The sequence below is a fragment of the Hermetia illucens genome, chromosome 2 (genome assembly GCF_905115235.1).
Source record: "Hermetia illucens chromosome 2, iHerIll2.2.curated.20191125, whole genome shotgun sequence".
NCBI classification, from domain to species: domain Eukaryota; kingdom Metazoa; phylum Arthropoda; class Insecta; order Diptera; family Stratiomyidae; genus Hermetia; species Hermetia illucens.
The window spans coordinates 24,860,224-24,932,312 of NC_051850.1; the positions used below are offsets into that span (position 1 = coordinate 24,860,224).

At 42.1% G+C, this 72,089-nt stretch overlaps 1 long non-coding RNA gene across 2 annotated transcripts; it reads left to right on the top strand.

Moving 5' to 3' along the window:
- The first annotated feature begins 33,273 nt into the window (after positions 1-33,273).
- LOC119647946 lies at positions 33,274-34,567 on the top strand. Of its 2 annotated transcripts, none has more exons than XR_005248970.1 (2): positions 33,274-33,370; positions 33,666-34,567. It is a non-coding gene; the product is annotated as an uncharacterized LOC119647946 (long non-coding RNA). The 2 variants fall into 2 exon arrangements; XR_005248971.1 differs by having other exon boundaries at positions 33,281-33,370; positions 33,779-34,567.
- The last annotated feature ends 37,522 nt before the right edge of the window (positions 34,568-72,089 follow it).

A 72,089-nucleotide genomic window follows, 5' to 3' on the forward strand; every position in this document is an offset into this window, starting at 1 on the left:
TATCGATTATGCCAAGGCTTTTGATAGCGTTCCGCATACCTGGCTAATCGACATCCTACATCTGTATCGCATTGATCCGAAACTAATAAAGTTTTAGGCGACAGTCATGGAAGGGTGGCATACCATCTTATCGGTGCGTACATCTGAGGGTGCTGAATAGTAGAAATGTTCAGCCCTGATATTTGGATGGAGTTTGAATTAGAGAAGCGTCGAATCCAAGCCATCCGCAAAGGTCATCACGAGCCGCATGCCGGACATAGCATTGGTGACCTCCACATCGAAGCTATGACCGATACAGACTTCTAAAAGTGGCTAGGAATTCTGCAAGGAACCCATGCTCGAGTTGGTGATCTGAAGGATGCTCTGTTGTCCGAATTCCTGCGACGTATGAAGCTGGTGCTGAAATCGCATCTCTTGGGGAAGAATAAAATAAGCGCATTGAATGTATACGCTATCCCTTCATCGGTTTATGCATTTGGAATATTGCCGTGGACGAAGACCGATCTGGAACACGCCCAGCGGCGGATACGAGCAACTATGTCCAAATTTCGAATGCATCATCCAAACTGTGACGTGGAGCGGATGAACCTGCCTCGTGACATCGGAGGTAGGGGCGTGGTTGACGTGGCGGCACAACATCATCGCCAAGTCGACTCACTGCGCGCTTATTTTTACAGCAAAGAGCAGGCGCGTCCCTTGCATGCGGCTGTCTGTAAGGCAGACTGTGGACTGACTCCACTTAACTTGAAGGATCGATCTTTCAATCCTTTGAGTGGGGTGAAGTCGGACCAAGAGCGGATCGATGAATGGAAGTCGAAGGCAATGCACGGTAAACATGTGAATTGTCTTTGGCAGCCATTTGTCGATTTGCATTTGTCGAACAGATGGCTATGTGCTGGGGAGCTCTTTGCTGAGACGGAGGGGTTCATGTGTGCCATTCAGGATGGCGTGGTCGCTACCCGAGCTTATAAAAAGCTCATCATGAAAGAACGGGTGGAGAACGACCAGTGCAGAATGTGTGGTTCGGCGTTAGAGACGTTGGACCATCTCATTTCTGGCTGTACTGTTATGGCACCGGTGCAATACATCACCAGGCATAATGCTGTATGTAAGGTTATCCATCAAAACCTTGCATACAAGCATGGGCTGATCACGGGGACATGTCCGGTTAACCGATATGAGCCGCAAGCAATACTTGATAGTTCTGCTTACAGCATGTATTGGGACCAGCAAGTTCTGACTGATCGCCATACCGCACACAACAAGCCTGATGTACTGTTAGTTGACAAGACGGGTCGCTCCGCGTATATTATTGATGTTGCTATCCCCCATAATAGCAACATTGAACGGAAATACGTGGAGAAGAAGGTGAACTATGAGCCATTAGCTCGTGAAATCAAAGAAATTTGGCGTCTCGAGCGGGTGGTTGTAGTTCCCATAATATTGTCAGCTACAGGTATTGTACCTAAATCCCTCACGGCTCCCCTCGACGTCCTGGGACTTTCGCACAGTCTGATTCAAACCATGCAGAAGTACACTATTCTGCATACGTGCTCGATGTTGCGGGGAGTACTCGACGGATTCTCCCACTGACCTACCACCGGCCACCACCACCAGCGCCCCTTTAGTTTTTAAGTAGATCGTCCGAGCCTAAATGCTTGGCACTTAGTGCTAGTATTAGGTAAAATCCGGCATCTGCCGAGATTGTGATAACTCGGAAATAATAAAAGACACAAGAATTGGCCTATCAGGCTTGGGCATATGTCCACAAAACTGACAACTAGGTGACTACACCTAAGAAAGTAGAAGTTTGAAATTCAGGAAGTGGAGCCAGCTCAACATTGGCCTACTTTATAACTAATTAAGGTTCTTACTCAAAAGGCAAGGATTAGCTAAAGTACGTCTGAGGTGAGCATATCATATGTCAGGAAGGATACAGTCCTTAGGTGGCGCAAGCGCTAAATGGTATCTGCGCAATTTAAAGGGGAAGAGATTTTTAAGAAGGCTCATGATAGATATAAAGCCTTCAATGGAGGAACCAAAGAATGGGAGAACGTGAAGATTATTCCGCGTAATGGGAATGCCCAAGAAACTCAAATCCGAACCCAAGAGAGATTAAATCCTGAATAGGTCACGGGCGAAGGTAGGAGCCAGAGGACCCAGAGGAACAATGCCTGTGTGGTGAAGGTCATCTAACTGGTTATAATTGCGGAATCATTTCCCGTGAATATATTCACTTGTAACGAGCAGAAAGAAGCACGTCTAGGACCATAGTCCCTCCAATGCCAGGCTGGAAAGAAACATAACTGTTGGCATGTGTTGGGTGGGAAATATCAGAGCAACACATTGTAACACTTTATTTTCTCAAAACCAAAGCAGTGGAGGCGGTGGGTTTTCTGTGTCTTTTACTTGCTCATAATAATGATCTTCATAGGCTATTCAGAATAGTTAGAAGTTAGTTAGAATCACCTTAATTAAGCAAGTAAGCAACTCCCTCAGCAGGTTTAGACCTCTGTGCCAGGTATTCTTCAGAGGAGACTTCAGATGGAAACCTTGTCGAGATCCCCGATGGAATCGGTAAGATGCTAGACTCAAAGAAAAACAGGATCGCGCTAGGAAGTATTCATTGCGTAGGAGAAGTTGGACGACCTAGACCTATATACAGGGAATTGCCATGTCGTAGTAGGAGGACATTGGATAAAAGATAATAGAGTCCATGGTTAGCACTAACATAACCCAGGTGAACCTACAAATGTCAAAAAACTATAAAAATAATAGCTCCACAGTAGCCGGTGCCAAGCCCAGTTATGAAAGGCGGAGGGATGGATAGCTTGAGTCTGAATGGCTGTACGCCACCGCAGCATTTCAGGGGATAGGTGAGGAAAGTGCAGCAACTTTCCAGTCTTGCGGATTACTCATTGTGGAAGCTATCCCCACACCTGGCAGCTACGGATTAAATTCACCACCAAAAATAAGAAGAAGAAGAATTTTAAGGTCCGGTACGGATAACCACCGGGAGTTGTCTGACTTGGTGAGTGGGTCGGTTTTACGTAATGGACAGCACGGTGGCGAAACCGCTAGTCGTGAGGCGGTTCCACGTCTAGGCGCCACGACGACCAGGAGCATTGCTCCGCCTGCTGTAGCTTTTTTGCCACAATCTGTGGCGACCACTTCAGCAGGTTCGCATAGGCAGGGGATGAAATCGACTGAGGAAATTAATCTCTTCAACATCTTACCGCCCCTTGTTGCACAAGAGATTCGTCGAGCGTTTCCCGTAATTCGCGCACGTGACTGTGCAGCTATTCGCAATCCAGTACCGTTTTATAACTCGCAGCGACACAATCCCGTCCATCATTAAGGAGTGTGTTCAACTTGAGGTTATGGCGGAAACTGGTGATGGCGGTAGAGGCGGCGGCATCAATAACACCACGTTGCACTGCAGGCAAGAGTTCCAGTACTCGCCACTGCCACCGTAAAGCTAAAGTTCCCGCTGAGGTTTCAAACAACGTGTATTGAATTCTCGGAAACGGATCCTTCGCATAGCCCAGGCATTCTCAGTCTTTATGCATCTCCAGCAGCTCCGAGAATTCTATCTTAAATCAATGATAAGGTTGCATATCGACTGTGTGCTGATATGTCACTGCTGCAACTACAATCACTTGTGTATTGTGGTGCAGTTACGGCTGTCAGACTGCACGGTCATAAGATTCGTTTTCGTGTTATCGGTTTGAGTGACCAAAGAGATCCACCATGGAAAATTCGTCTAGGCTGACTCAACTCAACTCTGGAAATTCCAGTAGACGGGTGAGAAATAAAGTGCAGAGAGTTTACCAGAACTATGTCATTCCCAGTGAAACAGCCATAGTTGAAAATTCTGGACACTCTACAGCAGAAACTTTCTGTCATATGCAGTCGGTTATGACGGTATGGCGAAAATCACTCATACGGGTGCAGAATGCAAAATACTCGACGAACCAACGGAGTTTTTTCAGATCACTCTAAGAATCCGAATAGAGCTCCAGGCAGTGCAGTCTTCTTTGAACGAAACGAAAGAGTGTTTGGGTGGACTTGGGGATTAATCGCCCAGCATGCAGGATCACCGCCGAAGGCACCCGCCATGCCAATACGCCTTGCATGAATTTTCCGGATATTACCGAAGAGGGAGTTCAACGAGCCATAAACAGCTCGAAGAACTGGAGGGGCCCAGGTTTGGGTCGGGTGAGGAATTTCTGAGATAAGAAATTTTCCTGGGTACACAGTCGGTTGGCACACAGCATAAATCAGGTCATGAGTCGGCCGGAGGAATTTTCACCCTTCCTCACTGCGGGGTTTTCCTACATTATCCCTAAGAAGTACATGATGCAGGTCCCCACAGACACAAGGCCGATTACTTGCTTACCAACCATCTACAAATTCATGACGTCCATTATTAGTGGAAGGGTCAATGCGAGAATTGGGTTAAGGGGTTGCAAAAAGCAACTCATTATCGATTCGTTGAATCCTCTTTGGTTTTGCATGGCACTGAACCCCTTTATATGGTTTCTGAATGATGCTAGAAGGCGTGGTTTTGGAATTAAATGTGGCCTACGTGCTAAATGCGAACTGACACACTTGATGTACTTTGATGGCATCAAGCTGTATGCTGGTACTGACGAACATCTTAGGAGTCTGTTGCGAATAGTAGAAATGTTCAGCCCTGATATTTGGATGGAGTTTGAATTAGAGAAGCGTCAAATTAAAGCCATTCGCAATGGCTATCATTAGCAGCATGCCGGACATAGCATTGGTAATCTCCACATCGAAGCTTTGACCGATACAGACTTCTAAAAGTGCCTAGGAATTCTGCAAGGAACCCATGCTGAAGGATGCTCTGTTGTCCGAATTCCTGCGACGTATGAAGCTGGTGCTGAAATCGCATCTCTCGGGGAAGAATAAAATGAACGCGTTGAATGTATTCGCTATCCCTTCATCGGTTTATGCATTTGGAATATTGCCGTGGACGAAGACCGATGTGGAACACGCCCAGCGGCGGATACGGGCAACTATGTCCAAATTTCGAATGCATCATCCAAACTGTGACGTGGAGCGGATGAACCTGCCTCTTGGCATCGGAAATTGATATGGCGGTACAACATCATCGCCAAGTCGAATCACCGCGCGCTTATTTTTACAGCAAAGAGCAGGCAGTCCCTTGCATGCGGCTGTCTGTAAGGCACACTATGGATTGACTCCACTTAGTGGCAGTGCACGGTAAACAAGTGAATTGTCTTTGGTAGCTATTTGTTGACTTGAATTTGTCGACAAAGTGAATGTGTGCTGGGGAGCTCTTTGCTGAGACGGAGGGATTCATGTGTGCATTCAGGACGGCGTGGTTGCCACCCGAGCTTATAAAAAGCTCATCATGAATGAACGGGTGGAGAACGGCCAGTACAGAATGTGTGGTTCGGCGTTAGAGACATTGGACCATTTCATTTCTGGCTGCATTGTTATGGCTCCGGTACAATACATAACCAGGCATAATGCTGAATGCAGGGTGATTCATCAAAATCTTACATACAAGCATGAGCTGATCACGTGGACAGTGAAGCCCATGGTGTTTTACGTAGGCACCTGTCATGAGACTTAATCCTACGGTCCTCTTCAGACACGGATTGATTTTGTGACCACAATCAGAGCCCCGCTGAGACAAGCAACAACGGTACCAGTCTATACCAAGTACATGGCTTAGCATTCATACTGGTGGATGCAAGAATTACCTAAATCTCTACCGAACTATGGAGTACGGCACCCGTGTTGATACGCAACACCACGTCGAGACCCGAGGGTCTCTTCTCGCTTGAGCATAACCACAACCACGACTAGGGGGCCAACCGCAAATAACCGAGCTGTCATCACATACAACAGGAGTTCACCCGAAGTATATGAGTCCAGGGGCTTTCCCGGTTGACATGGTACCAGTATAACCCTGGTAAGGTTTCGTGACCAATTTGCCACTTCAGATGAGTCCCCATGCAGACTCGGGTCTGCCTCGGCCTCCTCGGCCAGCTGCAGGTATTGTACCTAAATACCTCACGGCATCCTTTGATGTCCTGGGACTCTCGCACAGTCTGATTCAAACCATGCAGAAGTACACCATTCTGCATACGTGCTCGATGTTGCGGGGGGCTCTCGACGGATTCTCCCATTAACCTATCACGGATCACTAACACCAACGCCGCTTTAGTTTTTAAGTAGATCGTCCGAGCCTAAATGCTTGGCTTCCTAGTATTAGGTAAAATCTGGCATCTGCCAAGATTATGATAACTCGGAAATCGGGAGGCACTCGTGGCATCGAGCAACTTTCCAAGAGTTAGTCTCTTCCGGATCCAATTGAAATTTGTCGTTAGATTGGTGAAATTCTGCGAGAGGAGAGCGCCACCATTTGCGATGCCTGCGCCTATTATGAGATCCAAGGAAGCAACGACATTAATGGAAGAGGTGAACGTCGTCTAGGATTTACCCTTATCAATAGGGTAGAAGTATATAATACAGGAAAGACAATATTCGTGACGAGTGCTACCAGACATAATCCTAGGGAATACTGTTATGAATGTACTGGTGAGTGATCGTGGGGGATGTCCTTTGGGTGAACAAACCCCGCTAGAATAAGAACAGAAGCCCAAAAACTCTTCAACCGGGCAAAAAAAAATGCGGAAAACAAAGTGCATCTGCTTCTCAGAACTTTCCATCCCTATCCCAAGGCCGTACACAACAAAATTCTCAACAGCAGTATGAGAATGAAGAAAAATTGCAAACTAGCGGATCACCTTGAGTGGATGGAATTCTACCAGCATCACTTTAGGCAGACCTAGTAATCATTATTTATTCAACTATCTAGACAAAAAACTATTTTTGAAGAAACATCTTTGAAATATCCGTCGGAATTTGCCAAATGAACATTTTTAGACGCACATTTTGTAAGGAAATACGCCTCTTCGTTTCCTGTTATGTGCTGCCCACATAAGGGTCAATTTGGATTCTACCGCAAGGAAGATCATATTTTAAAGGTAATTCGAGACTAAATGGTTTCAACTTCAACTGATGTCTTTGAAACCACTTTACAGATTTTCTAAAATGGAAAGATTGATAGCATGCACCCCTGTTTGGACGACAGTAGCGGGTAGTCTAAGGATTTTACCAGTTTCAGGCTACTTTGAATGACGGTTTCGATGCTGCGGTGAGCCTGCGCCATTCAAAGGCAGAGCAGTAAGTAGTGCGAGTACATTCCACCCTTAACATTTGCCAGCGAGACGCCGAAATTAGACCAATGACATTGCAGGAAGTCGTCGAATCCAAAGCCATGTTGGATAAGAAGCTGGGTTTTATGAAAATTGATTTCTAACTGCTTCTATTTGAGCTATTTCCTTATGCTGGGAAAGTTTGATGTTGGCCTTGTTTTTCTATCGGCTCTTCTTGCATTGACAGAGATCATGTGACTCTGACCTCCTGGTATTCCAGCATCCAGGAACCCATATGTTGCTTTATCTGGTGCTTGCTGCTAATATACCTACATATCATCAGAGCCACTACGTGATACTCAGAGCTTAGTTTGCAAGCGCCTCGACTGACGGGTGTAGTAGAATGCATCGAGTTCCAGCTCTAGTTACAAGCAATTTCCGCCTATGTTTCTGTCCATCGTCAACGGACAGTAACTTGTTGCCTTTGGGCAAACATACTTTAAGTATTCCCTAAAGCCAAGTTTGGTGTCACATGTCACCCCCAGGAATGACCACATATCTATCGGGTTCCCCTTTGACAATGGTTTTCCTTCTACGGATCATGATTAACACTACTTTCCTATTCGTTTTTTGAGAATGCTGTCATATCCTGAGGACTTATTGTCACCTATTCTGCCTACTTTGTGGTAATTGGTAATATTGTGTACTCGTTGCACTAGACCCTGTTGTCTTTTGCTCTTTTGTGGTGAGGAAATAGTAGCAGAAATTTGTTTATTATTTATATCATCGCCTATGCAGAGGGTCTTCCCGGAATTTGGTGAAAACTCTTTTCAAATGTCGATTTCCATTTCTTCTAAATGAGCATAAGATGCTAACCACATTTACGCGTCCTCGGTGTCGGTCTGCGAAAATGAGTTTAATTCCTTCTATTGTGGGTCTCCTCGATAACGTTGTCGAGGAGGTTCCTTCAAACCAAATCTAATCCTTGTGTGGTAACCAAAGTTTTTTAGGTAGAAGGAGATATGAAATTTGCAAGTTACTAATTACTACTCAGAAAAGTTTAGTTGTCTTTTTTAGCCAGGGATACTTGGAATTAATTCGTAGTTTTATATTCAAAAGGGTGTAGCTAATATATGTCATTAGGGTAAAAGTGCATAAAGTTAACAGTGGATGCTGTTAATAGATCTTAAGGTGCCTCACCGCTCCCTCCCTGTTTCTATATTTATCTCTAAAATTCACTGCCAGAGCTCCAACAGTGGCACAATTTTCTTTTTGGGGTCACAGCCCTTCCCACGTTTTTTAGCCTCTTTATACTGTGCAGTTAGATCACTATCTTGCCTTAACCTGAAGCTTAGTATAACCGGCTATAGTTTTCATTTAAAATTTAAATATGCAAGATTCGTCACAACATTATTTATCTTCCACTAATGCAATCCGAAAAAAGCGTGTTATCTTGCTCATCTTGCTTCTTTCCCAACATCGCCTCTTGTTTGCAGGATTCACAATAAAAACAACGAATTGAAAAAAGATAATGTCAATGACAAATTTCCTAAAAAAAACCTTCAAAATTCTACAATACATCGGATATGAATTCATACATTTAATATTTGTGATATTTTGTTTTCTATCATAAATTTATAAATTTATAAATTTATGCGTGAAATTTTGGGACAAATGAATTGAGTTTCATGTTTACAGCCGTCGATTAATATTGATGATGAAGTATTTGTTTCACAATGAGAGTATTTTTGGATGAATGTCTAGGTTGAGAAGTAGCAAGTTATTGGTTATTAATTGAGGAGATTTAATGGCTATCTATCTAGTTGATCTGTGGTCGTCATTTTTGATAAACGGATATGCCCGGATCATAACACTTCCTCTCGAATGATGACCATGAAGAGGCAAACATAAGAATTAACACGAAAATCTGAACATTTATTATATATTGAATATCTTAATCATCACTGTCATCAACGGCGCAAAAAAGGGGTCTCCGATCTAGCCCCATCCTTGTAAAGTACTGCAGACATACTGGTTTTGCGCTGAAGTTCACCAATTCGATATCCCTAAAAGCTGTCTGGCATCCTGGCCTGTAAGCTGAAATAGACTCAGTTGGTTGCTAACAACCATGCACGGATTTCTTCCATCTCGCTTGTAACTTTTGATCCTTGATAGGAGAAATTATCCATGGTTTCAAAGATATATTCTCCTTTCTTTATTGTGCCCAGTTGACCAATGCTATTTGATGTTCATCATCATCATCAACGGCGCAACAACCGGTATCCGGTCTAGGCCTGCCTTAATAAAGAACTCCAGACATCCTAGTTTTGCGACCAGGTCCACCAATTCGATATCCCTAAAAGCTGTCTGGCGTCCTGACCTACACCATCGCTTCGCATCAGGCAGGGTCTGCCTCGACTTCTTTTTCTACCGTAGACAATGGCCTTATAGACTTTCCGGGCTGGATCATTCTCATTCATATGGATTAAGTGGCCCGCCCACCGTAATCTATTGGATCGGGTTTTATCCACAACTTGACGGTCATGGTATCGCTCGATGTAGGGGGCTAAAATTTCTTCAGAGGATGCTTCTCTCGAACGCGGCCAAGAGTTCGCAACTTTTCTTGCTAAGAACCCAAGTTTCCGAGGAATATATGAGGACTGGCAAGATCATTGTCTTGTACATGCTTTGACCCTATGATGAGACTTTCGAGCGGAAGAGTGCGCGGATTTCATCGTCGTAACTGTGATCGGTTGTGATTTTCGACCCTAGATAGGAGAAACTATCAACGGTGTCATAGTTGTAGTCCTTATTGTTCTCGTTTGACCTGTGCGATTCAATGTTCGTTTTTTGTTGTGGCGCAAACGTTACCACAATGTACTTCGTCTTGCCTTCATTGATGTGCAGCCCAAGGACTCGCGCCAATCACCGCCTGCTCGATCTAGATGAAGGCAGTTTGTAAGTCTTGGGTAGTTCTTTCCATGATGTCGATATCCTCAGCATAGTCCACTAATTGGGTGGACTTGAAGAGGATCGTACCTCTTGCATTTACCTCAGCATCAGCTATTTGATGTTAGATGACTTTAATTTATGGTCTTCCATATCTCCGCATTGAAGTTTCTTTCATGAAATGTTTCCATGGTTTCTCAATGAAGTATTGGGCAGTAATCATCAAACATGTTTACATTCCATCAACCTTAATATGGTTTTCCTAGGTTCTTAATAAAGGGGAGAGGGAATACTCGTTCAGTTGCTTACTGCAACTCAAGGGAAAAAAATCTAGATGAGAATTTAGTATGATACTGGAGTTAATGAAATTTGATCAGTAGATGCAGTGTTCCACAATTCCCTATTTTTCTCGATTATAGGCTTGGTCCAGGTGGAGTCGGGAGGTTGTTAAAATGTCACCTAGCGGATCAACAACTCATTGTGTCTGTCGGTCCATCGTCGTTGGTTTCCAGTCGGCTTCGAAATTGACGCTAATTTCGGATAGCGTGTCCTCGCTAGGACGCACCATATAACCATACATTCGAAGGTGCCTCTCACACATTTTTTCGCAATGGTTTTAACCCTATATCGATTGTGAATGTCTTCATTTGTGTGGCGTGTGTTACGTTGTTGGTCTAACGCAACCTGCCTCGCCTGGATTACCGTGAGGCGGCGTTCATTTTCTCTGGTAGTCAGTTAGCACTCAGATCCATAGAGGGCGAATTGGTGGACGTAGCTGTGGTAGGTTTTGTATTTCGTATTTCGCTGAAATCCCAGATTATCTGTTTAAATGCAGTCCAAGCATGTTTCTATTTTGAATTCATTTTCTTCTTCTTCTATGATGCTGCAGCCCGATGTCAGTCTCTGGCCTCCCAAATTCTCCCTCTCCATTCTTCTCTATTCAGTGACCGCGTTCTCCAATGTCGCAAACCGAGCAGTATGTAACTTGCGTTGTCCAGTGAAGCCTCCCATTTGTTTCGGGGTTTTCTTGATGGTAGTTTTCTTTCCACCTTAGCTTTTAGTAGGCACCTGGCAATACTTCTATCTTCCATGTCATGATATTTCTCTCTTCGTCCACCATCCACTTTCACTGATGCTGAGCCTGTGCTAAAGACTTGATGTTGGGAAGCGTTGATTTTTTGCTCCCTGGGCTTCATTTAATTGGAACTTTCTTTTGCTGTGTACATTTTTTGTGTAGAACAAAACCTTATTAAACTCGGTTAACTGTCTCACTCATTACTGTCTTACTGTCACATTCATTTTTTTTCAGAAGCGGTTATACCAATTGACGCCAAATTTGGAAGGAAGATGAGACTTATGAATATACAGTGAGTTACATCGTTCTCCGTATAATTTAAGGCGAGGGGTCTCTATACATGCAAAAACGGAGTGTACATTTTTTTCCAACGAATAAAGTCCTTTGGAGTATTAAATGAAAGTGCTCGATTAGTACTTTTGAAAGCACAGTTTTGACATTTAATGCGCAAACGTGAGGGTTGGGGTCTGAAAAGTGGTCATTTCTTTCACAGACCTACCCCGAAAAATTTGAAAAAATCATGAAGCTGCCATTATTTGGTGACTAGGTTTCGAAATATCCTCCATACCTTAATTTTATCCTAGAATCATGGAATTTTTCAGCAATATAGGGTATAATATAAAGCATGGTCGTACTAAGTTTGATCGAAGTCGCATGCTAGGTATTAATGGGACAAATGTCCACTCAAATGTTTTTGAATAAGGAATACACAATATCTTTCATACCCGACGCGTCCAGCTTCTGGTTTCCCGATTGATTATGACTTGCTTGTTGATTTCGTCCGCGAGAGTTCCATCTGCTCTGCCTATTTTGTCTGACTGATGGCTTTCTTCTAGTTTGTGTCATGATTTTGGTCTCCTCCTCGTTTCTATTTGGATCAACTTCTTTCGGTACTTCCTTGAAGTTCTCTGAGAATATTTAATCAATCGTTGACTTTCCAAGTTGAAATCATCATAATTTTTTGAGAAGAGTTCGAGCCTTCTTTCGAATATTTTTGCCAGCATTTTGTAACATGTAACCAAAAATTATATCTCACTCCGTTGCAACGGAGTTTGTCACCTTTTTCACACTTTACGCCAAACTTGCGGCATGATTTCTTTAGACCAAATAGTGTTTATGGGCTCATGAAGCTTGGTCGCTATACCCACACCTCGCGTTTTTAGTATCTATATGGTTGTCAATCACCCCTTTGTGGGGTACAGCGTGTCAAAGACACTTATGTGCCATTGTTCACCGAAATGTGAAGTGCCCGAAATATGTTTAAGCTCTTACTACTCTCGAGACGCCTGCACTCGTCTTCTACTATTCTGCGCCAAGTGCCCTTGGAGCAATTCACACATCCGTTATTCTGGGAGAGATTCCAATGCAATTGTCGCCCTTCCTCAATGGTAGACCTATCCACTGCTACCTCCGCCTTCCGATCACAGTGCGCTCAATTAGGTCTGTAGGTATTCTATTCACATTAGGCGTTTTATTGTTCGTCAGCGTTTTTAATGCATTCTTGACTCTTTCGGGCATAGGTTTTGGGCAAGTGGAAGAAGACGATTAAGTTGTGATTTTGAGTACCTTTACTTCCTCCAATATCAGCCAGTCGATTTTTGATCTGCTCCATGTCTCCAAAAGTTTCTCAAAGCGCCACTGAAAAATTCATCTGCGCTGAAAAACTGCTGTCACTCTTCGCAACTTCTAGGTGGATCTTAAAGGATCGTGAGTAATAATTGAACCTACAGACCTCATTATTTATAAGTTTTTGTTTCTTCTTTTTACAGATTAGCAGTTAGCATTATGCTTCATTCTACATATTTGTACAATGGACTCTTGTAAGTCGATCATGATATTCTTTGCATATAACGTTTTTCTCATCGTTTGCCACTTGGCACTGTTTGTTAAGCCATTTGTTCTTTGTCGCGGCAAAGCGGCTCGATATATTTCGATGTCTTTTCTTCGTTCTGGAGGTTTCCAGTTTCACACCTGCTAGTTGGGGTACTTAGTTAGTTTAGTTTACTGGGTGGAGCCGCAGCCCCGAGCACTCAGGCCATTGTTAGGCCCATTGTACTATCCTCGTAAATGCTTATTCAATGGCTTCCCGCCTACGGTGTTCGCAGGCTTTAGCGAATCTGAGAACATTCTCCAGAGGCAGAGAGTGGGCAGATTCTTCATTGAAGGAAACCTTACCAAGGTGCCTTCGTCTGAGATCTGAGGATGTCGGGCAGTTGCATAAAAAGTGCAGGGCCGTTTCTTCCTCCTCTTCATATTGGCTGCACATAGCTGAAACCCCCCCCCCCCTCCCCATTTACATTGTTTAAGGAGCAGTGTCTCGTTAAAAGCTCTAATAGGGTTTTCATGTCCCACTTCTTAAGGGACAACAAAAATGCCGCTCTAGTGGCCCTAGGCTCTTTCACAAGGATTTTTGCCTGCCGGCAAGAGTCTAATTTTTCCAATCGGTTGCGTGATAGTTGGGGTAGGCTGTTCTCGTTAGTTATGCCATGTTGACTATGGCCCCCGGTAGTTTCACGGTAAACCAGATCGTTTCTGATCTTCGCGTTGAAGTCACCGAGCATTATCTCGATGTCGTTTGAGGTCAGTGATTCAAATATTCAATTGAGGCGACTATAGAATTCCGTTTCTAATGAGTCGTCGTTGTTTTCATTTTAGCCCATGTTGATTAGCAAAATGTTGAAAAATTTACTTTTCACTCGAATCCAACAGTTCTTTCGTTAAATGGCTTGAAGTCTGTGATAATGCGGATGAAATTCATGTGGACAGCAAAGCAATGTTCCAGTGCCGTGTTCCAGACTATTTTTCGCTTTTAAAAATAGTGTACGTTCGGGGGTCAAATGTCTCACTACCTTATAATTTCGTTTCCATGAATGCTGCAAAGTCACCTGTTCTGAAGAGGTGGCGAACGTTCCAGGTTCCAAACTGGCAGTCTTTTTCCCCTCACTGCAGCTACCGATCTAATACTCCACTCAATTTTGGACTCCATGCCAATGGTATACTGTGAGCTCTTTGTCAATCTATTGTACACTCGAAAACCTGGGGAACCAGTTGGCACATTTCTGTTTTAGTGGGTAAAGAACTATCCGTTCATCATCTCCTGGCTACTACTATTCATTAGTTTATGACTGGAGTCAGCGCAAGCTTTTGGACAACGGTATGGGGGACTCCCAAAGTGCTCGCTGTCTCCAACTTGAGCGAGAATTTCAAGCTGAAAATTGTGGGCTTAAGAGAAATGATTGTATTCTGAAAAGTATTCCTACTGTGCTTCTGTACTCTAGAAAATCTAGTGCTAGTAGATGGGAATTCGGTTTGTTATTAATGAGTGCCTCAACGCGTGCTCCCATCACCTGGGTCCTCGACTGCAAGATTCTGGTCCAGGTTCATAATTGTATAGAGCTTTGCACAATAAGAGATTGCCGATTATTTTGGTTACTATCCAAAGAGTGAAATGAGGGTTTCTATGAGCTATTTGAGGCAGCCCAGAAGAAGACTTCTGAAGGTGACATTGAGATCGCGATGAGTGGTGTAGACGCCAGATCAGATATCGCTTAAAACGCAGAAGTGGCAGTGTATAAGGCACACATTGAGAAAGGATGGCAAATCCTTTGCGGATGTGCCATGCAATGGAACTCACTATTCCTAAACCGTCGACCAGTCGAACACGCTGGAATTATATGGTCAAGAGCAGGGGAAGTGGAGTGCAGCGTGCTCGGAAGAAACTGAAGTGCAATCAGGGCCGACAAAGATGGCGAATAGCTAAGGCTTGGGCACTATGTATCACACAGGCGCATGTGATGACCGTATGCCAGAAAAATAGAAGGTTTTTGTTGCTTCCTTTGAGCTAATGGCCAATGAGACATAGGCATATGGATATTATCATTGGGCAACAGAGCTGCTTTGAGAGTCTTCTTTGATAAATCTAGGTGCCAATCATCACAATCCTGGTCAAAATGTCGATTCTGTAAGAATGGAAGGATATTTCACAAGCTTATAACTACTTTTCCTTTAACCGGGAGCTAAGAAATTCTCAAGCTCGCTGGTCTGGAGTTGAGAAATCTAGTCATCATAGGTGTCTGCTGAGAGGTTATCACTTGTCAGCATTAAGCGTGATGATGAACTGAAGAACAGTCTGTGTGGATGTTGTGTACACATCTATGGAGTGAACAGGAAACACTAAGAAGTTCAGTTTTTCCCTTTATCAAACATAAATTCCGTACAAGTTTATTTATTTCGATTATATAGTTGAGGTTTGCTGCATTCAAAGATACAGTGAAAACCACAATCAACTACCTTGCTTTTGAAACGACTGTTTCCATTGCCCCTAGTGGGTACACGAGGGACCGAGCGCGTATTTTATATTACTACACTACTATATTTGTAACTCTAGGATAAACTTGAAGGTGGTTTCTCTTCAAAACATAGTAATATGAAAAGAGGGACGAAGACGGCTGCGGTTTCGTACCAGGGTCTCTTCGCTTCTCTTATTATATTTGGACTTTGGGTGTTAACTTAAAAAGAGGAGTCCGTGGATCATAAAGAGTGGGAGCAAGTTGATCCCCATTTGCTCCGGTCCAACATTAAATGGATGGATTAAATGGATATGGAAAAGATAGTAATATACTATTATTAACTTAATTTGACTATATGCTGATATGGGGAGTATTTTGAGGTCTGGACACCATATAGCGGCAGTTCCATATTTTTTTTTAATTTTTCACTTCGGTAGTTTGGTTGGGAATGGTTCCGTTAAAGAAATCACTACTTTCGATCCTCCACACTCCTCGCCTTTTCAGCAAATGTCAGAACTAACTAATAGAAAGTACTAATCGAGATCATGCGTTTGGTACCCAACATGACTATATTTGGTGAAAAAAAATTCCCTCCCCCCTTTTGCATGTATGAAGGCCCCCTTTAATGTCAATATAGAAAGATGTAACTTATTGCATGTGCGTGCGTTGCAGTTTCCGTCTTCTCACCAAATTTTGTTTCAGTCTATAAAGCCGTTTGTGAGAAAAGTGCGTGTGACAGACAGACAGACAGACATTGAACCGAGTTTAATAAGGTTTTGTTTTACAAACAGCTTAAAAAGCTGTCATAATGATTGTATCTCCGTTTCTTCTATACCAATGGATCTCCGATCCTGAAAGATTTCTTCGTCTCTTTTAATCACATCCTCTACATAACAACAATTGCTAACAATTTATCTTTTAAATAAAATCTGGATATGCTTCTAAAAATGTATGCGTCATTTTCGGAAATCATGAAGGAAAGGTAAAATTGGTCTGCATAATTGATGCAAATGGAGTAAAGTTTTCTCCATTCAATAGGTTCATATATTATATTTTTATCGTGTATTCGAAAAGTGAATGAAAAGTACTAGATTCCGTATATCTTACAGATAAATTTAGATATGAAATGTCAATGAACTTGCTCAATAGTTCCATTGAATCATGTTGGGTTACGTTAAACGAGAAAACTTTTTGAAACCTTGCAGGTAGTTCCTGCTCGACTTCTTGCTTTGCATACCGTGTCATTAACACGTCACACACGATATGTATAGCTTCAGCAATCATCCACTTCAATCAGATACATATGTATCTAGATATGCCGTGTGTGAATTTGTACTTCTTTCTTTGGAAATAGAAAATTTAATATTTTATTGAATGAAATGGAAGAATATGTATGAAGGAGAATTTCAATGAAACGTTTATTAATTCTGAGCTGATATAAGATAAATTACTATAATTTGTATACGTGAAATTCGACTTTTACTGGCTGACATGGTGAAATACAGTAGGGGGTGATATTATTCGTATATCGGTAATTGAATATAACAAACTCTTTTGAATAAAAAAAAATATTTATTTTTGGATTAGTAGTCGGGTGCGAAGTACCACAAGCAATCATAACTAGCTAATAGGAGACGCGTATTCAATTTATATGGTACACATAACCCATAGAATATATTCACTTAACGAAACTGGACATCCAAGATTGCAACTCAGCACAAACTTTTAAGAAGGTGCGGCATAAAAATATTATTTTCAAAATTAAGGAATTCAGTCTTGCAGAGGTACATAATTTTCTAAAATCTTCCTTCATGAAATGCAAATTCAGTAGCTTAGCATGATGTGGTTATTGTCGCAAAGAGATTTTTAAGCAGAAAGATACTTGAAAACATCCTAGCATTGATAATATTTTCATTAATTGAAAGCAATTTTACAATATCAACGTTGTTTGCATTCAGTTCTGGGGGTGAGGCTAGCAACTAGGTACAGAGGGACAAAACTCTGTTTAAGGGGGTCATCCCGTGTGTCGGATCCGCGCAATCGAATTTTTTTTGGCAACATTTGCATCTAGATATAGTGTAGAATATACGGGTAAAGTGATTCTTTGATATTCGAAGTCGTTTGGAAATTATAGTGTTGAATAGGTGATAAGTCACACGCCAGATTTATGTCGATCGCCGTAATAAAGCGCGTATTTATCGGTCGAAATGACGTTCGAATGACTTCGCTAAAATGACAAGAATTAAAGCCAAGGCTATACATGTGTTTCTTGAAGAAACCTAAGGTTTATGGATTAGGTATAGCAGATTAATGGTCAGTTAAGGTTTTATGGCTAAAAATCGCATTCTACTTTTTAAATCCGTTTTTCTTGAAACCGCATATTGAATATTGGCTGCCACCATTGCCCAAAATCTATCCAACGAAATTCTTTGAAATTTTCACCACTTATTCAGAACATATTTCTACGGTCCGCAAACTAGGATAATTGCGATTCATTCAGTATTTTTTTTATTCATTGAAGAAGCCGTGAAAAAACACCAAAATTCACAAAAAGAGTTTAACAGGGCACCAAAAATTTTGCTTTCAATATTTTTTAATAATCCTAGTTTGCGGACTGTAGTTAAGTTTCTACATTAAAATGCCATTTACTTTTTTTCTTTAAGATGATCACAGCGTCCTCTAGCGTGGCAACAGAAAAACACCTGTACCACTGATGGGTGTATAAATTGCTCTGTATTTCAATAACGAACTATGCGATTGGGCTGGAAAAATTACTACGCACGCTCAAGATGTTAGTAAATCTAGGGTGAAAAATTCGTATTTGTATCTTTATGGAGTTCGTCACAAAAAAATTCTTAAGAAGCCCTTAAGTAGCTAGTCAACAACAGCTTACCGGGGAAGGGAAAACGGGTGCTTACTCCTACATAGTTCTTATGAAGTTAACGTGGAAAGGTGTTCTAAACCGAGGTGTATTCAGGATCTGTGAAACGATTGAAAAGAATTCATTGTATTCGGTGACAGTGGGGGTAAAAGTTCACACCACGAATAGTGTAAGACACACTTTCACATGATCTTAAAACAACCTTTCACATGAACTTAAAACCCTCCTTACCAAAAGGAATGGAGTACAGCTTCAAGAGAACTGAACGTTTAATGATGTTCAGGAAATACGCGTTGTAATTTTCACCTCAATATAGTTGCCACCTTTTCCATGCTGGGATATAGCCCGTAAACTACATCTACGCGCCATCTTCCACGGTTATTTAAAATGCGCTCCAGCTCCCTCCACGACTTCCCGAGACGCCCATACTCTCTCTCTACTCTTCTGCGCCAAGTGCGTAGTCCGCAATACAATTGTCGCCCCTCCTTAATGTGTGAGTTACTCATTTCCACTTTCGTCTTTCGATCACAGTGCCTATTCGCCGACCATTGTTCATTTGAGATAGTGTCAGGCTAGCATACTCCGATGCTCGGAAGAGGAAGCGGTTATTGGAATATTTTCTAAGCTGATTCTAATTGTCCTTGTTGATTTGATGAGCGATACCATGACCGTCCGGTTGTGGATAAAATCCGGCTCAATAGGTTACGGTGGGCGGGTCACTTAATCCGTATGGATGAGGATGATCTAGCCCGGAAAGTTTATAAGGGCAATATCTATGGTAGAAAAGGAAGACGAGGCAGACCATGCCTAAGATGGAGCGATGGCGTAGGTCAGGACGCCAGACAGCTTTTAGGGATATCGAATTGGTGGACCTCGTCGCAAAACCGGGGTGTCTGGAGGTCCTTATTAAGGCAGGGCTAGACTGGACACCGGTTGTTGCGCCGTTGATGATGATGATGATTTGATACAACAAAGTAAGGATTATTAAAGTGATTTTGATATGGTGTTTTCTCAGTGTTATGCATCCGATTTCAACGTACATGGTAGATTTGCTTACCTCAAATATAATGACTGATGTAAATTTATGGAAAGAGAAACCCGGTTCCGTTTCGGGCTAACATATATTTTTAATGTTTGCAAACACTTTGTTTCGGGAGTCAACTGTTTCTCAATGCTAGTAAATTGAATGTTAAAAAACCGTGTTAAAGTATAAAGTATAAGTATAATGCCACAAAATTTGGTGACAATGAGTGAGTCTATTACATGTAATGCGTGGGATGATTTTACCATTAGTTTAAGGGGGATTCCCCATAAATGTGGAACGGGGGTGTACATTTTTTTCTATCTGAATGTGGTTGCATAGGACAAAATTAGTACTTTTCAGGGTTAGCTTAACAATCGTTAGGCATAGAAGCGATAAAATAAGAATGAACTGCACTAAATTTATTGAAAGTATACCATAAAGAATTAGAGGTATGATTTCAGCAAAAGACTGCTTGACTAAATACTAAATTTTTATTTTATCTTTATCGTTATGGGATTATTTCCAATTCTACTTAATACTGTTTGACAATATAAATACCATCTTTGTTATTATTCCTTCCAGGCATATAAACTAAAATTATGTTTTTTTTTTAACATTTTGTTTGAAAGAAAACCTAATTAAAATCAATAATAATTCAATATCAATAAAATTCAATATCTATCAATCGATCTTCAATTCCCAAAAAGAAAAAACAATATCTATTCGTCTCTCCATCTGCTGGAGGTGGATATTGTCAAAAGAGGCTGGCCTGATCAAGTTAGAGTGTGGGATTTTCACCCAATTAAACCACTTCTGATTCCCCCCTTTCTCCGTGGAGTCAACTTTAGGTATTACATAATGGGGCGGAGTTAGCTTCCGTTTACTTGCGGGGTTCGTAACCACGCCTTTTTCACTTTTTCTACTTTTCGCAATTTGTCCTCGATTTCTGCGATTATGGAGTTGATTACATCCCAATCGTCCTGGCAAGCAACAATTCTCCGGACAAAATTTTCTGGTGATTGTACTTCACCTAGGACTTCCTCTAGGTTCCTCCTTTCTTCCACGAACCTAGGACATTGGAAGAATACGTGCGTTGCGTCCTCTGGGATCCGGTCGCAGTTTAGACAGTCAAGTGAAGTGTCCAATTTAAACCTTTATAGGTGGAAAACTGGATAAGATTACAATTGATCTTCCCATGCTTTCTCTACAGCCATTCCCCGCTAGAAGGGATCAACCTTTAAGGCCAGCGACCCTTTTCTAGTTGATCTCATCGCTGTTGCCATCTGCTTATTGATCTCTCCCATTCGGCTTTTTTCAGCTGCTATAAAGGGGAGATGGACTTGATGTTACGTATGTTCATCATCTCGTCTGCCAGAATATTAATCGGCATCATTCCTGAGATGATGAACGCAGCATCATCTGAGACGGCCCTGAAGGCAGAACACACCCTTAAGACTGTTCCTTTGTAGACCGCACTCAGTTTATGTACGTTGCCTAAAACATCCAGCGCTTTTTCCCAAACTGACACTGTATACAGGAAGATAAAACTCATCACTTTGGCTATGAGCAGTCTACAAGTATGCCGTGGCCCTCCTATGTTCGGCTTTATCCTTGCCAGAGCCAAATTCCTGGTGGATGCTTTTTCGCAAGTATGCTCTATGTGCTGCCTAAAATTGAGTTTTTCGTCTAACATCACTTGTAAGTATGTGAGGGTCGGCAGTGGATACTATTCCCAATTCTAATACAGGCGTAATATTTCTTACGGCGCTTAGTGATGAGAACCGCTTCCATCTTTTCCTCCGCGAAAGTCAGTCCCGCACTCTCTAACCAAGCCCTAACAGCACTGACTACTTTGCTTGAGTACAACTCCGGCGTAACCTACCACCGTGGCCTCCTCTGAAATCGGAAGGTTAAGTACATCATTATGCATGATGTACCATAGTAGTGGGCCCAGTGTAGAGCCCTGCGGGGCACTCGCGGAGATAATGTACTCCTTAGATCCATCATCCGCGATCTACCAAGGCGTAGTAGTTATCGACAAAACAGTGAGGTAGGTGGGAACACCATTCGTCGTCTGAGACTTTCAAATTGGCGAGTTGAATGCATTCCTCACGTCCAGGGTCACCACCACATAATATTTTCTAGTGCAACCCCTAACGTAAATTGCATTTTCACCCAAGAAAGTAATCATTTTAATGGATTCAATGGTTGATCTGGCTTTACCGAACCATGCGCCGATCTGGAAGACCTGCTTGGCTCTCGACGACTGGGAGTAATCTATTATAAATTACCCACTTGAAAATTTTCCCGTAGTTCTCCTGGATGTTTGCCAGCTTTAGGCAGCAGCACCAGCTTCTGCCACTTCTATAGTGCAGGAAAAATACCCTTAGCCATGCACGCTTCGAACACTATTCGCGAATATATCCGGTCTAGATCTGACGGCAAGCTTAGGGGCCTTATTCGGTATGCCGTTCAGACTTGGTGCTTTGCTCCGTCTATTCGACTGCAGATCTGCAGCAGCTCGTCCCTGGTGACTGGTAGAATCGGCGTCACATTCTGGGGGCGCTGGAAGGTGTTAGTACCCCTCTCTTGCTGGGGAAATAACCCCTGGATTATCTTTAACAAGAGCATAAGGCATGTGATCTGCGGAGATGATCGGCCTCTGAATCGTGCTGTCACGATTTAATAGCCGCTACCCCATGGATTTATATCCACTTCTGAACTGAGCTTGTTAAACTTACTACGCTGGATTGTGAGGTTGAGGCGCGCCTGGGCTTGCCTACAGGCATGTTCCCTTTCCCCTCTGAGCCATTCGTCTTGCTCGGTGACAAATCGATCGGAGGTCGACGAGGTCACTTTTCCACCAATAATTAGGTCTTTTAGCGGGAATAAGCATCTCCTAGGCATCAATGGATCACATGCTTTAGAGGTGCTTTGTGTGGCATGGAAAGCTCTATCCGTGGAGGTGCCTGCTTTGCTAGGCAGATCTAGCCGCATCTCCGTGTCTCTAGGAGCAAAAGTGATCTCGAGCAACTTGTCCAAAAATGGAATGATCGCCTCATGCAACACAGTCTCACATTGAATCTGAATAAAACCGAGTTTTTGACGATTCATCCCCAGGAAACAGGCCCAACCAATATCATCTGACCTGCTTAGAACTGAGAGATTGAAATACCTCGGGTCAATCCTATCAGCCAATGGGGAACTGCGTTATGAAATTGCTTCACGTAATAACGCAACCAGGATGAAGTGGCGTTCTACAACTGATGTTCGTTGTGATCGACGTATCAACGGTTTAATAGCCATGTTGGGCTTCTAAAATCGAGTCAGGAAGTCCGGTTAAGAGACGTGGGTGCTAAGATAATCCAGTTCGGTTGGTGGTTTGGTAGAGAGGAGGCCTCTGCGCTAGATAGTGCATGAGACAATACTTTTCTGTCCTACTCGCGTGTGGAATTATTCTGATATGTGTGGGTGCATTGTCATGTAAAATTAGTGACTTACTAAGGGCAGCAATATGTTGCATACTGGTTTCACATGGATCTTTGATCTAAGGACTGCCACCATTTCTTCTTTTTCGGATTCTGAAAGGAAGTTAATAAATAGGAAGGGACATCCTCTTGTAGATAGGATGTGAGATACCAATAAGCAATTAGACCTCATTGGTTACGTTATAAAAACGGTTTTGCTTCATATGTCATTAGTGTCATTTGGGTTAGCCAATGCTTGACTTCCTGGTACGAATTATTGTTTAAAGTTTTTACCTTTTATGTTCCTTTCTAGCCGTATAAAATTTTAAGGCAACATCCGTTGTTAATTGGGATATTAGATATATTTCAATGCACCGCTTTTAAGACAACTGAATATTGTAAAATAACGTTCAAGGGGACCGAAGTACTAAGGATCCGACCCATCCTCCCGGCCTGAATAGCAAGGCCCAAAATAAGTACGCATTGACGAGTACTTTCGCTGAGCAGCTACTGAAGGAACGTACATTTTTCGGATTGTTTTTTAGCTCCGCTTCCAGTGTAGCTCATGGTAGATATAATGTGATGTGATGTGATGTGATGGTACATGAATATATGTTGCACTGTATTGTCCCATCTTACAGAAATAACATAACGGTTTCTGAATATAGAGAGGATACGTTTTTGCATCCATCACTTATTTATCTGGTATAACCATATCTGTTATATGAACATCTCACTGTTTTCTTTACTATTTTTAATCTAATGTTTCTGAACCTCCTCAGATGCAACTCTATCTCACGCAGATAACAAAATAGTTTAGCACTTATTAATTCCAAGACATTGGACCACGATTTCACAAGGTCAGTGGCAGTGAAACCTACAACTTGGGACAATGGCCACCGTTTGATATTTGTACGTGAGGATTCCATGAATGTTAGCATTGATATTATAATCATCTCTGCACTAATAAAATTGAGTAATAGCTAGTTAATTTGACATACATATTAGCGTTAAGATGATTATTAAAAAGGTAAACTTTATGGAACTTCTGAATGTAGTAAACTGTCTAATAAACTTTTATGAGCTTCTTAGTTGTACTCGCCAGACAAGAAGTCGCTGTGGACATACCATACTTGGTGGATTAATTTAATGAGGAAGCGCAATTAATTAAGAAGTGAAAGATACTTTTGTCATCTGGGGAAGTCAGTACTGTATAGCAATTGCGAGTATTTCTAGGAAATCCGTAGAATTTTAGCTTTTGGCATTTATGTTGTTTTGATAGGTCATAGTCAAAGTAATGTTTCATGTAATCGGTCAAAGCAGATTATTGAAGATTTTATCGCCTCTTGAACAATTATATTCATTTATCGAGTTCTTTTTTAAGCAAAATATTATTTGAGCATATGCCTGTACTAAATAACTGACGTTTTTATATTTATTATATTTGAGAAGCTTGGTTGATTTATTTGATTCCTAGTGAGGTCAAGCTAAGCCCGTGCAATCTGCTAACTAACAGCTGAACTTTGTTTAATTGTTGTTGTTGACCTCATTACGCTGCATTATAAGTTGGTTGCCAAGTGAAGAAAAACATTTTTGTATCTAATTCACGCCTTGAAACAAGTAAAAGGAAAATTGCATATGAACTATGTCTTATTTATAGATGTCGTCCTTGTTAGAATGGCTTTGAAAAATGGAAGGAAAGTTTAGCAGAGGTGATTGTATTGGCGCTAGGGTTGGAGGTCTATAGTAGATCCAAATGCTTTTAGGTATTAAGATACTTTATGGAATTGACTTTTACCATCAATAATGGTAGTGCTATATCCTAACTTGATAAAATCGGGAACAAATGACCAATGAAAAACCGAAGTATGTTTGAGCGATTCCCAGAATTTTTTTGTTGAAATGCGCTTTTTTATGAGCCTTCTAGCCAATTCGGAGAAAAATAGGGGTCAGTTATTGCCAGCTCTGCCTATCGAATTAATACTTCCTGCCGTCTCTGAATATTTTCAAGTACGATCTCAAAAAAAAAACCGTCATTTTCGAATATCATATTGCATATACATAGAATATGTTTGGATATTATAACGTGGCTGATGAAAATTCTGTTTTCGGGCCCGGCATAGTCTTAGAAAAACCTAAGACTTGCAGATCCCTCTTCTAAGTGAAACCCCGAGTCTTGCATAATTGGAATCCTTGTACATAGTTGTACATAGCTGCATGTACAGATTGCGCACATTGTTCCTGCGGATCCGAATTATTGGAGTGCGCCGCTTACCAACAGCAGCTTTTTCTATATGTTTGTGTATATTAAGCAAACGATAAGTCACTATTAAATTAATGAGATTTAATTACATTCGACCCGCGTTCAAAACCGACACCGAGGAGTACTGTGATGGTATTTTGGGCATTGAATAGAATAATCATCGCACATAATCAATTCGCTAGCTACTACGAAGGCGCCTCCAACTCCTTTTTAAGGTTTTGTGTAACACAAAACAAAACCTTATTAAAATCGGTTTACTGTCTGTCTGTCCGCTTGTCTGTCCTTTTTTTTATAGATGGAGGTAGAAATCTTACAAAGACACTGCCGCGCCAGGTTGCAACAGCGTGTGGGATTCTTACCCACTAAAACCACCCCCACTTTCTCCTTTTTTCTTCCCCGCGGAACCGCCGCAAAGCATTACTTCATGGGGTGGACTGCACTTTAAGCGACCAAGCCTTCCGTTCTTTGTGTCTTCCTTGTGCGCTCCGCTCTTCCAAGTTCCTCCTGTATTCTTTTGATTGCGGAGTTCACCGCACACCAGTTTCCTTCCGACTTCAAAATTTCCCCGATGATGATCTGCGGTTGGTTTTCAGGAAGTATTCCAGACTCCTGTGCGAGTTGTCCCACCGTTGTTGCCACTTCTCCAGCGACTCTCGTCTTGCCGCCTTTCGGAATTCTGCATGCTTTTCGGGAGGATTCATTTTCCTTTTCTCGTACAGGCAGCGTCTCTCACTTGCCAGAATGTCTATCGGTATCATTCCCGCAATAACACACGCTGCCTCGCCTGATATTGTTCTGAAGGCGCAGCACACCCTTAGCGTCACTAAGTGGTAAGTCATATTTACCATCTTTCGATTACTCTCACACATTAGTGTTTCCTCCCAAATTGGTGCCGCGTATAATAGTTTGGAGCTAACCACTCCGGCCACAAGTAACATGGGACTGTATTTTGGGCCTCCAATGTTAGGCATCATCCGTGCTAATGATACGCTGGTATTTACCGCTTTCTCACAAGCATAATCCAGGTGTCCCTTGAAATTGAGTTTAGCGTCAATCATCACCCCTAGATATTTGATAACCGGTTTCGAAGTGATGACGTGACCACCAACATGAATATTAACCGTATTCTTCTTCCTACGATTGGTAGTCAAGACCGCCTCCGTCTTTTGTTCCGCAAGGTCAAGCTGCACCATCTCCAGCCACGCTTTTATGGCTCTAATAGTTTCGTTAGCGTACATTTCAACGTCTTCAGGTTGTTTCGCGATGACAACCACAGCTAGATCATCTGCGAAACCGATTATCGTGGCTTCCTTTGGCACGGGAAGGACAAGGACCCATTGTACATAACGTTCCACAGGAGAGAACCAAACACTGGGCCCTGTGGTACTCCTGCGGTGACAGTGTACTGCTCGAATCGCTCAAGCGTGTCGTACCAAAGTGTCCTCTCCGAAAGGTAATTGTCAAGGAGCTTAGTCAAACACCCCTTTTAGCCAGTGAGCTTTTTATCTACTCCCAATTTGCAGAATTGGACGCATTTTTGACGTCCAACGTAACCGCGGCACAGGATTTTTTTAGACGACATCGCGTGTCGAGCTTGAAGCTGGCAACAACGTCTATGGCGTTGATCGTCGGATAGTCCATTCTTATATTCAATGGTAGGGAGCAGTCTGTTGCAGATGACTCTTTCGAGCATCTTTCCTGCCGTGTCGATGAGGCAAATCAGTATGATGATGGGTGTCCTGGGTGCTTATTCGGCTTCGGAAGCAAAACTAGGTTTTGCCTCTTACACCGGTCGGGGAAAACTCCTTCTACCATGGATGTTTCAAAAACGCTGATAAACGAGTCGGGTCTGGTCTTATCAGCGAGTTTAAGAGCTCTATTGGGAACAGCATCCAGACCGCTTTGCTTTGTTATTACCAATTCTCCGGCAAATTTGCGTAAGTTCCTCCTCAGTTACCGCAGGTATGGTGTAGACGTCCAATGCTTGCTTGTGTTCTTTGCACTCCCTTTTATCCAGGGGGAAGATCGTCATCACGATATCGAGCAGAAGATGCGGGTAGGTCAGTCGTGGTGTTCGCCCTCTCTTCTTCTTCATAACCATCCTGTATGCTGTTCCCCAGGGGCTTTGGTCTGCCTCTGTGCAAAGATCCTTGAAGCATTCTCGCTCGCCAGCTTAAGCCTACCTCGAAGGTTTACATATACTAGCCCTCTCTCGTCGAAGTCCGGCCTTCCTCTAGATCGTTGGCAGATCTTTCTAGCTCGAAAACCTGCTTCCCACAACACCGCGATCTCTTCATTCCACCAATAGTTTGACCGCCTTTTTGCGAGAACTCGTCGCCTTGGCATAGTAGCGTCGCATGCTCTCGTTGTGCGTTCCATCATATGCTCTACCTTTTCTGTAGTCGCACCACGGAGATTTTGATCTCCCAATAGCGTCTCTATGAATGCATCCTCTTCAAACTTTTTCACGGACCAGCTTCGGTTTCCAGTTTCACGGCAACGCACATCGGCGCGTGGCCCATATTCGATCTGGAAGAAAATCGCCTGGTGATCGCTGTGAGTATAATGCTCACTGACAAACCGTGTCATTCTCCTCGCTATTGTGGTATCCACATATGTCAGATCGGCTATTGAGTGCGACCCTGTCCCACGAAAAGTGGAAACATTTCCCGTATTGGTAAGCACCAAGTCTAGCTCCGCGAAAGCCTCGAGCAGGATACGGCCCCTGGTGTTCGTAGTGCCCACGCCCCACGCGTGGTAATCACCCGCTATGATCAGGGGGTTTCGACTTCTTGCATCCGAGACTAACATACCTAGCATTCCTCGGAATTCTGCTATCGTCGCGTCTGGTGGAGCATAGCAACTATACATATAGATACCAGCTATTTTTGTCCTGACGAATCCAACTTCTGGAAACTCCATCACTTCTTGAAAAGCTTGACTTCTACACGTCCATATTGCTGCCTTCCTAGTTACATCTGCAGCCTAGGCACCGCAACTATTATTGCGATAAGGCTTGCTGATTATGGCAGCTTTGATCCCCTTCTCATAGGTGTCTGCGAGAGAAGTCTTGCGCTGCCTCGCAGGGGTTGAGGATGATTTGTATCAACCTCAGTTCTTTAGTGCATTCAAGGCTCTCCTAAACACTCAGCTCAGGATAGGATTTGACCTTCCTGAGGATGTCGGCATAAATCATATCACCTTTTTTGCGTTGGATTACGCGCAGCCGTGGATATGTCCACTATCATATCGTGTTGGATATGACGATTCTCACTTCTGTCCTGAGTGTATAAACGAATACCAGGACCCGGGGGCATACTCTTCGTATGTCCGAGATTTGCAAATGGGAGGGAACAGCTTCAACTTGTCTTGACAAGATCCTTACAAGTGGAAATGATCATTCCGCAAATGTTCGAATCCCAAGAAATGTGGAATGTATTTAGTGGCACCATAAACTGTATTAAGGAGGAGCTCCGAAACTTAGAACGCTTACGAAAAAGCGGCAGGGAGCGAAAAATTCTCACCGTAGGGGCAATAGCGTTTTAACTCGGCGCACGATGTAATGTCTCTAATAGTTCCGTGCGGCACAGCGGGTGAGGAGCGATGGTTTTAGTGGGTTAAAGTCCCACACTGTGGCTTTCGATGCTTTCCACCTCTGTAAACAAACAAAAAAAAAATGAAAAAGACAATAAACTGATTTAAAAGCAAGGACTATTGGTTTCGTCCAGGGCAGAGGCAACTCATCACACGCTGTTTTATCTGCCCGAAACCACTAATACTTATTTTGGAGTGCTTGGGTGCAATGCCCCAAACGATAATGATATTGTTACGTGGTATACGTACCGGACAAACACCTATTTGATTTGAGAGAAAACTTACATATAAAGAGAGAAAACTTACAAATAAAGATTTAGGATTCAACAGGGTACAGACATCGACTTCATGACGCGCTCATAACCCGCTTTCTGGAACTAAGTCATGTTCCGGAGCAGAACGTTGTCAACCAATACCGTGTGATAATGAAAAATAATCTTAGCAACTAGGCAACAGGTTTTCCACGAAGTTTCACTTGCGCTCGGTGTGGAATCTTTAACAAGCTAGGCTCCTTTGTTCAGCCCTGTTTGTTAAAGATTCCAAACCGAACAACTCGAATACTCTAACTATAAGGCACTCTATGAACTCAGTAGTCAGGAGAAGTTTAGTAGCTGGGGATGTCGAGGCTTTTACGGCATCCCAGATTGCATTCACATTCATTAAGGAAATGCGGAATATACACCAAAATATTGGGACTCTAATACGTGGCATTAAGTTGTCCTATATCAGGGCGGTGGAGGAGAAAGACGTCCAGGCGTCGTGTGGGAAAGTCATGCAGGAAGCGCACGTGACGTCTCCCCAAAATGAGGTAGGTGATAACACAGGCAAATGGAGTAGGGATAGAATAAGTGAGTCCCTTGGAGTCCAAGAAGAAAGAGGCCTCTTCTCCGATGAAAGCTGCGCCGGAGAAAGTTCTTCGATTACGGCTCCAACTCTGAAAAGCCTACAGCTCGTAAACCTGAAGAATGGACAAAGGAAGAAGAAAAAGAAGATTCGTCCGGCAATAATCATTATTTCCAAGAAAGGAGATGTGTCCTACGCTGATCTCCTTCGGACAGTCAAAGCCGATCCGGAATTGACAGGCTTGGACGACAGTCTGAGTCTTATCAGGCGTATGCAAAAGGGGGATCTGATGCTGGAGCTAAACAGATCTAGCGACAAAACAGTAGGTAGTTTTAGGTAGGTAGTCAGGTGAAAAAGGTGCTAAATGAACAAGCAACTCAAAAGCAATAGATAGTAATCGAGTTTAAAGACCTAGACAAAGTCACATCATGAGAGGGTATCTGTGCTACGCTAAGGGAACAGTTCAACCTTAGTGGAGTAGAAAAAAAACGCAATAAAAAGGATGAAGAAGGCGTGTAGAGGTACACAGACAGTTATTATTAGCCTGCTGGTTGATTAAACTGACTACTGCGGGCAAAGTAAGAATGTACTAGCGAGCATGATAGGTCGAGAAGGTGCAGGAAGTGTGGAGAAGAGGGTCATCAAAGATTGCACGGGAGATCCACGATGCATGTTGTGTAAAGGGCAAAAGGGAGTGCACGAGCGGCACATTACAGGTGGTAGCAGGTGCCGGGCATATAGGGGGAATTGTGTGTATGTTAGGGGAGAAGCTATAGCTTCTGAGCACTCAGGCCGTGTTAGCCCATTGTACTCGCCGCCCCCCTCCTCGTAGGGCTACAAATCAACCTCAACCATTACGAGGTAGCTCAAGACTTGCTCTCGCAAACCATTCAAAAGTCGAATGGAGACACGGAGGTAATATGTGAATCTTACCGAAATTACGTTGGTGCTGCATGGGTTAAAGACTCATCAGGATACGCGGCAATATGGGCATGTGAACGACAAGTCATTCAAGAAACAATGCCATTCCCAGGAGTCGGCTTTGTAAGATCAAAAGTCAACGGCATCCATATCTACACCTGTTATGCTTCTCCAAGTGCAACATTAGCGCGATGCGATACAGCTTGGTATTGAATGCTAGAGGCCATAGCCCCAAAATCATTGCTGGCGATTTCAAAGCGTGGGCCTTAGACTGGGGAAGTCGAATGACAGATACCAGGGCCCAAAACTTGCTTCAAACCTTTGCGGAGCTGGACATCGTACTAGCCAACCCACCACACCCACAGTGACTACCAGGCCATCTTTTCCGATATCAGGAACGGAGGGAGCGACAGTCGAGTGAGCAACAGAAGCGGGAAAACCAGGATACTTGTCGGCTTTGGAAGGAGGCTACGAGTCGAAGGGAATGGTGCTGGAAAAAGTGAGCCAGTTAGGTCAACGGATAACTGAGACACACGTCTCTACAATATCGCGACGGAAGTGTCACCGTATTAGGAAACCAAACTACTGGTGGAACCAAAAAATCGCGCTTTACAAAAGTACCAGAGTGAAGCCAGAACACCGCCAGTTGGAAAAGGAATACCGCGATTTTTGAAGTAGTCTGAAGAAGGCAATACGGGAAAGTAAGCGGAATTTCTACAAGCAGTTGTGGCTTGAGGCAAATATGTACCCATGTGGTGCTTTTTATAAAGTTGTAATAAACAAGATTAGTGGACAAAAATTACCCCAAGTAACGTGCCCGCGACTCTTGTTCAAAATAATCGCAATTCTTTTTCCACAACAGGAGGAAAGTGGACCTCAACAGGACATCTTTACAATCCCAGTGCTTACCGAGGAGGAACTACGGGAGATCTGTGCACGAATTGGGGATAGTAAGGCTCCGGGATCGGATGGCTGATGTTGGCTGCCAAAATTTAATACATAAAGAAGTTCATTTGAATCATGCATGGTTGAAGGAGTGTTTCCAGCACAGTGGAAAAGGCAAAAGTTGGTTCTGCTACCGAAGCCCCAATAACCACCTGGCGCACCCTCATCATATGGAGAAGATGTTGGAGAGGGTGATAAAGAACAGCTTGTTTCTGGGTCCGTGGACCAAAAAACGCGGAAGTAAGTTACTCTCCATTTGTTTCGGTCCAACATCATATGGATCTGGACTTAAGATCCCCCATATTCCAAACAACATTAATGAGGTCGATGGGGCGGTAAACCCTCGAAAGTTCAGCGTCTTTAAGAGCTTTAGGAATGGGTACTACCTGAATAATGGACAATCCTTCGGTGGGAACAAATTGCATTAGATGATTAAGCCCCAGTAGTAAAGCCGAGGGTTCTTCAGGCGCCAACCAGTATACATATTGATAAGTTATGTCCACAGCACCAGGGTCAGAGACATGCTTGTGCTTGAGAGAAACGCAGTAAGCTCTTTTGAAGAGACGGGCAGAGACACTGTGGGATATCTGAGGACATCAAGAAGAGAGGCCACGAAATCCCCTCATGGATTTCCAGAAGGACATAACATCTTTTGTCTCAGATAAATCAGATCAAAATTCAAAATTTGAAGATTTTCACTTCCCATAAAAAGAGACAGACAGACAGGTGACAGATAACAAAAAAATAAACCGATTTTAATAAAGTTTTGTTCTACACCAAACGATGGAAAAAAAGTTTCATTTAACCATAGCAACTCTGCAAGATATCAATGATGATTCTTGATTCTTAACAATAACTAGCTCCACCCTTAGGCTTTACATTTTACCGAGCGACCTTGCCAAGGAATTTGTGCTTTAGTTCCGCTTATTTTCCGCTGATTCATACCCCTATTGCTTTATGTTCACATGTAAATGGATTCCCCCTTGAAATAATTTAGCTCAGGTGATACATACATATGTCTATTCGCGTTCTATGAGATTTTAGGTAGTAGATTCCTTGGAAATACTGAATATGTAAATTTTCTGAATTCGCTTGCAACTAAGCGATGTCCAAGTAACACCTAAATTCGGACGTTTAATGATTTTCCATAACCTTTTGCTTCCGGGAAATGAATCAAATATTTTTGACAGCATTTCATTACACCTCCAAATGACCATTGTATACCTGGCATTGTAACGAAAGAACATTTTCCGGGCGGTTGGTTTTTCCACGCCCATGGAATGTCAAGGTTACGAAGAAGCAGCGAAAGAAGTAAAATCGTTATGGAATCGATGGTCGTCTACATTGGTCAGGGGGCAACTTACATTAAGCCGATGATGTGCGTAAATGCGACTGCATTTACCTGCATGCAATGGAATGACGTCCGTGTGTTGAAGATAACTGAGTGAAATGCATAATGCAGAATATTGTGCACCGGTACAGTCACCTAACACTGCAGCGATCGGCCTTCATGTAACCGGATTTACATCTGACTCGTTTGTAATTTTAAGGGGCGTATAAACATCTGAAAGTTGTATCTTGAACTATTTATTTGTATCTTCTCGATACCCTTGGGTGTGAGTTTGGGACAAAGTATGAATTTTAAATTATTGCAACATCTGAAGAAGTCAGATGGTACTTGTTGCTTTGGTTCGATAATAATAATCGTTACAGGAGGAGGGTGTTCAGATTTCAGAAGCTGTTTACATTAAAGAAGAGTGTTTATATGTACATCGTCATACTATGTCTTTTCTGCAAACTGTATCCATATATGTTTTACCAAGTGCCTAACTTTCACAAATATTGAGTGACAATCCCAAAACTTGAGAATGTTTCAAGGATTTCTTGACTAAGTTCATAATGGTAAGCTCGTCGCTTGTCAGCTTATACTATAAAAGCTTGTTCAAATTTGCACAATTTTGTTTGTTTAAGGATTTATTTTATTTAAATTACTTTAAATAAGGTTAAATAAGATTGATTAGAAAATTAAGGTAAAAAGTGGCAGAGAAAATTCTTGCTTTTCCAAGAAATTTCTAAGCTTTATGCGATACTGTTAGTACTGGTCTTATCTATTAACACATATTTCACTTTTTGGCACATATGCATTTATCTGCCTACATACATATGTCCATTACTCGAACTGAACTGGATTAAAAAGTCACTAGTCAGTGAAGGTTAAGTCAGCAATTTTGGATTAAATCGATAGCAGGGAGCCCCATGAGACTGCAGGCCCAACTGAAACAATAACACAAACCAGGGTAACTCTTTCAGATACATCAACATGAAACCAGTAATAAGTGCATCGAAGTATAAGTCAAGTATCTTTACCGACTTCAAAGAGAAATTTTATTTATTCAGTTCTTTGCTTAAGAGGTATAGTAAACAGTTTTTTCAACTTGACCCATTTACTGGTCAAATTCAAGTAGCATTAACCGCCTACTTGGTGTTTGGTCTAATTAGCACTACATGCAAATTGGGACCAATTTGCTGGTATGTCATCAATTAAAACTTCAAGGTCGTCTCAGCTTCTCGGGGGATTAAATACTTGTTGCTGTTCAGCAGAGATTTCAGTAGTTCAGATGGAAGTTCTCACGCGATAGAAACACCATGTGTAATATTTGTTATTTTGAGTATGCAAATTGAAAACTGTTTCAAATATTTGTAAGTGTTTGAAGAAGGTTAGCTGGTAGATATAAATTCATACATAAATTCGCAAATATTGTGGTTGCATATTTCGAGTTTTTTGCTAAAAGCTGTTCAAACTTCCTTCAAGATTCGGTTTTCATTCCAGCATAAGTTGATTAGCACATGTGTAATTTGTGGTTTTTAAATTCGACAGGTCTAGAAATATATGAGAGTTTATTAAATATGTATCTACGATTGACTACATAATATTGAAAATAAGTGTTAGAGAATATTTGAGGAATAAGAAGTTATACGGGCTTAATTCCGTGTTGCTAATCAGTATAATCATAAAAATTATTTTGTGTTTGTGGTTCTTAAAACTTAGGTATGATTTTATGGTAGAAAGATAAATAAAAGTTTACCAAGTATCACAGACATGTTGGAAGTCATTGCGGACATTTATGCATGAGTGGTATAGTTAATTAACGACGCTAGCGTGTTATTGTTTTAGGTCTTGGACTACGTGCACATGATCATTATATTGCGCTATGTGATTTTAGCCATACAAGCGCACCAATTCGCGGATAAATTTTAGAACAACCTACCTGCCTTGTCGAGCGATGTAATTGGATCCGCGTTTGCTGTCGGTCTGTTCTATCAAATGGTAAGAGCTAAGAACCAAGTTGGGGGCCTTTAATTTATCCGCGCTGGCCCAGCAATACCATGCCATTTGTATCTCTGAAAGCTGGCTGGACGATTCCATATTAAATTCCGAGCTCGCCAAGGGGTACTCCACTTTCCGCTGGGACAGGGACCGGGATGCATCGTGTAAATTCACCGGCGCTGGGGTCCTAATTGCAATAAAAGATACCCTCCGAAGTTTCATCGAATTCGTCTTCTCCTCCTCTGGCTCTTCTTATGACTGTGTTGTTCATCGTGTCTCCCCGTTCACTATATCTTGTATATATATATGTACGAAAAATTGTTTGACATTTTGTAGGAACTTCTTACTGTCAGATTCCCTCCCTTCCCTTTCTTCCTTTGTGGAAATTTTACTCTCCCCATGCACCACTGGGCTAATCATCCTAACCTTCCAATTCCTTCCAACAACCACTCCCATTCTTCCCTTTTACTTTCTTCTTTTATGAACTCTTGCTTTGCCTTAATTTTAATACGATGGAAAATTTCTTGGACCGCACTCTCAATCTCTTCCTTTCCAACCTCCCCGAGCGTCATCTACCTTCATTTCCTTGCTCATCCATACATGTCGAAACAGACACCTTTTAAAATATCCTGCCCAAGTCCCTCAAGGGCCGTCAGCGTCCTTGAACGGGTTGCTTATGATACGGGGAGGGGCGACACCGAGGTGCTCGAATAAGTATATTGAACTCTTTAGCTGGCAGTTAAACTTGCGGCCTAGGTAGTAACCTTGAGAAAGCCGGTGAAGAGCCAACCGCGAATGACTGGTACATGTCGGGACACACTGGCGGTCCACGGAGCTGTCGACAACTCCCTGTCGACATCGACGGGGTGATGTAAGTCTTGCTCTGCCGAGGTGGTAGTTGTGATGTGCCTCAGGAGCCAGCTCCTATAGGACTCTGGTCGGGTAGTGTGCCTTGAACTGATGTTAGTAGATTGCGTTGCCTCGAGCGAGCGCTGATCCGTCCGTGAGTTCCGGGATCAGTTAAGCGTAGGTCAGGCCTCAGGAAACTGGGATAAGGGTTGTGTCCCGAGGGTACATACACTTGCGCATGATGCGCTGGTGAATTTTCCGTGGAGAATAAATTAAATTAAAAAAATCGACGAAATAGCAGGGAAGGAGGAAGAGCTAACTACGTTTGGACGTAGCACAAAAATACGTCGCTCATCGTAGCGAGCAGCGAAAAAGGTAGCGGGGGCTGAAATACCCGATGTGACACCGGGACGGCCAAATAAAGAGGAAGCCTTACCAAGTGGCGCAATACTCTTCTACCTCCGGAAATCAGCCTTGTCAGAACCGCTAGTCTTAAGCATGTGGATTTGAATATGAGCCGAGCAGAAGTGAGGTCGATCGTCCTAAGTAGAGCCGCGGAAGCGGTGAAGCATATGCCGTCGGCAGAGTTCCTCCAGAGGATCGTCAGCAAAAGCGTCAAAAACAGGTTGTTGCCCCTACTGGCCCGCATCTCTTTCTACAAGCAAATGAAGAAGAAGAGCAGCGAAAAACGCTTGGATACCAGAAAAAGACGCACTTCCCGTAGAGAACGCTGCAAGCGCCAAACGGTTCGCAGATTGAACACTGCAAAGCGAACTGGGAAAAAAATCGGGAAGAGGCCTGAAGAAGACTTTATGACAGTAGTTTCCAGGGCCGAAAAAAGACGAAGAAGGATAAAAGGAAACAACTCAGACGCCAGACACCCGCCTATCCACAGACAAGGAGGCTACAAAGCAAAAGTTAGTAGCAGAAAAGGTGAGGAAACGAGGAAGAACTAGACCATTGCTATTTTCATTAAGTCGATGAAGGACAAGACATTCGCGGAAGTCTTTAGTAAAATCCGCTACAGGATGAAACTCGAAGACAATGAAGCAAGAGTGCGAAGGGCGGCGGACTAACAAGAGTACGTTCTGCGAAGCGGTCAAGGGATTACTGCATGAGGAAGCTCTGGTTTCAAGTCTAGAGTCAATATGCTTTCTAGAAATTCCAGATATTAACTGCATCAAAAGAGGTCGAAGTGGAGGAGGCCGTAAAGCGTGAATATCCATAGGTAATCACTGCTTGGATAAATATCACCTCTGTAAATGCTCGAGACCAAAAACTCGCTGTGGTGTGGTCCCCGAGCAAAATGCGAGGAAACTCCTTAACAGCGGGAAAATCAAAATTGGATGGGTAGTATGCAGGGTGCGAATTTGGATAACCCCCATCAAGAGCTGCAGGTGTTTCGAGTATGGACACATGTCAGCAGCTTGCAGGGGACGGGCAAGAGGATAGCATTCTGGAGATACGGTTAGGTAGGTCAACAAGCGATGACCAGCAATGAAGGCGAAAGTTGCGTTCTCTGCATCGTGACGCGTTTGGTTAGAGCGTCGCACAGACAACTGACTCGGGACGGTGTGCTATCTTTAGGGTGGAACTAGAACGGGTAAGGGCGCTAATGACATGATCCGCATTCTACAAATTAACGTGCACCGGAGTGCTACCGCTCATCTCAGCTTAGCAGGTACCGCTGCCATCTGGGTTCGAAACCACCTTCGACTTCATGTTCTTGCCTAAGGCTCTTCCGCCACTGCGTCCCATATCGATCGGCGGCCTGTTTATAGAGTCAAAACCAGTGGTTAAGTGCCTTGGTTTAATACTCGAGTCAAAGATGAGCTTCAGTCTCGGCCATGAGTTGGCCAATGACGAATGTTGGGATCCTATTTCTACCAGGAGACGTCTTCTTATGGAAGCAATGCAGTCCGTTCTGCTGTACAGTGCGGAAATATTGGCTGATGCCCTTGAAGGAGGTGCATTGTGTCAGTGAAATGTTGACGATCGCTGGGGGCTGGAGTCGTGCTGCGCATTATGTTCGAGCTTTTCTTGATGCGAACAAGATTGAACTCGACCTGCGGAGGGACCAGATGACAAGGAGTTCCCAGAATTAACAACTCTCATCCTTCCCTCCCCTCCTGTTGGTGAAAGGTATTCCCTGACTTAGATGCTCCTAAAGCCGAGCGAACGGGAGAGCTAGCCTGAAGTAATGTGTCATACGGTTCCAGGTTGGTTTTCTGAAGACAGGGAGGTGTTTAATAGGTAGTCCAACGCCGCACAGTTGCGGGAGTCCACCACTTTGTACGTAAACACATTCACCTACCCTACTCTCAAGAAAAAATATCCTCAATCTCTTCTCCTGCAATGTTCCTTCTTCCCTTACTTGCCTGCGTTCGTATAAACACTAGTTTACAACAGAGATGCTTAATAACATCCGCCTGAAACATGCACTGCGGAAGAAGTTTCAGACTTATAAGAATGATGTCAACCTTGCTTACTGTGAAAACGCATAAAAGGTACTATTTGAGCGTTAAAGTCGCCCCTGATCGTGGTAACTTGAAGCCGGTTTGGTCCCACGCTTGCTATTCCCGTAATCCCACCCAATCTTTTCCTTCCTTCATCTGTTTTGCTGACTCCGTTACCAACTCCCCACAATAATCCTTACGCCTTCCTTGAGTTCCTGGTATTCTTGACACCAACTTCAGACATGGTCCGAATGGACTGCCTAACTTCTTCCATTCGTAAAAAATACATTTCCCTCCTAAAAAACACACTTCTGTCCCCTTCCGTATCATCTACAGCAAAAATTTATACAATGCTACTTTCCCCATCTCTGGAAAGAAGCCCTTATCATCCCTATCCTCAAGACCGGAGACCCTTCTCTTCCTGTGAACTACAGCCCCATCTCTCTTCTCTCCTCTTGCTTCAAAACCTTCGAAAGATACGTTACGACTGGCTGCACTGCGGTCATTCCATTGTCCAAGAGCAGCATGGTTTCAGGACACATGAATCTACAGATTCAAATTTTCTGATCTTTACCAACTTCTTTGTTAAATGCTTTAATTTACGACAAGAGATACGCGCTATTCACTGTGATTTCTCGAAAGCCTTTGACAGCGTTGACCATAATATTTTTCTCTCCGAACTTTCTCTATTCAGCTTACCTTCCTCAATCATTTCTTGGCTCTATAGTTGGCCCACTACTCTGCTAGCTCTTCTATCAATGACCCCGCCTCCACCGTCGCCTACCTGTGTTTGTTTTACATGGACCACCTTGAATTATTTGCCTTTTTTGCAGCCTAACCTTGGTCCGTTGGTGTTCGGTTAACAAGCTGACACTGAATGTTAGCAAATACTATTGGATGTGCTAGTCGTTTACCCCTTCCCCAACATCCTTTTCTTATTCTCTCAGTGGATAACCCCTTTCACTACTGACCTCCTTTCAAGATCTGCGTGTAATATTCGATGACAAACTTCTTTTCAATTACCTGACATCATGAATCGAGTTTTCAAAATATCTGGTTTTATCCTACGTTTCTCCTCCGATTTTACTTCAATTTAGCTCTCCTTAACACTCTTCTACTCCTTTGTCAGAAACATCCTTGAATATTGCTGTGTGGTTCGGTCTCTCTTCCGAAACTGTAACCGAATTCACCTGGATCCTCTTTTTCAAAAAGAACCTTCCACGGGTTCACTATCCGTCACGGCTCCGCACCCTAAATCTTCTAGTTTCCCTTCTCTGCAACAATGCCCAATCTTTCTTGATATGAGTACCCTTTTCGAACTGTGTAATTGCCTAATATTATTTTTCGCACTGCCTCTCATAATAGCAGTAGTGCGGCCATTTTTGCGGAGCTCGACATCTACTTTCGCGCTGCTTCCAGGCGCTGCCTCACCTCTGACCTGGACGAACCCGTCTCATCTGACCTGAATTTTTTCGTTTAAAACTACGGTAAGATGGAACATCCTGATAATGCGCCAACGAGAAGAATTCATATAAAATTTGGAGCTATTGGATGAAATTGACAGTTACTAATAAAAAAGTAACTATTGCTATGTGGCGGTCTCAAATCAAATCCGGATTCGGGAGCAACCCTGTTGGCCAAATCATTACCAAATGATCGTACCGAGAAACGCTGTCTTCACATTGACTGGTTGATAGTAATACAGCGGAAGAATGCTGCGAGGCCTAGTTAGGACAATCAGACCCAGTTTTGTACGATACTCATCAGAAGCGGCTCTGGCCAGGAACCCTCACAGGAGTTTATCTGGTACCATGGGAACCAGGATAGCTTTCGGAGGGCACATGTCTCAGAGGAATTTCAGGGGGATGTATACTTGGCCCGGTTATTTGCGGTTGGATCCCTTGTGGGAGTTTCACGGAAGTTGTGATTGTACCTATATCGCGGGTAGTAGTGCGAACTAGATACTTCATCGTAAAAGAAATCACAGAAACGGCAGGGCTCGCAAGGAGTCGCGCTAACCCCATGCAACTGCGTTTCTAGCTAAGCTGTTTCGCGTCCGCCATGATCCAGGATTACGCATATTGTCTCGACAGTCACTGAGAATCGATTGAATGTCGTTTTGTCTGTCTGTCACACCCCATTTATTCGAAAATGACTGAGGCTATTGTCCTGAAATTTGGTGAGAACATGTGATATGATGAATAGTTCGGACCTAATAGATGTAAGACTTGTCCATCAGTTACAAAAGCTTTGTTGGCAAATTAGTAATTAGGTTTCCTGACCGTGTTTTTTGGGGTGTCGATTGGACTGAGAAGTTTTGGCAAACAACTATGGTACTTCAGTTTACCCTTGTCAGGAGCATCCCTTCTCGACAGCATTGGTATATCTCAAGGATTTCAGTTTACTCTGAGTCTGTACAACTGAAGTATAGCCGAATGTCATTTGCTGAAGTGGTTTGAGGATGAGACTTAGGCGTCAGTAGCTGACATTGGCTGATTGCTTCCTGTAGCAGCGTTGGCAGAAAAGTCCAGTTTGGCCAAATTGTTTTACGATTTAATATTTGGAGGGTTACACCCTCTAAACTAGGATTCACCTTAGATGAACTCGAGGTTATTCCTTCCGAATATCACCGTATTTCTGTATAAAGCCTGAATTTCATTGGAAATTTGGTTCTTAGAATTCACCGTTCCTGTCACATCTTAACAAACACTTTTGGTTTGTAATTTTATTGACGCCTAGCTTGAAGTTGGCGCAGTAGTTGCCTAGGGACCCTCCCTTACTGAGCTGCAGCTTCAAGATGATTTGTGTAGAAAGAGGGTGTTTCTGGTGTGTGTTTACATCTAATGCAGAATGCTAAACAACTTACCACTAGTAACAATTCTTCATGAGTAACTAATATAATAACTACTATTTAATTTGAACAATTGTAGTAATATAGCAGCGCAATTAAATCAATTTGTGTCTTTTGATTGGATAGGATTTGAACAGGGCTACTAATGTGATCCAAAGTAAATCACCTTACGATCTACTCTACTTCCCATCTTTTCCTAGTATTCTATTGGCTTTTATCCTCATGGTATCATAATGGTTTTTTTAACTCCAGCAGATCATCAACCCAGGATATATTATATATCCTAGGTTCTGGTAGGAAAGTTTACCATGGACAACAGGAGCTGAACAAGGTTTCTCATAGTCTCATAAGTTTATTACTGAATGTTCACATCATTGTTATAATTATTGAATTTTTGCACCGAGTTAATAATTAAAATTGAAGAAACCATTCCAAAGTGAAAACCTAATGCGGTATAATCTGAGTGAGGAGGATACTTTTAACCATGGATATAGATCTCATTCTTGAATAATGTAACAACAGCGAAGTGGAAAAAGAACGAAAACGTGTGGAAGTAATTAAATAAGGAGCTATCTGAATAATGAGTTGACAGTCACCGTTTAACTGCTTAATAAATCTTAAGAAGAATCAAAGATGTCCTTCAGAGAAAACGAGCGCATGGAGCAGTTGGGACGGAATTACTGGCACGCCGTGAGCTGAAGTGTCAGATAAAGAAAGCATGAATCAGGGAGTACTCAAAAATGATTGATTATTCTGAATTGCCAGGAAAAGTAAAAACAATGCTCTTCATAGTTGGTTCCATTTAGAATTGCTTCTGCTTAAAAACCGGATTCAGCGATTTTTAGTATTCTTTCCTTTGTAAGAGTTCAATCACTGAATTTCAGATGAATCTTTTGTTAGTATCTTTTTCAAAATTTAAATTTAAATTTCAGAATTTAACTATAAATGATTTATGCTTTCTTTCTGTGAAAAAAAATAAATCGAATATTATTTTGCACCATAACTGATTATCTATTCAAATTTTCTAATACATAAGATAAGATATCTGATCTGTCTTTTTCTAAGAATTTTAAAAAGTGAATTTCTATTTTCAAAAAGAGAATTTCTATTTCTAAAGTGAAATCCATTCCATAATTATATCAATATTATTTTTATGGAATTGAGAAGACAACAATGTTTTGATAATTTTTTTTGAAGCTTAATTTGGATGTGAATTGAAATTGATGTCGTAAAAATTTAAAATTGGTGTCATAAAACTTTTAAACATTCCCCTATTGACATCATTCTCCTCAATAGAAAGATTTTATTATGATTCTTTTAACCTTTTCGCTGACCAATTAAGCTTACCTAGCTTATCAAGATCTGGATGTTTAGTATCTTCTTATCCGCTTACAAAGAAAAAAGTTAAATTTCTCTTTTGAAGTTGATTTGAGTGTGGCAGATAGGGGACATGTAGGCGTTGTTTCCAGTCAAACAAGCACACAAGTAGAGGGTATTTGGAAAGAAGTAACAGCAGTGGCATATGAAAAATTGATATCCTTTTCTTTGAGAAATGGCTCCGAATTTGTAGAGTGTGTTAAACTGAGCCGGACTGAAGAGAAACACTCACCAAGTCAACTTTCTTCTTTACCGGCATTTTTCCAGCATGCATCAACCGACAAAACATCGAAGATATCGAGCAATTTCTTTGCCATTTTTCTTGAGGGAATGCATCTATTTTAATATGGACTTCAAGTTTTGGCTATTTCACAACAATGTTCCATTTGCACGGTTTAAAGCAAAGAACTACGTTAAGTTCCGCTAGCAAGTTGACTAAAAGGCGAAAGTGGCAAAAATAGGTACATTTTTAGCAAGGATCCCAACTGAGGGCTTAGTCTTGTCCACAGAAAGATGTTCACGGGAGCCTTATATGTATATAAAGCATATATTGAAGCTATGTATTCCTCTGCGTGGAATTGCCTAATTCCTAATCTGGCACGCCCCTTCGTGATCATGGGGAAGTTTAGCAGATGCATTATCAACGTACGTGCAACCCGGGTAAGTAGAAAGGCCGTTATACGTCCATCCGCGGGCAAAAATTGATCACTGGAAGGCAACCGATAAAAATGAACCCAATATGAAGGAGGAAAAAGGCGGTGCTTTGGAAGCGTAATATTAATGGTTTTTGGGTAGAGCCTATTAAGCGACTGTAGTCCTTCATAAATGGAAAATTGCCACCATTCTAACAGAGATAACAGTGGAGAGGAGATAAGATCTACATCGGATCCTTTTAAGATCAGTAGTCGACATTCTCTGCGGAACTAGAAAAGGATATTCCACAGATCGACACAAACATGTCTTATGGGATAGTTCCTTTTTTTCCTTGGAGAAGAATTAAAGCAACAGGGTCGATTTATCTACCCAAGCTTGAGTATCCTGCAAAACAGTACTGAAGGAGGAGACTTGCTTACATAACTGAAGGTTTTACACGGGAAAGACAGGAAACCCTTCATCAAGATAAAATAGTTGAAAAAATGTTAAAATGAAGGGGGGACGGAATTGGTGAGCCCTTGATCTCTTAGCACGTCGTCGAGAAGTAATAAGCCCCTTTTTCGAAGAAAGCGAAGCAGGCTAAAATATCGACACAGGGGCACCGGTAAAGTTGGAAAAATTGAAGACTTGCTGGGTCAAGCAATGGATACGAGTGAGCATCAAAAGCGGAAAAGAGCGAAACAAGATCCATCAGGAAATTCTCCAGATGTTCTGATTTCGATTACCTTGCATAAGTATGTATAGCCACAATGATGAGTGAAAAGGGAGCTGAAAGTTGAAAGAGGGTCAACTCATTAAAAATGGAACTGGAGAGCCTGGGTGTATGTGATGCAAAGGGAAAGGAGATGTTGCCGACACATATGTACGAGTATGTACCCCACAGGTGTTGGCAACTGTTCAGCATATAAGAAGGAGCTTGAATGCGCCGGCAAGTGATGCTGATTAAAGTCGATTTAAGGCACCAGGGGTAATTCAAGACTTGCTCTCATAGAGACTTGCGATAGCGCTACTTGGGTGGAGGATACATTTGGCCACGGTGTAGTGTGTACATAAGATAAATTATGCAGAGACCAATGGCACTCCTGCGAGTCGGGAGCGAAAGAGGGAAAAACGACTAAATTTTGTTTTCTAAATGCTTAATAAAGAGTTTTCATTGCTCACATACCGGTATTTCGAGGACAAAGGCCAAAAATAAATTGCGTCCGTATCTACAGCTGCTATGCTCCTCCTAGTGCATTAACAGCACCATATGAGGAGGTTCTTGATAGTTTGGTTTTGGATACACAGCCCTAAAATAATTAGCGGCGAATCCGACCAGCAACCGTTGAATATGCGCCGAATTTGCAAGCAGATAAGTTAGCTTTGATCGACGACCTGTTTTATCTAACTAGCTCCTTGGCGAGAGGAATGTTTGGCCAATGAGTAAGCTCTATAGGCACGGTGACTATAAGACCATCTTTTTTGGCTCAGCTGCTGGGCCATATGAGATGGAAGCGTTTCAGGTCGATTGAAGGCTAAAGGAAACAGCGATGGGAGAGGTGATCAGCTGTATCAGCGCTGTGAATGTAACTTTTGCGAGCTAAGAGACTTTGTCAATTAGCAAAATGGAATTCACAGTATCAGCTGGAGCTTAAGAACACAACCGGAGCCTTCTCTACTTGCCATAAGAGGCGACTAAAAGGGATAGACATTTGTGGGCTAGCAAACTGTAATTTTGAAACTTTATACCAACCGAAACGTTAACAACGCCTCGGATATCATTGACCTACCGGCAACGGCCTTTGTCTATCGAAAATCGATCATGATTGGCTTCTAAAATGTGCGCGCGCTCTTCGCCAACGGTAGCGAGGGTCCTTAAATCCGTAAATTCTCGCTTTCTCCAACTTGAGTGGGAATTCTAAGTAAGATGACAGGACTCTGGAGAGTACTGCTGTCCCGCTTTGCACGTTAATGCCAATGTGCTTTAGTACTCTGGAAAGCCAACTGATAGCAGACGCGAATCCAGTGTCGGGTTGCTTCTGACGGCTATAGAAAGACACGCTCTCTTCTTAGAGCCATTTTCTGCCAGATTTTTAACTGAAAGATTTCGGTTGAGGTTAAAGAGTCTCACAATTGTACAATGCTACACATCAACGGAGATTTCCGATATAGTGGAGAAGGATGCTTTCTACGAGGAATCAAACGCGGTTCAGGGGAGGCTTCCGAAGATGACATTGTGATGGTGATGGGTGATCTAAATGCCAAAGTGGGATCAGGCAACACCTTAGTTGGACATGTGATGGGGAAACACACATGATCTCGGACACCGCAACGGAAATGAAGTGAGGTTCGTGGATTTCGACAACTTCCACCAACCTCCGGCATTGATGGGAGATTATTCGTCATTTGAGTTTCAACTGACCGACGCCGTACAAGCAGTTTATATGATTGCTTGTAGAAAAGAGGCGTTAACATTGGTCCGGCAGTCGCCTGACAGTGGGAGAGCTATTTTGCTGATCGAACGGCAGATATCCTGAGTAACCCATCTGAAAATATCGATGAACATTGCACCGCCATCAAAAATGTTCTTTCTTGGGTGCTACAGGAAACGGAAGATTCCGCAGATTGAAGTGATTTCAGCAGTGTATACTGCATCGCGAATAAGATTGCATGTGGTCGCAAATTTTCGACCTCTCATTCACGTGAAGAACGACTGAAGAGGTGAAAAGAAAACTTCGCCATGGTTCTGAAACGTACCACATCTGGTGTGGTTTCTACTCCTAGGGATGAAATGGCTAGTCATCGAAACAGGTAGATACTGACTGTTTCTCAAAGCAGAAGAGAAATCATTTCAGCCATTAATCCACTCAAACGGAGTAAAGCTGTTGGGTTTAACGGTCTCCCCGCAAAGTTATTGATCACTGCACCTGCAGTTACTTCTGAACTGCTGCTTTGACTCGTACGGAAATCTGGGGAATCCGAGAACTTTCTCAGAAAGTGGAGGAAGGGGATGATCGTGAGGATTCCAAAAAACGGGACCCGCTTTGAGTGGAACAATTGTAGGGCTATCTACGTATCTACGGTTTGCTGTCGCAAAGATAATAGCTAAAATAATTCTGGAACGCATCAAAGAAAATTTCAAAAGCTTGATTGACAAGGGTAGACTGATTTCGGCGCGAAGCCTACTGCATTGACTACATGAACACGCTACCGACCATTTTGAAACACTACATGGAATCGAGACCTTCGTAGCACCTGCTCTTCATAGATTTCAAGAAAGGTTCTGATATTGTTAACAGGGAGTTTATCTGGATTACTCTACGTAGGAGCGACATTTCGGAGAAACTAGTAGTTTATTATGAGAGCAACATATGATAGCGCGAAACGTTACGTGCTGCACCGATGATTTTGAGGTCCAAAGCGGAATCCGCAGGTTTGCATCCTATCGCCGATATTATTTACTCTTGTTATCGGTGATGTTCTTCATGCTGCTCTGTCCGCAGAAAGTCGATGAATTCAATTAACGATGACATCTCTCTTCGCCATCTGCTCGTTCTCTCACCATTCTTAACTGGTCATGGACCTTGGCCAAACGGCTCTGGATTTAGAAAAAGAGGTGAGTAGAGTTGGACTGAGCTAATTAAACACCAACAAAACTAAAGTTCATAGTCCGACTGGTCATCGCATTTTCCTCTATTGATGCAGACAATAGGCAGAGCATCGGAGGTATCGTGCAATTCGCATATCTAGGGAGCGTGGTTTCTGCGGACGGTGGCAACGAAGTGGATGCCGTCCGACGCATTAATAGCACTAGCTGCGCTTTCGTTGACTAAAAGCTGGAAATACAGTTATTTCAACATTAAGATCAAGTTGAGACTTTTCTGTGTTAGTGTTCTTTCCGTGTTGCTATATGGGAGTAGCATATGAAAAGAGAGCTCCTTTGTTACCAAAATGTTCCGACCTTTCGTCAATATCTCCCTGCGTCGTATCATCGCAGTACGTTGGCCTGAGACTATTTCAAACGAAGAACTTGGTCGGCCTGGCACTTGTACGCGCTATGATCGGAAGACGGAAGTGGCAGTGGATAGGTCACATATTAAGGAAAGGCGACAACTGCATTGCGGGGTATGCCTGTCAGTGTAATCCACTCTCCCAAGATAGTCGAGGAGTATGTCGCTCCAAAGGGTGCTACAAAGTAGAGGAGGAGTGCGAGCGTTTCGGAAAATTGTAGGTTGAGCTGAAGGGCAACACAGGTAAGAGCGGAAGATTGAGCGCTATACGAAGGGATGAAGATCAATCATAGTATGGAAGCTGAAACGTCGCTAGTTGAAGGAAAAACACCAGAATCTTCGAAGTACGCTAATGAAGGCTATCCAAAGCAGCAAACAGACTTGGTACAGGATCTCTGAGTGGGAACTGGTACGAACCAGTTGCTTGCAGAATTTTATTAAGTAATAGTCGCGGTCCATACCTTACTGCTGGCAGTGGGATTTATATCGTCGTTTCACTGCTGATACCAGTTGACTCAGTTATGAATGTGTACCTGATAAATCATGGTAATAGCCACGGGCGACCGTAATTTCCTGTAATACATTATTGTAATCTTGTTGTTAATCAATTATTAATTATAGCTCCTTTTCCGCAGCGAAGAAGAGCAAACTTAAACTATTATAGCAATTAAGTAGGAAGCTTTCTTGATCACTAGAGATATCTAGAAATAACTGCTGAAGAAATACCGACATGTAGAAGATATTAAGATTTGAGACTGAAAAAATTTTTGAATAGACCTTTCAAGTTGGCTGTTAAGACCAAGTTTGCTTCATTTATAACCATGTTTCAATTGAACATGCCAGAAGAAGTGTTGCGCGCCCAGTAGAAAAGCTACAAGTTGGTTTTGCTTTGAGAGCCTCGGAGGCCAACTGTCGTACTCTTCATGTCGCACTATCTGTGTTTTAGACGCTAAAAGGAAGAAGTTAGAGATCGTAATTTACAAGAAGTGAGTGCCTATTGGAGCGATATTATAGATTTTCACGAGCCCCCCCCCCTTTTAATACCAATAGTTCTGGGTGTGGTTATTATGGCTGCTGGCAAATGCTGTGTGGCTATAATCTTAGACATTAAAAATGCTTTTAATTCCTCCAAATGAGGTTGGATGAAGAGCGTTTTGCTTAAAATTGATCTTCGCGGCTATTTAATCGAGAGTAAGTTCCTGGTGTGATTTCTCTGATACAATAGGGATGACTGGTCGAAAAAATACATTTCAGCAACGGATATTTTCCAAGTTTAGTACCCTTTATACCCTTTTTATAGTATATAGTAAATTATTCCAAGTTATATAGTAAATTATTCATTATGGAGGGAGAAAAATATTGTTAACATCCATAGATATCTAGGGGACATAAATAATGCCAAGCTAACCCTCAAGGAGTACTTTGACTAAGAGTATGCCATTCCTCCCCAGCAAACATGATACCTACCTTGGGGGGGGGGGGGGCGAACTATTTTTATGAGTTGTTAATCGTAAGGATGATGGATTTTATACTGTTCTACGGCACTCATATCTGAGCAGGATGAATAAAGTATGAACTGCAGGAAATTCACACAGTGCAGCGATTATAGAGGTATCACGTAGCTGAGTACAATCTATAAGATATTCTCTACTATCTTGCTAGGCCGGATAGCCCCATACGCTCAGAACATCATTGGCCCATACCAAAGAGGCTTCACTTCAGGCAAATCAGCAACAGATCAGATTTTTTCTCAGCGGCAAGCGATGGAAAAACTGTTGGAATATGGACAACAATTGCACCATATGTTCATCGACTTTAAAGCCGCCTATGATAGCATAGCCAGGGTAAAACTGTACACGGCCATGAGAGAATTCGGTATCCCGACGAAATTAATAAGACTGACTAGGCTGACCCTGACCAATGTGCGAGGCCAGATAAAAGCAGCAGGATCACTCCCAAGACCATTCGACATCAACAACGGTCTACGACAAGGGGATGCGCTATCATGCGTCCTCTTTAACCTGGCCCTCGAGAAAGTGATCCGTGATGCCGAGGTAAATGCAAGAGGTACGATCCTCTTCAAGTCCACCCAACTACTGGCCTATGCTGACGATATCGACATCATGGGAAGAACCACCCGAGATGTACAAACTGCCTTCATCCAGATCGAACAGGCGGCGATTGGGGCGAAATCTTGGGCTGCACATCAATGAAGGCAAGACAAAATATATGGTGGCAACGTCAGCACCGAAGACGAATCAACCAACAACATCAAACCGTACTGGTCAAACACAAACACGAAGAAGAATAAGGATAGGAGAATACAACTTTGAGACCGTTGACAATTTCTCCTATCTAAGGTCGAAAATCACAACCGATAACAACTACGATGATGAAATCCGCGCACGGTTGTTGACAGCCAACAGAGCCTATTTCAGCTTACAAAGACTGTTCCGGTCGAAACGTCTCACCATACGGTCAAAGCTCTTACTGTACAAGACTATGATCTTGCCAGTCCTCATGTATTCTTCGGAAACTTGGGTTCTTAGCAAGAAAAATTGCGAACTCTTGGCCGCGTTCGAGAGAAGAATCCTCCGGAGAATTTTTGGCCCCCTACATGAGGATGGACAATTCCGTAGCCTACACAATGACGAAATCTATGAGCGATACCATGACCGTCCGGTTGTGGATAAAATCCGGCTCAATAGGTTACGGTGGGCGGGTCACTTAATCCGTATGAATGAGGATGATCCCGCCCGCAAAGTCTATAAGGGCAATAACTATGGTAGAAAAAGAAGACGAGACAGACCCTGCCTAAGATGGAGCGATGGCGTGGGTTAGGACGGCAGACAGCTTTTAGGGATATCGAATTGGTGGACCTCGGCGCAAAACCGGGATGTCTGGAGTTCCTTATTAAGGCAGGCCTAGACCGGATACCGGTTGTTGCGCCGTTGATGATGATGATGATGATGATCGAGACCAGCCCCGGTAAGAGCGGATGAGATGAGATAAGCAGTGTATGCCAGCGCAGGATTGATCAATACTGGTTTGTAGCAAATGAGGTAGATTATTTCTACTAGAGTGGATCTAGGATTCGCTTTGGGTTAAACTAAAATTCGAGAATCCGTAGGGGAGGGATATTGGAACTCACAATCAGAGCTTATGAAGTTAGAGACGAATTGGATCACATTAAACGCAACAATAGCCGCCATCGAAAAGTGACTCCAGAAACTTGAGAGACTTCAAAAAGTTCTGTGGGAGCAGTGGCTCGATGTGAACATGTTCTTTATTGAATTTATTATTCAGATAATGATATTCTTTCTAGGAAGTTTCTTCTGAACTGTAAAATCACTTACTCTTGCGTGTGGCGGTGAGGAAGACGGGGCAGCAACCCTGTCGGCCGAACCAAGACCAAGTGGCCGAGGAGAATCTTCATAGTGGTGGCACCGGGAGAGGCTGTATCACATTGGTTTGCCAGCCGTAATGCTGTAGACGAATGCTCCGAAGGACTAATTAGGGCGATCAGACCCGAGTCTGCTCGGAGACTCACCTGAAGTGGCAATAGGTCACCAAACCTTACCAAAGGTATGTACCATGGGAATCGGGATAGCCTCTCAATTCACATATTTCAGGAGAATTCCTGTTGTATATGCGTTCAGCTCGGTTGTTGCGGTTGGCCCCTAGTGGGAGCTTCATGGGGGTTGTTGGTTACCTTCAAGCAAAGAGAGGTCTTCGGACCTTGACATGGTGTTGCATTTGAACACGGGAGCCGGACTCTTTAGTAAGAATGCTGAGCCATGCACTCGGTATAGGCTGATACCGTTGAAGTTTGTCGCAGCGGGGCTCTGATTGTGGTCACAAAATCAATCTGTGTCTAAAGAGGACCGTGGGATTAAGTTTCTGAGACAGGTAGAGATTAGGAATTAAAAATGAACTTTTAGATGACCTTATGTTTGTCACTTATTTAGCACTTCCAAATTGTTAAAAGAGCGTTGACCCATGATTATAGTATTTATTTTAATTGACAATAATATTAGATTTTAGATTATTTCTTTTTGAATGCGACATTCCACGAGCGGAATAGAAACTTAATCTGCATCGTAGAATTGACGTCTACTTTTAAGGTATTTTTTTTCTAGAAAACTGTTTGCTTTATTACATGCAATATACGATTTGAATTTTTTTGGACAGTCTTATAGTGATTAGGCTCATGACATTCTCATCCGCACATTAAGCTTCGTAGATTCTAATCTCTGAAATGTGAACTAAAGGCGAGTACTTGGATGCATATCACATTCTAGTCCTCTTTTAATGTTTCGGGCGCAGTTTTTCTTGCAAATTAACAGAACCCATGGTTTGAGTAGAACCAATAAAACTTAATACATATTATTATTCATTTTATTTTGCGAAAATAAGTGTAGTAATAAACTTCATCTAGAACCAGGGGACAAAAAACAGACACAACTCAGTGTTACTTCTTGGAAGGTAGAATTTCCAGGAAAAAAATGGCTCTCCAAGTTCTACTTCTTGTGGAGATAAACATTTACGCTATATAAAGAAGCCGATTTTGTTATTTCTATTTAATATTCATTCGCGAAACATCCCATGCCAAATTAGGATTTTCTATTAATATGCCTGGCCCTCGTAGCTTTACGATACAAGTCACATCTTTATTCAAGAAATGTGTTCAACCATAAACGCATATAAAGTGTTGAAATATGCATGTATCTAGCGGTGAGTGTTATTTTTTTCGAATGTTGACTCCTCACCTTACCATCTAAGAGATTTATCTACCATGCACGTTAAACATGGTGAGAAAACTATCTTCAATGCTGTTATAAATGTAACGAATGATTGTATCTTTTGTTTAAGCGGTTGATATATAGCTGCCAAGTTCAAGGCCCGTTGTGTAGTAATACTGAAAGATACTTTCTTACATCATTCAAACTTGTTGGTTGCGGTAAACCGTGTCTCTATTTTTTCGGCAATATTGCAAAGGAGGTATTGAAAGAAGGAACCATCTGACGTGCGCTACTGATAAACGCACCATAAAATGGTATTTATAGATGAAGTCGATAACATCAAGGACTTCTAAAATTGAAATCTGCAGTGTTAATAGCCGTGCTAAATTACATAGACATCTATTTATAGGACAAGTGCATCTTTAACTTTTTATTATCTTCCATTGAAAGTGGAAAAGTGAAACATTTTGTAATAACTTATCATGAATTAATAGGTAAAGCGCGTCAAATTCGTGAATTGATGATCATCTAATATGTTAGTATAGAAACCTTGAGACTTTTTAATTTTGTCGATTATGCGGTTCGCATTAATTCGAACAACCTGACCTTTATCATGACAAGCTGTTAATGAATATGCTGTACTTATCGAACAGTTTTCCGTTTCGGAAAAGTAAAAGTATGAATGTTTTCAATTTTTGTATTACTTTCCAGGTGGCAAACCCTCTAGAGGCAAATATTATTAAAGATAGCTTTCCTATAATTTGTGAGATACAAAAATAATCCAAAACTTACAATTCAATATCATATTTTATATATGTACATACCTCAAGATAGTGTTAACGAGCCGTGGAATGCCAGATATATCTATAGATGTTGCAGATATATGTGAATATGTAGACTAAATTATCTCGGATACAATTTAATCTGTGGGATGGTGACTCATAAAAGAATAGAGCTAAAGTCGGTCTTAAAGAACATTGGAAGTAAGTAAAGGTTAATGCTATTATGGGCTTCAGAATTTCCGGTACTATTGGTTGTCTTGTTATTTCGAAGGAAGAAAAAACTGGTTCCTCTGCAAACAGTTCTTTTTTTCCAAACCCACCTTTATTGTTATATCATCATACTCTTATTTTCAGAAATAGTTAAATAGTATGCTAATGCTGATGTCAAACCAGTAACATTGCAGTCTGGTATTACGGCAATCGAATTACTTAGACAAACCACCCACTCAAATAACTTTTTTCGACTTAATTAAGTAGCCAATTTCGAAATTTAAAATTAAATCTGGTCCAATGAATTAGTGAGAGAAATTTTCTTATTTTGCCTCCGATTTTCTTTTATTTAGACATAACCTAGGGAAGTCGATGACCTTAATTGAAATGTTAATGCCGATCGAATCATCTTCAGAGAACTGTCTCCATATCCAAGTGACATAAGATGAATACCTTTGTGTCTACTTGTTCCAGGAATGTAAGTCGGAATACCGGAAGCAGGAAGCCTAGGTTAAGTACAGATGCACCATCTTTCATGCCAGATTTTTGGGTTGGATAGGTTTTGAAAAAGAAGTCTGTTTAACTATATGGGCATTCATTTTGGGCCCTCCCTCCCCCATATTTCAGTTAATATCAGAAATTAAATTAGCTTCGGAAAGTACTAGTCGCTCCATTTCATATTCTGTGAAAAAAAATTGTACACCCCCTTTTCTCATATATGAGGAACCCTAATTACACTTTACTGAAAATGGCGGCATTTACTGTATGTAAACGAATTTACAGATCACAGGTTCTCGCCAAAATTCGTGACAATAGTCTCTCGCGTATCGCTTAATTTGAGGAAGGGGTCTAAAACCTGGGTGAGCGGCAAAATAGCGCCACCTAGGGAGCCAATGTCGGATCGAAAGGTACATAGGGGTTGGACTAAAATTAGGTCGAAAAAAACTTAGAAAGAAGAAGGGAGAGAACGAGAATCCTTTCCAAAGATCATCATCTCAAGCACGGGTAGTACGTCCTATGCAGAGTGATAAGAAAGATGGAAGGTGGGCCCTGATCTCAAAGACTTGGGGGGAAGTGTAAGCAGAATTCGGAGTAAGCGAAGATCTCATGCTGCAGCTGAAAAGATCCAAAGAGAGCAAAGCCCCCACAGCCAATTCAAAAATTTACCTGGGGTAAAAAGGAATGTATGAGGCAGCTCACAAGTGGGTACGTATGGGTAAAAGCGGATGGCCTGTACCTCTATAGTTGCTATGCTCCTCCAAGCCTCTCGTTGACTGAATTCGAGGATATGTTCGATAGATTGATTTTAGATGCAAAAGGAAGACGTAGACCAAAAGTCATCGCCGGTGAGTTCCATGTATGGACCACAGATTGGGGAAGCTTCGTAGGGCTTTGTCGTTTTTGGGCGTTCGTGCTTTCTGACATTATATTGGCTAACGATGGTCAGGTTAATATTTATTGCAAAGGGCGGTTCGGTTCGATTCGACTCATCAATGTTGAGAAGTTTACTTTTCGCAAGAAGGCGCGACTGCTGGTTGAATAGTGAATTATCTGGTCTTTGTCTCAGAGAGCAATGGGTGGGATTGAACAAGAGGTGAAGCAGCGTGTTTACAAGGAAGCTCGAAGAAGCAAACTAAATTTTCGGGTCTGCTACTGAAAATAGTTCAGGCTTTGTTATTTCAGGAGAACACGAGTATTAGAGTCTGTAGACACCACTAGATGCAGCTGTAATACCCCCAGTAACGAGGAAATAAGTATTGGAGATTTGCGGTAGAGTGGGAGACAACAAAGCACCGGGCCACAACGGTATTCCAAACAAAGCCCTTAACGTTGTTGTTAAGTCGAGGTCAGACATATTTGTAAAGTTGTTTGAAGCATGCCTGGTGGTCAGATCTTTCCCCAGACACGAAAAGGACGAAGGCTAGTATTGTTGCCTAAACCTGATAGGCCTTCAGGCGAACCTACTTCCTACAGATCTATATGTATGTTGGACACTGGGGGAAAAATATTGAAGAATGAACTATAACAAATTGCTTTCAGTTGTAGAGAGTCTGGGAGGCTTCTCAGACCAACAATTCGCTTTCCGTACTGCCAGATTAATCTGACACAACTCAGACAATAGACCCAGAGAATACATTGTCTCCGCGGTTCACAGGCCCCTGATTGCGGTGATTGCTGTTGCAAAACATCTGGCCCATATGGAATTATATTCATCTGAAACAGTCACTGTTATAACAAAGTAGCTGAAAGAGGCAGGTCTTGCACTCGCGGAGGATAAAACAGAGGCCGTGTTTAGCACGAAGCGGTATTACGAAACGACTTTTCGTATTAAAATGGAGAAGCATATTATCACTAGAGGATCATCAAATAAATACCTTGCAGTGATGATAGATACGAGGCTGAATTTCAAGCATGTTTGCACCAAGGTGTCCAATAAGTTTTGGTTGACACAACACCTTAAAACAGTGCAAATGTGGCCCGTCCCATAAAGTAAAGAAGATAAACGATTACTTACCTATTTTGGCAGTGTCAGGCAATTTTGTACAACAAGTTACTGCCCCGAAGCCCAACTAGCAGCTTGTTGAATGTATCATCCGGTAGCATGGGAGCTAGGATGGATAATTATGTTGTATTGGTGGTGTTAGAAGATTATCCCAGGTTGAATTTTGAGAGTGTTTATGATGGTGGATTATGCTGTAGGTTACAGTGGCTGACAAAGAAATGGTGGCGAGACATATCCGTCCATACAGCCCCACAGAAGTATCAGTTGACCTTGACATGACTGTTGAACCAAAAAGATCACTATGGTTATTATTCATCACTTATTCTATGGGGGTTGTAGTTCTGCCCTCCAGCTTATCACCAGTTGTGCCGTTTCTCAGTCAAATCCCTCCTCCCATTATTAGCACTGATAAAGGGAATAAGTGGGTCCTGAAATATCGGTAAGTGCAAGCATAACAAATATCACCAGCGAATAGAAAAAAAGCAGGTCTGAATTACTTCGAATAAAGCGTAGAGCTTTTAAGTAACAATGGGGTTCACTTTTCATGTGTTACTCACATATAACAACACAGAAAGAACACTAGTGCAGAACGGTCTCAACTTGATTCTGGGGGTTTGAATGACTACATTTTCCGATTTGGCGGAGGTCCATGACCTCGTGAGAGAATGGAACCCTGACTGACTTCGCTTAAGACCCTAAAATCGGCCCCGATTTCACCTCGGTGCAGAAAAATAACATTTAGTGCCACCATAAGTTGCTTTCTCGAAATTGATGAAGAGCAGGTGCAACGAAGATCTAAACTTCGCCCATTATTCCAAAATGATTTTCAGGGTGTTGATGTGGTCATTGATGTGGAAAGTTGTGGGAATCTACGTTACGGTCCTTACGGTCACGAAGACCGTATTTCTCCACTTCATGTCCGAGCAAAGTGTTGTCAGAGCTCACCACCACAATGTCATCTTTAGCAAACCTCTCCTGAACTGCGTGTAATTGCTCATAGAAGCCATCCGTCTCTGTTGGTGCATGGCATTGTACACTTGTGATGCTCCTTAACCTAGACCGGAATCTTCCAGCTAGAAATCTGTCAGAAATCCACTCCCAGTTCAAGAGAGCGCCCATTTCGGTTGCCGACAGAAGCAACCCAACATCGGATTTGCGGCTTTTACCGTTTGGCTTTCCAGTGAGAGAAGTACCCTCCATAGTCCCATCATCTTATCTTGCCTAGGGGCAGAATGCCTGCCTTATATCGCTGGAAATACCGCTCAAATTGGAGAAAGCGAGCATTCTGAGTACCCTCTTAGCATTGTCAAGGAGCGTGCGTACAATCTAGAAACTAATCATAGTCCGTTTTTGATAGCCAAAGGTCGCATCGGTGAAGTCAGTCCCAAACCGGGGCTCTGTTGACGTTTCGATAGCAACAAAGTTTTAACATTTTCAGGTTGCTGGACCACAAATTTCTAATTAAGTATAGTTCGCTTGAAAGTAACGACTGAATAGAGTAAAGCCAAATGATTCACTAACATAAAGGACAACCTGTCTAAAAGTGTACTCTTTTTAGTAATTGCCAGTTCCTCAGTAAAGCAATTAGGATTTTGAAGTTAATCGGAGGATTCAAAACCGAAATTTTCAAAGGGAGTTGCCAGATGAAGAAATCTCCGTCGTATTTTGGGCTGAGGTTGATTTAGTGTGTAAAAATCCCACTCTTTCAGAGTAAATGGGATTAATCTTGTGAAGATTTTCTCCATTTAAAAGAAGAAAAAACAAAAAAGGTGGCGTTCAGGATTTTTGTGTACTCTTCCTAGACATCTGGCCTATTGTGAGTACCGTGCTTTCCAGTATCTGGCATTTTTCAGTGACTTAAACGATGTCAATAACGTTGGTTTGTGGTAGTCTAACATGGTCCCATTATGCCATTATGCCATTATGATTCTTCAAGAGTTTTGGCGCACAGACCAATAGGCATGTTTCGCATTCGTATATGCTTGCATCGAAAACAGCAAGCGAGAGTTATATTCTCTTTTTCCCCATTATGACACCTAGAAAAGCGACTTGTATAAAAGTAGACCACAGTATTACGTTATTCCCCAGAGTGGTATAACAATTCCAAGCTTGGAGCCTAACACAGTGCCCCAAGGTTCATTCTACCTTTTTTTGGTGGTTCTGAGCTTATGCTCTACTGATTGTGAAAGCATCCTGCAGAGCTGAAGTTTTGTGGTAGTTAGTCTCTTGAAGAAACTACAAAAATCAACACCAGCTCTGTTAACAAATTTCACCTCTGCCTTCAAGTGACAATCAATTGGAGTTCTTTCTTAATGAGAACTTCTGGGGTTGGGGGCGGTGAGGGCTACAAGTCAATCTGTTATGAAGCCATGGAAGGAACCTCAGACGGGATTGAATGCACAACGACGGGCCTACCAAGAAAAATAAATAAATAAATAAAAAATAAATTAATTGATTTCGTAGTAGAACGTGTAGGCTGTGGTTGCATACCAATTTGAGAACGCAAGCCTCCTAAACATCTATAGGAGACGACACTATAAAAGGGCATTTCCTCCGTAGTTGTGGAGCCTAAAGTATGATACCAGACTATACTGAGACATATCAACAGCCCAGTAGAGCGAGAGCACTAGCATGATGCATACCGCACAATGTGGTGAAAAACTCGGCAGATAACGACAGATAACGTTATAGTTTATCGCCTTAAGAGCTATGTATAAGTCACCAGGTTGTGCATATCCTTCTGGAAAAATTATCGAGACTGACTTGGTCGACTATGATCAATATGGCAAGCCAGATAAGGGCAGTTGTTGGTAGCAAATAGAACCTATTTCAGTTTAGGTTAGTCCGCTCGAAACGCTAGGTTCCAAGCATTTCCTGCATTAGACAATGATTTTCTCAGCCCCTTTGTATCCCTTGAAGACTGAAGTTCTTGTGGAGAGAAATTGCGATAGGATCCTCTGACGAGTTTTTGCCTTCTACAAAAGATGGATGATTTTTAACGTATCTAATGTCGAAATTTATGAGCAATACCAGGAACTGTCTGGTTGTGAATAAAATACCGTTGAATAGGGGGTGACAGACGGGTTATTTAATCTTTACCGGTTAGGATGATCCAGCCCGAGAAGTCTGTAAGGCAATTTCCATGGTAGAACAAAAAGAGGTCGCAACGCTTGTTTGAAATGGTACGACAGTGTTGACCTGGGCGCCAAATAGCTGCTGGGAATATCAAATTGGTGTACCTCGGTGCAAAACAGGGATATTTGGAGTTCTCATTGGGGAAGGTATAAACCGGACACCGGTTGTTTCCCCCTTGATAATGATCAGCACACTGAAGCCATAATAGTCCTTGCATGTATTCATTTCGTTCATTTTATTATCCTATTTTGTTGATTCTATTATAAGAGATAATTCATACCGACTTAATTCGAATGCTGCAGTAGCAATTATTAGACGATGTCAATCAGAATGAGAATCTAGTATTATAAATCAATTGAATTTTTGTCATAATGAATATTTCCTTTTATAAATAGTACAATCTTCACACCATCTTGAATCTTCAAAACAGTTTAATTGCAACCTGTCTGTTTATTCCGGTCGATTCTTCTCTATATTTAGCATCTTTCTTTGCTTCTTCAGGGTTCATAGAAATTTGCATAACAATTGGAATTTTTGAACTTTCTTAAAACAAGTTTTTGGTATTTATCATAAAATTCAATAACTGAGGTCAACGTCAGTTAGATAGAAGATGGATATAATTATCTCTGACGCTGAGGTATGAATTTGAAGACACCAATAATGTCGTAAATTAAAATCAAGAAACAAGTTAGGAAGTTGGCTTTCAAAGGTCATAAAACTGAACATTGTATGCGAATAGTACTTCAGTCTAGTCTGCTTGATGGCAACGAAAATACTCGGATTTCAATTTTAGTGTCGCTATCAAAAGATTCTAAAAGTTCGAGAAGGGGTATAAGAAAATGGCATGTTGTAATTTGAACCAAAAGTCAAAGCTTGAGCTAATTAGAATGCAAGTCTAAATTGTCGTGTTCTTATTAAACTAGTAAAGCCACTTAACCTTGAATGAAATCGTAAACGTTCAGAAATATAAAGAAACCTTTTCGGTTGTTCCTATTTTTACTATTAACAATATGACTTCAAAATTCATCTCATGGAAAAGACTTAACTATGTTTTGAAATTTCAGGATCCTTTGTTTTTATGCTTTAATATTACATCCTACTTCTATTCGAAATGTTATTATTCATTTTCAGGAAGACTGGATTCAAAATGCAGACTTAAAATTAGTGGCGGAGTCATTTTCGGCCCCAATTCCTTAAAGAATTTACGAGCATATGAATGCGCGTTATATAAATAAAACTAACAATTTGCCACAGATAAGTTTATAATGCAGTCTGACTCACTTATCTAGTATTCTACGATAAAAACAATCTGTAAGGAATTTTTCCGGCTGCTCTCAACTAAAGCTCGACTTATTCAGAGGGAAACGAAGGCCGAGATAAAATCAAATGTCACCGCATTTAATCGAGTTTCACTGCTAACAATGTCCGAGTGAGATTCACATCTATGGTGAGTATCTATTTTGTGTAGAGTATTTTTCATTTCTGAATGGACTTGCTAAACGAATACGGAAACGTAATCCATCCTATTCAAAGTTTTACTCTTTATATGGTTCTAACTTTATGATTAGTTTCAAAGGGCTCTTGAGGTTCGATGAGCAATTGACGAATGATAATTGAATTGTTTCGCGTTGGCTTAAGAACAAATAGACAAACAGCGTAAGTGTATGTTTGCAACTTGAAAATTAAAATATCCATATCCGTCAAGTACTTTAGACTATTCGAAATGTTCTTGATTGCACTTCCCAAAAGCAGAGACATTATTCTTCAGAGTATGGATTTGGACAAAACAAAAGCTTATATCTTCAGACTTAAGTAAAAATCTGACTTAAGGTAATATATTGGATTGGATTGACACTTGTACATATAATTTTATCTACAATTTTGTTAACTAAGAGATTTGAAAATGGCGCCAATTGCATCATGAAACTTGTGATAAATTGGCTATTAGTTGTTATGATTCGTCGTTTGTTTAGTTTGCGGATGGATCCAATCTCCTGCGATTGCTGAGAAATATTAGCCAATTTCCATCGTATCCAAATCAATAAACTATGTTATTTTGTAACCATATAAATTTCGAAGTAAGGTATTTCCAATACCAAAGAAACAATCCGATTATGTAAATTAATAATAACAAACCAAAAGTGAAAACAAACAAATATGAACCTTGCTGCTATGCAACCTTTTTTAACATATGTTAGATTTTCTAAGAAGTTTGATGTTTCTAGTTAAATCTACACTCAGCAGAATACTCAATGACGGAACAGACCAATTTGATCCCAAGCCTTGAAGTGTGTTAGAACTATGCTAGGAACAAATGTGGTCAACCCTTCACCAACCCGGAAATATTACGAAATATACTTCCAATTCTGTTGAGTATGCTTTGAAGAAAATTCGACGTCATTCTTCGATTTGTGTGTTTCTATTGCAAGCAGATTTCTTCTCAGCGTGAGCTGCAAGCGAAGTGTCGCTATATTTAAAGGACTGAAGTTGTTAGTCATCGCTGAAATCTTCGGTGTTTAGCTATTTTTTCTCGGTGATACCCTGGGAGTGGAAACTTAAATTAGAAATTGATGGGCTAGCACCCTGCACATTTTGAAATTTTATTTCTGCCGGAATGTTAACAACGCCTCGAATTGGGGCTGATCTGCCGACTACGACCTTTTTGTTTTGTTTTTTTTTTTCATAGGGTAGGTGAATGCATTTATGCACACAGTGTTGGACTCCCGATTCGGACCAACTAAACACCTCCCCATCGTCAGAGAGCTAGCCTGGAACCGTTTGCAACATTACTTCGGGCTAGTACGCGAAATATCCCTCCTTGTGGAGACTTCAAATCAGGAAATTCCTTTCACCAAGAGGCGGCGAGAGGAGGATGGGAACGGTCAGTTCAAGAAACCCCCTGCCATCCGGCTCCTCCACCGGTCGAGTTCTATCTTCTTAGCAACGAGAAAGGCCCGAACGTAATGGGCAACACGGTTCCACCTGTCAGCACTGCTCAGCATCTCTTCGACAATGTTGTCCGGAGAGAGATCCCCTGTGTTTAAATAGAGCTGCTGACGAACACCATCCCACATTCCACAAGAAAAAAAAGTGTGGTGGGCGTCGTCCACAACTCCATTGCAAAACACACAATCCGGAGCACGCGCCTTTCCAATCTTGTGCAGCTAAGACTGAAAATTTCCATGCCCACTTAAAAATTGGGTAAGGAAATAGTCAGTCTCACCATGCTTCCGGTTCAGCCACACACCTAAGTTGCCGATGAGCCGCGCAGTTCATCTGCCTCTTCACCTGCAGCTGTGTTCACTACTGCTTTGATTTGCTCAGAAAAGCTCATCTTTGAGTGAAGAGTCAACTCGAGGTACTTTCCCGCTGATTTTGACTCGATTATCGACTCGCCGAACGATATGGGACGCAGGGTCCGGATTCTCTTTTTAGTCAGGATGATTACTTCGGTTTTTTCTATGAGAGTCCATCCGCTTACCCGTCGCATGAGAGTCCATCCGCTTACCCGTGCTTTGGGCCTGTTCGACAGTGCGTCCAGCAACAAGCGTTACGATATCATCTGCATAGCCGCCCAGGTGGGACTCCTCTGGAATGTTGAGTTTAAGTAGACTGTCATAGGTAGCGTTCCAGGGGTACGGCCCTAGGATGGATCCTTGCGCTACCCCCGACGTGACCTTCATCCACTTTTGACCCTCTAGTGTTTCATAGAACAAGGAGCGGTTCCTCAGATAGTCCCTCAATATCCGTAAGAGATATTTCGGCACGTTGAAAGTATTGTCTAGTGTGCCTAGAATGTCTTTCCATCTTACGGAATTAAAGGCGTTTCTGACGTCAAGTGTTACGAGGAGCACCACCCGTCGAAAGGAACGAAATTGAAAGGAATAGAGATTGATGGGCTAGCACAACAACCCCTCGAATTGGGGCTGACCTGCCGACTACGACCTTTGCCTATCAAAACGGACTATGGCTATTAACAAAACTTTCGTTCAGAATCTATGAGTAAAGTTTTGTCAACATAGAAAATACAGAAACAGTTTCGTTTTACCTTATTAAAAAAATATTCCTTAATTCGCAAATATGCATACTTTGGCGGCTGGATGAGGGGAAAAATCCAAAATCCTCTATTTACCCTTACTCTTGTTTGCATCGCGGTGGTAAATAAAACCTCATTTATTCCCTCCTTCTCGTCATTAGTCTCGCCCATGGAATTTGACCTTGGAATTTGCACCTGGCTGTATATTGTCCTTTAAAGAAGATATAAATCATTTCAGGGCACGTTTGCCACTTCATGACGATGATAACATTAGTCTTAGTATCGTTCAAAGGCCATTTCTGCTTAAACTCTTGGTAGATTCATAAATTTCGCAATGGTGAACTGAGGTTAATAAACCGTTATTCGAAGAAAGTTATGTAGTAAGATATCTGCACCGAGGAGCTTAATTAACACTGTTGTGCGCCGTTTTGACACGACAAACTCTTGAGACTATAATTCCTGTGGGAAGAGCAAGATGTGCAAAATCCAGTCGGGTCAGATTTTCAGAACCAGCCGGTTGCACCTAAGAAAGACAGAAGCTCTCTTACCCTGCAACTGTAATACAAATGTCTTCGCGGTCCCTGAAAAGCTGTTTACGTGTCTGCAGGCTGACTCTAGCTAGAGCTGAGCAATCGCGAAGGAAATGTGTAAGGATTTCTCCCTCTTCTCGTCTACTTCGGCAATGCGAATTCTAGAGTATGCCTAGTATAGTAGCAAGAACCACTATAGACTAGCTCTCGTGATCAAGTCTTTTTATAGAAGGGCCAAATCCTTATTAATTTCGCACAAGTGGTGAGCCTTCGCCATCGAGTAAATTCCACTCTTGCCAGCGGGGCATCAAGTGCCCCCACCTTTGGGATGTCAAAGAGAATATATATGTTACATTAGTCATCGATAGCAATTATCGCCGGGGAGACCCCACAGACCATCTTTGATCCATCAGTCAAGAATATTTTGTAATAGTCTGGCAAGTCGTGGCCGGTCTTCTATACTTCCCAGGTTGGAAAGTCCATATTTCTCTTGAGGATCGGCTTGTGGCGGTGACGGTGTGGCATATTCCGTTGAGAATGCTTAGAATTCCCAAGGTACTTTGTATAGGATTTCATTATAGCTGTTGGACTTCATCGTCCAATATCCGGACCCAAGTAGCCTGACAGTAGAATAGCGTATTTAATGTAGAGGTCCGAGGATAGGAAGGCGATGAGTATACTGGTCCATCTGCCAAGCGGGAATCTAGAGCCCCAGGAGCAGCCGGACATGTGTTTGTTTGAATCGTATTAAGTCTGTTTCTATATCTGACACCACCAAATCGTCGACATACGCCCCCACCTTCGCTTGCTCCTGCCCAATGTCCGTAGAATTTCATCCACTGTAATAAAGTAATAAAGTGAATAGAGAGTGCCACCCTCTGGTCACAGCGCTGGTCAAGTGGTTACTGGATCAGATGGGATTATTTTGGTTGTAAGCTTGGATACCAATCGTAAGATATCTCTCTGCTCCTTTTTTGATTAGAGTCTCGTTGATGACTTCGATATTGACGTTGGTGAATGCTCCTCTATATCCAGGAAGGCAGCAGGGGTATATTGTCTTCAGTGTAACTATTGCCCAAACGTGCTAATTACGTTGAGGTAGGCGCACTGGGATTTGAAGAAAGGTCTGCTTTCTACGATCGTCTATAAATGGATGTCCGTGACGCGTTCTAGGGTCTTTACCACTTTACGAAAGTAGAGAGCCTTATTCGCTGATCCATGGCCGCGCTTCACTGTTTTCGGTATGAATATTTCTTTAGGCAGTCCTTGCATGGCTGCCAGTATTTATGCCTGTAGTGAGCGAGGTTGGACAGATCTTCACTCTACTATGGTTACAACACCTTTCTGCAGTATTTTCTCCAGCTCACCGAACTTTTGATTGTAGTTTGTTTGTTACGCCAATGTTACTTTAAAACGTTCATTACTATTACTATTTATTGTAAGTAGCCAATAGGTTTGGTGTATGTATGTACAAAGTGGAGTTATTTTATAATTGTGAAACCTTTTAACTTCTTGGCTTAGAGTTTATTATCTGTGTAGAATAGAAGTTTATATCCACACCATGTTGCGACCGGCGTCCACTCTCTCCGGTGGTGAGCACAAGAAGGAAGTCGAAGTGTAAAGCGCCGGCGTCGTGCCAGACCGCCGTGTTGGAGGCAGTTCAGTGCGTCGGCGGAGGTGTTTTCACTGCCGGTAATGTAGTCAGCTGCTCTTGCCTCCGATATGTCGCCACATTACCATTGTTAGTATCAAGCTTTGTTGTTGGCAACTATTCGATCCTCATGAGGTCTCTGAAAGGGTAGTAAAACTCTACAGCCATATTCAGCTTGGAAGATAACGAATTGTGATCTGGAAAAAAATTGCGAGACTCACTTCTTTTGTTGAGTTCCGAACTGCCTAAGGCTTATGCTTTGGATTGATTTCGCAGCCTATCAACAACTTGGTCTATGATGTCTCGACCAGTGCTCCTTGCGTTATGAAATTAGTTGTAGTATTTACTATGGAGTCTTTCGGTGGTTCGGCCTCCCCCAGCTTCTGTATTAATGCGACGTCGATATCTTTCTTTCCTTAGAAGGAAACTAGCAGATTAGCTAAGGCGCACTTCAAGTGCTGCAGATTTATTTGTGCTACCCTCAGCATGGTCTTTGTTGTCACCTCTTGTCGTGCCGTCGGACTTCATTTCCTCCAAGAGCTCGTTGGTAGCATCTACTGGGTCCAAGTCGTCGTCAGGTTTTGAGAGTTGGAAAACTTTCACCTTTGCAAACTTGATACCGAGCCGTACTTTATATTTCCGTCTCCAGGCGTTCTTCACTTATGCAGGATAGAAAACATGGCCGTGGTTCCTCCTCGTTGATCATTATCCAGTCTTTCATCGGTATTTTGGGGTTTTGGAGACCAAGGATTAGACGAGCTTGTCCTCATTCATACCGGTAATTGGCTACCATACAGTCCATCAGTTTTCTTGGAATCTTGGCATATGGGACGATCGTGAGCTCACATAAATCGAGAGAATTCATGTAGAATATGTTTTCGCATTCTCTGACTGCTCGCTGTCGCTGTTCAGGAAATACTCGATGACCACCTCAGAAAGGGTTGGCTTCAATATTCATCACACTTCAGGACACAGTTTGTCACTAGCGCCGGGGCCACGGGCAAGTGACCAGCCTCGTCGTTGAATGTTTTCAGAGTGCGAGCTTCGTCGTCTGGCTGTTGCAGAGTTTAGAGAGGTTTTTTTGGGTTATCGCCTACGTCGGCGGTTGTGGGAGAAAAATTGTATATCTAGTGCTCGCTGAAAACTACTAGTCTAGCATAGTGGTGCTATGGCTGGCACTGACTTTACTGCCTCCTCTCCGCTGCCTGCAGCCTCTTCTCTAATAAAGCGCCTGACATTTACACTTTTTTTCTTTTATCGTCGTCCGCATACTAAAAATGAGACTCCCCATTGGCCACACATTCGTTCCTTTATACTTTTCACCTTGGTTAGGAGAGCTGACTACACCTTTTCCTGATTCTTGGGTCACCGAAGGAAGTTATCAGATTATTATTTGGCTAGAAGATAAAGGTGTAGAGGAGCGAGGTAGATGGTTATTTTAGGAGGATTCCGTAGACACTTTTTGTTAGATGTTCAATGTGTATACCTCAAGCATCGCTACTGAAATAGTTTTCCTGATTTTATTGATCTCATTTTTCTCCTGTAGCTTACTAGAAGTCATACCTCTCTATGTATGTGGTTACCAGTTGAACAAATTATAATATTCCAGATGGTGCTAGGAAGGCTAAGCTAGGAAATAATCAACAAAAGAGAACAGAATGAATAGTTATGCAACTAGAATAACTTATTTCCAAAACATGAGGAAGATTAAACTTCCACCATTATGTTCCTCATAAACGACCGGCAAATATACAAAAATAATCTGATCAGAGGACAACTCATCCATAAGTTTAAAAAAAGAAACATTAAAACAAATTGTTGTATTAAACTTCTCTATTAATAAACTAAATTTACATACGTTAACTAGTATTTGCTATAAAATGATCATTATCATAGTTTTCGAGGTGAGCGTATCTGATGAATCAATGAGAGGCTCGATTCAAATTATCACTTTTCGGTACACTCCTTGAAAAACGATGAAAGTAACTGTTATTTTTCGTAAAATATTAATTAGTAACTACTTAACTATCATTTAGTCACGAAATACCTAAAAATTAATCAGCTTATGAATATTTATATTATCTGGTTTGCTTGCAATTTCCCCATGAATGAAACTGTAATGCAAAAAGCTATTCATGGAAAATTCAGATTTTCATTATATCTGCGGCGAAATCCATTCTCAAAAGAAACAACGGTGAAGTGGTGGTAGCTCTCACTTTGTATTTATCTCCTTCTTGGGAAATCAAGTCATATGTTTGCCATCAATACGGTAAATTCTCCATTGTTCACGTTTCCGTATTGGAAAAATAGATTATCAAGAAAATGAGAATGCAGGTGCAGCATAGACCGGATGAAGATATAATTCAAGCGATTAGAGCTGCAAGTAATCTAGTTGGTTGTCGCGACCTTGCAGAAGATCATAGCTACAACATATCCAAGCTCTAGGTTCCCTTGAATCTTATAGGACCTCGCATTCATTAATGGTAATTTTTTTCTTCATTTTTACTCATCTTGTAAACGATTTACGATATATCAAGCATCTTAAGCGACTTTGTGTCTAATGAAGAAAAATATATAGACCTTCATTGATTTACTGGTCAATTTAAATGAACTGGTTCCGGCTTATTTTCAATTGTGAGTTAATAAGTGTTCCGACCGAAGGTTATGGGTATTCGATGTGTTACAGAAATCCATTGAAATCTAGAACTACGTGTTAGCTAATGAAGAAATATATTATAGCTAGAAATTATACCAATTAATACTAAACAGTCTTAGTGTAGCAACCCAGCAGAAATAATTAAGGTGGTTTAAAGGCTTAAGCATCTGTTTTGATTGATTTGAAGAGAGGCATTTGTGGAAACCATAAACGGAGTTATTTCGTTGTTAGCAAAAACTTATCTTGTCAATTGTGAACAAAATTGTATTTTACCAATACTTCGAAAACTAGGCTACATAGAATGTTTAAAAAAATCCATTGCGATCCATCTGGATCTTAAATTTCAGGACTTCCTTAACTTTTCATATTAAATTAAATTAAATATTAAAGATTTTCAAATTAAGATGAGTTACCTAAATTTCGAAATCTTTGGTTTGGTTTTTTTTCGGTTTGATTCCAATGGAAGATTTTGGTTTCTATAAAATTTCACCTTTTCAAGATCAGATTGTCGCTATTGCAAACATCTCATAAAAATTTTTCTATAGATAATATGCACAATATATACATATGTATGTATCTATATTGTCATTTACAGATAATTCCATTCAGAAGTATTTCCGCTGATGACCAGAAAGTTGTTTGTTATGCTTATTTCCAAATATTTCCTTTTTTACATACTCGGGTCTCGCTGATTTAAGTTCAAGTGATTCTCACGAGTTTTGGGTAGATATATACGAGTGTATAAGTAGATATTCCTACTTAATGGTGAGCAGATAATACAAGTTTGTAATATTTACAATTACTTGAGATGTTGGCTCAATTTTTGCAACAAAAGGCAAATCAATGAGACATGATAAGGATATTCGATGTTTCATGTTTGCTAAAACTGAATTAGTTCGCCAGATAACTAAGAAATTATATAATTTAAAATTTAGTTCTCTTTCAAGATGTATTTACCCCTCGAACTTACTTCAACTGCAGAAAGCATACTCTGACAAGAAGAAGTTTACTCATTGAAGGTATGTTAATTCAAATAAATTGTGATAAAATGACTTTCGAAATTCCATTCCTATGAAATGTGAAACTTCAAGTTACTGTCTTAAATCTTTCGTTCAAAGATTGTTTGTCATTGTGCTTTTTTTACTAGTTTCACCTCCTGTGTTTAGTTTCTTGCTTCGAATGCAACCCTGATGTATATTTAACAAAGAATTTTGGAGATACTTAGATGCATGTTTCTTTTGAGTGGGTGAATGCGTTTACGCACAGTGTTGGACTCCCGCAACAGCACCCCGGCTGACCACCCACTAAACACCTTCCTGTCATCTAAGAACTAGCGTTAGCCCTCTCGCTCTCCCTTGGCTTTGGAGGCCAGTCAGTAAATTCCCTCAGCATCTCTCTATCAATGTTGTCTGTAGAAAACTCTCCTGTGTCTGCATGATGCTATTGATGAAAGCCGTCCAACCTTCCGCAAGGGAAAAAAGTGTGTTCGATGTCGTCCGCTACTGCATTACACAACACACAATCAGGAGATCGTGTCTTCCCAATCTTGCGCTGGTAAGACTGAAAACCTCCACGTCTACTTAGAAGTTGGGTAAGGAAGGAATCAATCTCACCATGTGTTCGATGCAGCCATACTTGTAAGTTGTTGATGAGCTACGCAATCCTTCTTCCTCTTGGCTCATTTTGCCAAGGGAGTTGTTCCTCGGTAAGTGTTCGTTGACGTTCTTCACCACCACTTCTCTGAAATCTTTGCCTTTGTAGCTGTAAGCAGCTTTACACTCCTTAGCAGGGAGGGCAATGAAGAACACTCCCAAGATCACCATCACAGCCGATTCTGAGACAGTAGCATAAGCAGACATCACTCGCAAAGCTCCCCATCTCTGCACTTGAGTAAGGTCCTTACGATGCACCTCCTTGTTTAGGGCATCAGCCCATACCTCCGGGCAATACAGCAGAACCGACTGCGTTGCTCTTATAAGATGACTTCTCCAAGTAGATGTAGGGCCGAGACCCTGGCTGAAGCTCTGTCCACTGCTGCTTTAATTTGCTTGAAGAAGCAAATTAGCCAATCGATATGGCACACAGTGTCGGAACTCTCATTCTGGACAAGATGACTATTTCGGTTTTTTCCTACACAATGCTGAAGCCATGAGCAGCCATTCATCCGCTTCACCGCCGCATCAATATGCCCTGTCTGCTTTGCGCCTGTTCAACGGTGCATTCGGCAATAAGTGCCGGAACGTCGTTTGCTTAATCGACCAGATGCGGCTCTTCTAGCATGTCGAATCTTAGCAGACTATTACAGGAAACGTTCCAGGGGTTCGGCCCTAGGGTGGGTCCCTGCGTTACTTCCGACGTGATTTCCCTTTGGCCCTCTAGCGTCTCATAGAGCATGGAGCGGTTTTTCAGATAATGCCTCAATATCCACAAGAGATTGCTTGGCACGTGAAATGAGTTTTCTAATGTGCCTAGCATATCTATGCATCTTACGGAATTGAAGGCGTTTCCGACTTCAGGCATTATGAGGAGCACTATTCGTCGAGATCGGCGGCTGTGTGCCTCAACTAAATGAACCTTATCTAGGACCTCCATAACAGCATCAACCATGCATCTCCTTGCTCTGAACCCAAACTACCTTGCTCAGGGTTTCTTTTTTTTTAAGTAAAAATACCCTCCTTCAGGCAAGCGTTGAACGTCCGGAGCAGCAAGTTTGATCGTTCGTAGACTTCCGATGGGATTTGACTAGGACCTGGCGCCATCTTTTTTAAGGTTTCGTGTAAAAAAACCTTATTAAAATCGGTTTACTGTCTGTCTGTCCATCTGTCCGTCTGTCTGTCCGTCATACACATTTTTCTCGGAGACGGTTGTAGCGATTGACACCAAATTTGGTGGAAAGGTGCGAATTACGATCACTCACGCATACAGTGAGTTACATAAAACTACATCGAATTTAAGAGGGGGCCCATACGTGCAAAAGGGAGGTGTAAATTTTTTTTCATCAAATATAGTCATGGGGTATCAAATGAAAGGTCTTGATTAGTACTTTCTCAAGCCGGTCTTTGCTTTGACAGTTGTTGGAAAGGTGGGGAGTGCGGGGAGTTGCAAGTGATCATTTCTTTTTCGGACCCATACTCAGTAAATCGGGAGGCCGTCACTTTATGGTGCCTAGGCTTCGAAATACTCTTCATACGCCTACCGGTTTATAAAAAAGCTAATAATAGTACATTACTATAATTTCTAGTAATTGGCTGTAACCCGACCCCTCCCCTTAATTCATTCTAGCACCAGTAATGTAGGTTATAACATAGAGTACGGTCCTACCAAGGTTAATGGAAATAGCACTATTACCAGCAAAGTTATAATAGGTCAGAGTTGTCGCAAATTCAAGACTGTGAATGTCAATATAACCCAAAAGTGGATGTGCTCACATAACATATACATATATTGTGTGCTAGGTGCTAATGTGGCGAATGCACACTCTAATCTCTTTATATAAGGAATACACAAACCCTTTCATACCTGAAGCGTCCAGCTTCCGGTTTCCGAACTTGTTTTTCATTGCGAGAATAATCTCTTCCAGTTCTCTCACTATGGAAAGTGGGAAATTCTCGATGTTTTCCACGCGGTTAACGTCAACCCATATGAGACGTCTGGTGAATAATGCCTGTACAATGCCCTCCATTTGGTCGGTACTTAGCATACAGGGTTTTCGCAGAACCAAAGTTGCAGCCAGGTCTCCATGGATCCTCATTTAGTTTGCTAACTAAGTTCTGCCAGCCACGACGTTGTTTTCATTTATAGCACCGCGTAATCTTCTTTTTCCTGACCCATGTGCTGTCTTTATAGCGCATGCCTGTGTAAACGTTTTGCCAAACTCCGCGGAGCTTATGACACTTTTTCAGTAAGTCGGCAATTTCTGCCGTGCACCAGTATATAGAAAGCTTGTCACGGCTAGGGCTCCTTCGGGGCATGGAAGTCTCACTTGCTGTCGCTATCAGGTTTATCACTGAGTTTACGCCAGTGTCAGCTGCCATTCCGGATATTGATGCGGATATCAAAGATATTCATATCCAGGATCTCGGTATAGTGTGCAAATCAAGTGGGTCGCCCCCCCCCCCCCCTCGGCGAGCGGCCTTCGACGCAACTCCCCCTATTCCAAGAGCTTCAACGAATTTCAGGATGTTTACCTTCGCAACGTTACACACGCACGGGGGGAGCGCTGGGTTGCTGCACGCCGGCAAGTAGTGTCAACCACTTCGAACGCGATGTACTGATGATCACTTGCCGAGGAGCCCATCCACCGATGGTGCCAGAGATTCTGATGCAAATTTTATTCAGGGGTGCTTCCTCCGCAGCTTATGCGCCTAAATGTTAGTGTGTATCTAGCGCTGCTATTCGCAGGATCCGTTTCCCCTTGGAGGCTGGCTAAGGTATGGCCCTTTCGAGAGCAGTAGCATTCACCGCCTACCAGGAGTCGCCCCTCCATGCCCAAAATGGCGTCCTTCAGAGCATCAAGCCGGCGCTGAAAGTTCGGCATCGCCTCATCTGGCGTCAATTTTATCCCTAAACACTGAAAACAGGAAAATCCATTTCCTCGGCCTTGGGTAAGAACACGTCCTGTGATGGTAGCGGTACCCGATAAGGCGAGATGTCATGAAGTCGGGACCTTGTTTCGGTATTGCTCGTGGTCTACCACTAAATCAGTCTTTATCTACGTAGTAAATTGCGCTAGCAGATTCTCCCAATGACCTACGACCGGGCACCAGAGTCGACCCGCAGGGGACTTGAGATGTTTTCTATTTCTTGGTGCCTAGTATCTGGTATTGAATATTCTCTCAGATACCTTAATTTAATTATACTATCGTTTAGTCC